The sequence below is a fragment of the Triturus cristatus genome, chromosome 6, assembly GCF_964204655.1.
Source record: "Triturus cristatus chromosome 6, aTriCri1.1, whole genome shotgun sequence".
Lineage (NCBI taxonomy): Eukaryota > Metazoa > Chordata > Amphibia > Caudata > Salamandridae > Triturus > Triturus cristatus.
In genome coordinates, this window is record NC_140589.1 from 1,291,696,358 (window position 1) to 1,291,768,446 (window position 72,089).

The following is a 72,089-nucleotide window of genomic DNA, read 5'->3' on the forward strand; positions in this document are numbered from 1 at the left end:
TCTAAGAAAGAGTTTTGCACATTATGATAAGTACTGGTGAGGTCACAAACCTTATGATTCTGTAGGATGAGGCCCTTAGTGCTAAAACTGTCTTAGATGCAGTCAATAACATATAGGTCTACAAGTCCCAAATGTTTTAATGTTTCTAAGTTATTGTGATAGATATGGCCCAGAATGCTGCTCCACAACATAGTGGGTCAAGACATAGCGACCTGGGAGGGTTTCTATGGGGCTATCAATTGCTCCAGAAATGCTCATACTCCTTTACATTTACCTGCAAATGTGACTAATGATAAAGATGATTAGAACCTTTGCAAGACTAGCTGAAGCTGTTTACTCTTGTAAAGCTATATACTTCCTCTTACGCACAAAGCTATGGGAATGTACAAGGGCCAGATATAGTTTGTAAATGGTTTGTAAAAGCAAAAACCAGAAAGCTAAAACACCTGAAAACAATGGTTTGTAAAAGCAAAAACCAGAAACTGAAAGGTTGCATCCTGTAACATAAAGCCATCTAATATTTAGAGTGATTTTGCTGCTGATGGGGAGAACATGGTGTCTGCTACCTGAGCAGCCGCTTGCATCCGGAGCTCCTATCCCTATGCCTAGCATGTAATTCTACCTGTCGTCTTCTGTAGTGAAGTTTTTTGGAGCATTTTCGGAGCATTTTTCTTTCGTGGCTTCTTCTTCGTGGATTTTCCTTTTGCTGCCCTTTTGTCCGGCTTGAGGTGTGTCTTGATGAGGGCGTACTGGTCTAAATGTGCATGGAGACCTCCGGCGCCCTCCGTCCGCCTAGCTTTCCTCGCTGTTACGGCCGCCCTGGAGCTGAGGCCGGGCCACAGAGCGGCGGCCTGCAGGCTCCTCCGGGTCAGCGGCTGCAGTGCCAGCATCAGCCGGTTTCTAGACCCAGCAACATCAAAGCGGGCTGGTGAAGAGCTTGGAGCTGCTTCCGAGGAGCTTACTGCATCGACCACTTTGGGCGTCTCACCCACCTCGGTTTGTCTGACGTCAGCTTTGTGCAGCACGGGGGAATTGCCCCCACTAATAATTTCAGAGAATCTGCAACTGCAACCGCAGGAGGACATGGGTGCCCAGGAGGCACAGGAGCGTTCCTCTACACAGGTTTCAGTGGAGACCGCAAGGGCCCCGGGGGCAGGTACAAGGCGAGGCAGCAAGAAAGGTAGGAAACACGGGGGCTGCCTTAGGTCCTGGCTCTGTTAGGGATAAAAAGAAAGTAAAAGTAGGAGGTCAGCTAGCGGAGGAAGAGGCCTCGGAAGATTCTTTTAGTAAGGCAATCTCCAGCGATTTCTCAGCATTTCAAAATTATCAGGTTAAAGGCAGGAGCATAAAAGTGGGAACGAATAAAAAACATCTCCTCACACAGTAAAGTTAGGGTTACCCCCTCATTGCAGTCCTTTTTTCGGGTACAACCTGAGGTCTTGATTATCACAAAGCAGGGGGAAAACCTCAGAGGTGATTCTAATATCTGACCCACAATTAGTGTACCTATAGATAACATGGAGCCTGTAAGGTCCGCTCTCAGTCAGGGTGATTTATCATCTATAATTGCTGAATATCTGCCTGAGCCCTCGCCGGAAGAGGAAGTGGAGTTGGCCGTCCAGAGTCAAGCTGAGGCTGCCAGCCAAATAAACGCAGGGGCAGAGTTAGGCCTTGAGCCTCAGGGGCAGACTGGGATCCCAGCGGCCTCAATGGAAACTCTATTTGCTTCATTAACAGAGAATATTAAGAGAGGTTTCTCCGTATCAGCTGCCAACCAAGGCGAGATAAGGAATTCATGTGAGAACCTAGAGAGGAAGGTGGCTCTCTTAAATTCCAGGACTGAGTTCCTAGAGAAAACTGTAGGAGAACTAAAAGCGAATCTTGAGACAGCAGAGACTGAGATTCAGGTCCTTAAAAGAGGGTAAGCTGCTCTTCGGGATAGAATGGAGATGCTAGAAGACAACTCACGCAGAAATAATCTCCGTATTATGAACATTCCAGAAGGGAAAGAAGGGCCAGATCTCAAGGTGTATATTGTCTTGTTGCTTAAGGAAGCTCAGTTGTTCGAAGAGTCAGCAGAGTTCCTAGGAAAAGACATACAAAGAATTCATAGGGACCCTTTTCGAATTAACCCAAATAGAACAACGCCAAGGAAAATTCTGATTAATTTTCCTACCTACTCCTTAAAGGAAAAAATCTTGAACTTGGCTTTAAGGGCCAAAACTTTAAGGATCAGAGATTTTTCCTTTGAAGTTCGATCAGACCTTTCTAGGGTTATCCTTGAAAGGCAGCGGGAACTAGGCAGAAAGATGGATAATTTCAAGAATATCGGTGCAGTAGTACAACTGAAATTTCCTGCCATCCTAAAAGTTATGCATAATAGTAAAATGCACAACATTAGATCAGTCCAGGAGGCAGATGAGCTGCTCAACACCATCAGTAAGGAGGCCCCCATATCCCCTAGAGGTAGTCTTTCTCTTTTCTTCCTTTGAGGGCAGTGCAGTTCAGTTCAGCAGGTGGTTAAACACTTGTTCATATTGTATTATAGAATTAAACAGTTTGGCTACATATTCTCAGACTCTGCATAATACATTTGGGAAGTAGGAATGAAGAATTGTAGTAGGAATTCAGGAATGCAGGAGGACCCATGGTCTGCGCAGTGTTTTATAGCACTTATTTAGTTTTCTTCTTTTCTGGCATGGGCTGAACTTTTTGTCAGGTTTAAGTTTTTCACATGGACACAATTGAGATAGGGCTGGAAGTTCCGGGATGCAACACCTGGACAACACCGGTCCAGATATATGGGGGAAGGGTTCTCCAAGGGGGGTGAGAGGGATGATGGGGGATAGGGGAGCACAGGGGGATAACATTTTTAAAAAAACCTCATTCGCCTCAGATTTGTTAGATTTAGTCCAGATAGCACTACTTAGATCACGAGGAGATAGATGCCGGTTCTGCCTTGGTCCAGTGCAGACCGGAAGTCTTAGATTTAAATCACCCTGAAAACACTCCAGATATTGTCCCAGAATGTCAATGGCCTGCGCGTGAGGTGAAACAGATCCAGAATCCTGCAGTACTTGAGAGATTCCCCAGTGCAGGTCATAGTCATCCAGGAGACTCATCTTCTTAAGGAAGAGACAAAAGCAATTTTCAAAAGCCAGAAATGGGTGGATTCTTTCATTTGTACTAACCAGACAGCCAATATTAGAGGAGTCCTGATTCTCTTTAAAAAGCAAGCTAAGGCCCAGATTTTACAGCATAGGGAAGACCCAAGTGGCAGGTGGGTGATACTGAAGATTACTTTAATGGGGATACTCCCTACTTTGGTCAGTTATTATGGCCCGAACCAGGATGACTCCTCTTTCCTTAAATCAATCTTTTCACATTTTCTGGATTTTCCAGAACCAGGGATTTGGGCAGGGGACTATAATATCGTTCTCAACCCTAAACTTGATAAATCTCCAAACAGCAGAGCGGCCGCCCCCTCAAGATCTGGGGCGTATCTCCAGACTATGATGTCCCAAACGGGCCTGTGTGACATATGGAGGGAAAGGTCAGGTCAGCAATTGGGAGTATCTTATAGAAATTTTAAGTATGGACATAAGTCAAGAACAGATTATATCTTGCTTAGCCATAGCCTTATGGGTAGGGTTAATGATATAATATGTTTGGCATCACATCTGTCGGACCACTCAGGCATTTTCTTGGACTGTGACTGGGCACAGCCTCAGCAGACCAGAGCATGGTCCTTTGATCGAACATTACTCCTGGAAGAGGAAGAGATGGCCTTTCTCTCTTGTGAGACTGATCTATTTTTGGGGACCAATCTAGGAACAGCGAATATCACCACGGTCTGAGACACCCTCAAAGCTTTTTTGAGGGGTATTATTACCAACAGATCAAGCTACAGGAGCAAAAAGTATAGGGAAGAGACTGCAGCCTTGGAGGCAGAATTGAGGGAAGTGGAGGCAAAACTGAAAAGTCAGGCTGGACTGGGTATGAACAAAGATTTAGATAAATATAAAAAATTAAAGGAACAGCTGGAGGACATTCTACAAACGAGGCTCATGTGCAGATGGTAGGCAAGCAAGATCGCCCATTTTGAGTATGGGGAAGGGGCAGGAAATTTACTTGCTTGGAAAATTAAAGCAGACTAGCTCCGAAACCATATAAAGGAAATTTGCGCAGTTTCCTTATCCTCCGATGAAGGAATCGGTGAAGCCTTTTTTGAATATTTCCAAGATATATATTCTTTATTCTCCGTGTAGAAGATAGGCCTGAAGAAAAGAAATGGTTGGATAGGACTACAGTAACATCTATTAGTCCTAAACAACAACTAGACTTACAGTAAGCTATCACACAAGAGGAAGTGAAAAAGGCTATGACGGTCTGTAAGAAGGGTAAAGCTGCAGGCCCGACGGGTTACCAGCCGAACTATATAGATCCTTGGGGGAGGTAATAATCCCGTTATTAACCCAATTATTTAATAAGATACTACTAGAGGGAACAAGCCCGTCCGGATCTTGGAATGACGCCACAGTAGTCCTGATTCTAAAACCAGGTAAAAATCCAGCCAGCTGTGGGTCATATCGCCCCATATCGCTTTTGAATGTTGACTATAAAATCTTCGCTTCGATTTTAGCAGCTTGGCTGGTGCTGGTGGCAAATGACATCCTCCACTCGGATCAAAAGGGGTTTGTGAAAGGAAGACAATTATCAGACCTCACATTTGATCTGGTTGGTGCAATAGATATTGCTTCCACCTATTCACTCCCTCTTGCAGCCCTAACTCTGGACGCCACCAAGGCTTTCGACAGGGTGAACTGGGTTTACCTGTCGGAAGTCATGGAAAGATTCAACTTGGGCGATAGGTTTTGTCATACCATCCAGCTGCTATATCAAGCACCATCGGCCAAGTTGTTGATTAAGGGAAACCTGACCAAAGTACTTAGGATAACCAGGGGCACCCAACAGGGCTGTCCTCTCTCCTCTCCACTTTTTAACATGTAAATAAAGCCTTTCGCACAAAGGCTCAGAGAAGATCCTAGCATTGTGCCTGTTAAACCTGGTGAATGAGAGAGGCGGGTGGCACTGTGCGGATGATATCCTGATACTTTCGGCAGATCTGGATACAACCTTCCCAGCAGTCATCAGATTGAAGGAGGAATTTGGGCAGGTCTCGGGCTACGAGGTAAATGCTGGAAAGACCGAGATTATGACCTGGAATATTGCGGGTAATCAACACCAGGCTAACCCTCGTATACGATACTTGGGGGTTAGAATTGTCTAAGACATAGCTAAAATAGCAGAAGCCAACTTAGTGTGAGTCTTAAGGAAATGCCAAAAACAGATGAAATCATGGGCCCACCTCCCTTTAACTATTTTGGGGAGGGTGAATCTGGTCAAAATGGCGATATTACCCAAGATCACCTTTCTCTTTAATACAATACCCCTACATTTTGACAAATTTATCATCGATAAACTCAAGCAGGAAATAAAATCCTTTATCTGGGTACATAGAACTACCAGAATAGCTTGGAAAAAACTAAGGCACAGGAGAGAGAAAGGGAGCTTGCGCTACCTGACCTACAGTATTATGCCTGGGCGTTTCAACTCTCACATTCCCGGATGCTATTAAAAATGCCTGTAAGCACTGAGGGAGGAGGCATGTTTTTTGCCATGTTAAGAGGGGCTGGTTTACCGGAAGAGGGATTTATGTTTAAATTTGGAGATCACAAATTATTTAAGAAGGTCAAACTCAAGGTCCTCCAGGCATTAGCCAGAGTATGGGCTAGACTAAAACATTTGGTGGGCCTTAACTACTTTTCAAATCTAGCGCCACTCTGGGATTCACCGGGCTCGCCAGAATGCCTTCAGGACAGATTGGCTCTACCACTCAAAGACGCAGGGTTGAAAGTATGGGGAGATCTTGTTATTGAGGTAACACTTTTTTCATGGGAAGAATTGAGAGAGAGACTGGGTGTGGGTCTTTCAAAATGTAAGTACATCCAGTTGCAGAGTTGGGTACAATCCCAGCGAAGACAGAAAAAATCCGTAGGTGGGGGCAATAGTCTTGAGCAACAGTCAATCGTGAGGCCAGCGGGTAAGAAAGAGGTTTCCCAATGGTACTGGGCAATAGTAGAGGCTGTGAATGGTGAATTCAAACTCGCAAATGAAATATGGAGTGAACATATCCCAAATGCACAGTGTGAACAATTGTGGCAGAACTCATTTAAAACTCTCTTTAGCATAGTAAAACCTGCTTGGCTGAAGAGAAACCTTGTTCACCGTGCACAGGGCCTATTTATCTCCTCTTCGGTGATCTACATTTTAAAATGGGTCCCAAGTAACCTGTAAGAAATGTGGTTTGGTTGAAGACTCAGACATACATATGTTCAAAGACTGCCTTCATTTAAAACTCTCTTTAGCATAGTAAAACCTGCTAGGCTGAAGAGAAACCACTTGTTCACCGTGCACAGGGCCTATTTATCTCCTCTTCGGTGATCTACATTTTAAAATGGGTCCCAAGTAACCTGTAAGAAGTGTGGTTTGGTTGAAGCCTCAGACATACATATGTTCAAAGACTGCCCTGCTATTGCCTTATTTGGGAAAGAAGTACAGAACACGCTGGAAAACATATTGAGAGCCCCAATTCTAATTGACTTAACCCTGATTATTTTTGGTCTTAACAGTCAAATAGCTGGTTCAGCCAGATCTCTCTTATTTTATGCTATGTTGCTGGCCAGGAGGCAAATATGTAAGCATTGGATGGATCCTGCCTTTCCCACACATTCAGAATGGTTGACATCACTATACGAGTCATTCAAGATGGACCTGTCTAGAGCTTGCAGTAGGAAAAAGATCGAATATTGGGACTTGCTGCTAGAATGAAAGTGAGTTATCCATATAGCTATCCTTGCTTTACCTATACTTGTATGAAGGGCGGGTCCTATGATTATGCCTCCTGGTTACTCCGCGGACCATCTTGGGCTCCCCCATGTCATCGAAGATGTCCATCAGGTTCTTGCGGACATCACAAAGCCTATGTTTCCTCAGATCATTGAGTAAAGGTATGGCCAGGCGGTACGTTCAATGTGGTTCGAGGCGAAAGAGGAAAAAAAATTAAAAAATATTTAGGTTGATTTTACAAAAATGAAAACAGTTGCATATGGTCCCTTATGAAGTGATCAACACAGTATAACTGAGACTATACTCCAATCTCATGACAGAAGAAAGAAAAACTATTGACCTGATTTTTGAGGATGGCGTTAACTCTGTCAAGATGGTAGAGGACAATTATTACAACATCCTGAGGGACCACCACCCACCAAATACAGAGTTGTCTGCTGGCCCTGTGGACAACTCTCTTCATTGACACAATCTGCTGCCATAGTGGTTCCCGTTGAAGTACGAAATGCTGGAAGGACAGTATAGTCAGACATGTTGGCTGGCTCGCAAACTTAAAAAAAATGTTTTTCAAAGTCAATCTACCAAAGCAGGAGTATGTTTTTGACAAACAAAAAACTAATGGCCTCACATGCTGGGAGTTTTCTTCCAGGTTGAAGGGGTCATTATTTTTTCTGTCCCATACAGCCAGGTTTTACTCTAAATAGGGTAGATGGTATAAAATCTTTCCTTCGACGGCCCATGCTTTATCGGCCATCAGAGAAACTATTTTGTCAAGAAGCCACAAGCAAAGGAATTAGACTATAATTAATTGACCTGAATGTCATTGTAATATGAATTAATTTTTCCATTGAATCAGGGAAAGACATATTGGATTCCTACCGAGATAGACTTACAATGTAGCAAGCTCTTACTATGCAACCTAGGGCTGATAGATGCCAAAAAGGACATAGCCCGTTACTGGGGAGCCCTGGACCTGCCCAAACTTACAGAATGGAAGGCACACATGGACCTTTACATGGTGGCAGAAAAGATGAAGCATCAGTTTAGAGGATGCCTCCAAAAATTCTGTAAAATCTGGACCCCCTGGTTAAAACACTACAGGTTAGAGGTGGGAGATGAGCAAGATGTGCATAACATAACAAGACAGGACCCGGGGAATGAGAGAAATTGGAGGAGCTTCTGTCCCCCTCTTTTTTTTCTCTCACTCTTAATCTTTATTTACCATCCTTACCTCAGATTGTAACTGTGATCAACACTGAATGCAGCTTTGAGAAGGCCAACTCGTTGTAACCCAACCTTTGTCATTGCTACTCCATTCCACTGTATATTTACTATGGCAATGTCATGTGTTTGCCCATGCATCTCCGATATTCAATGTACTTGTTATGCTTGCGTTAATAAAAAACAGTTAAAAAAACTAAAATCTATGAGGACCACGGTTACCAGTAACAGAGGGGACCAGGATCAAAAAGATGATGAAGAACAGAACAATGAGAACAGCACTAGGAGTACTGGGACCCGGTGAGAAGGATCAAGAGGACTAGGAGGATGTGGAACAAGGGGATTTGGAACCAGTGGTCTAGAACCCAAAGGAACGGAAGGACCAGTGGTAGAAGGAACATAAGACTCGGGACCATAATGACAGGGAGGGATATAAGAGTCTATGCTCAGAAGACCATGACACATTAGTGCCGGACAAAGGGGTTCCAGACCTAAGACAAGAACTACATAGACCAAGGTGACCAGGAGCCGATTAGGAAAAGGCAAATGAGGAGACTAGATAATTGGGAGGAGTCGAATTAGGGTGAGGAGAATAAAAAGAGCCTATGAAACAGGACACCCAGGGTCTAAACAATCGGGGCACGAGTAATGGGAATTACAACCAGTCAAACCAGGACCGGGAAGTAAGGGGCCCAGAATTCTTAAAGTCGCATTAACCAATGGTCAAGGAACATCAGAACTAGGAAAGGCTAAGATGATCTGTGACAGGACAAGTTATTGCAGAGGCATGCGGGAAAGGAGCAGGAAGACCAGGGTCAGGAGGATCAAGACCAGGATCAGATTGAAGAGGACTTAGAAGATCAGGACCTGAAGGGCAATAGCTACTATGTCCAGTATACTAGGATAAGCAGCACAGGGATTAAGAAGTTCAAGAGGGGCAGTACTAAGGGCACCCAGAAGACCAGAGAAACAGGACTTGGTAAACTAACAGATCATGACCAGGGGGACTACAAAAGGGCTAAGAGGGTCATGAAGATAAGGACCTAGGAGACCAGGGCTCAGATTACCAAGTGGGGCAGAGCAATCATTACAAGTAGAAGGACCAGGGTGAGGATGATCTGAGGTAAAAATTCCAACCAGCATATGGAAGATTAAGTGTAATGGACAAGGTGGGTAGGAGGCCCAGGCCCAAAATGACCAGGCTCAAGAGGACCCGAACAAAGAGAACGTGGAACAGAGGACCTGGATCAATGACTGCAGTACCAGTAGGATTGAAATGAACAAGAAACAGATCCAGAACAACAAGGAGAACCCAAACCAGGAAAATAAAGACTAGGAGTGCCAGGACAAGAGAAGCAAGATGGACCAGGACCTGCAATACCAGTGCTAGGTGGCTGACAGTGAGGAGAACCACAAGGACAAGGTGACAAGGACTAAGAGGACAAAACAGGAACAGGGTCTGATGGGCCATGACTGGGGGAACCATCAAGAGCAATGAAGGCCAAAAGGCAAAATCTATGATAAGAAGCACAATAGGACAAGAAAGACCAGGACAACAAGGAGACCAAGACTAAGATAGCGGATGGGTCAGATCCAGGAGAACCCAAACTATAAGGAACAGGACCAAGAGGATCAGGTACCATGGGCACAGAACTTTGAGAAGGACAATGACTTTGAAAAAAAATAGCACCACTTTGGACAAGAGAGCCAGTTAGCTGGGGCCTTGGACATAGGCAGCCAGAGCCAGAAGGAAGAGTTGTAAGGGGGCAAGAAAGATCAGGGCAAAGAGGATCATTAGTAGGCCTGGGCGGTAAATTCCGTTCCGCTCGCGGAATTTGCGGAATTCGTGTAATTTCGCGTTCCGCGGAGAACGCGAAATTGCTCAAAAGTCTGCTTTTCGCGATTTCGCGAAATTTTTGCTTGTTCGCGTTCTCAAAATGCGTGTTCGCGAGCTATTTCTCCCCGAGCACGCAAACAGCAATTGTGAACAGGAAAAAAGCATCGCGAACAAGCAATTCCACGTGTTCGCGGAATTTCTGCGTGTTCACGGAGATTTTTTACCGTTTCGCGGAGATTTGCGTAACGCAATTACGCAAATTCCGCCCACCCCTAATCATGACCATGAGTACCAGGACCATGGTGAGGAGGAAAAGGAGGATCAGGATCGGGGTTATCAGGATGATCCCAGCCTGGAATTCCAGACAGCAGGGCTAGGAACAGAAGGCCCAGGAAGATGGGCAACAGGATGGTCAGGCCCGGGAGGGGAAACTTCGATTGACAAAATGTTACAGAGGACCATAGGGGTGGTTAACACAGAAATTGAGCTTATGGAGAGGTGCCTGCCACTTACCCCGACCCATGTATTTCAATGTCCGACTTACCCACCCCGCAAACCGCCACTCAAGTCCCTCTAGATGAACCACCTCCACCACCACCCCTAGAAGCTCCACCTACGAAAGTCGCACATAGTGGTAGGAATACCACTAGCATCCCAATGAATGGGAAGTGCAAACAAACGACTGAAGCAGGACCCAAAAGAAAGAAACTGTGTGAGGATCCTACATCCAGTACAGAGGAGGGCAAGAAGCAGGATCAAAACCCAAGTAGCCCACTGCTCACTAGAGTAGATATGAACCATCCTACCTGGGCACTGAATCTCTTGACTTATCTGAAGAATCAATTGAGAGTTCTTGTAAGAGAAGAACTGGCCCCCTTACTTAATCGTCTAGATAAATTGGTAACAGCGGGGGTAAGTAGACAAACAAATCCTAATACAAACTCCACCCACACAATAGCGAGAGGGACTGACTCTGGCTGTCAGGTGGACCCTCTCAACCTAATATCTCCGGATGGGTTGGGTGTGCAGACCAATGCTGGTCCCACCACAACTCAGGAGATAAGGCATCTGAATGTCAAGAATCACCAGGCATGCACAAGTACTAATCATGAGACTGGTGGCAAAAATTAAGCTCCCTCTACAAGGGACATGGACAAAAACAGTCCCCCTCTAACATGGGCCTAGTGGGAATTCCAATGGGCGGACGATGGTAGAACGCACTTTTGTTAGGGCTGACACAGTACATTTGCCGACCATAAATCTACCCCCTGCTTGTACTTCGTATGTAATTATACTGGTAGGACTCCCCGAAATCATAACCAACCAGAGGGAAACACAACTTGACCTCAGGAACAAATGTCTGTTCTGGCTAGCAAGGCACAGGCAGTTTGATTATGGCAAGGCAGGGGAACTTTTATTGGTTCGTAGAGTAGGCTGGGTGGGAAATCGACAAAAATTAGACCAAGGGAAATGCGTAATTATAAATTTAAAAAATCCCAAAACTGTGAGCAACTTATTCAATCAGACTACAGGCCACCAGGACCCATTAACAGGAATTAGGCTCTACCCATTGGACCTTTTCTATGTCCAACACCAAATGTCATATAGGGGCCACACTAGTCCACTACTCCAAGATGGCACCCAAGACCTCTAACTGAGGGTAGATGCGACCCCCCCAGGCCCTTATTATTTAATATACCAGTAAATAATAGATATGGAATTCTGGATGAGGTAGATTGACACGAGGTGATCTCGACTCCTGATGGGAACCCTAAAAGGTGGTGGTTAGACATTGAACTGGGTAAGTGTAGTGGGCTGGAGGCAACAAGCAAGGATCACAAAGTAGACATATCGCAAACCACCGGATCACAAGGTGCGGGGCACAAACAAGAGGGCCACCTGATGTCCCAGTATTTGCCCCCTGAGAAGGTGTGTGTACAAGGTTATCAGACAGTCACCACATGACTCAATTGAGGGATACCCAAATTCCTAGTACCAGTACACTCAAGGCCCTTGATGGGAAAAGAGTGCAAGGTAACACACTGAGGGTTCTATCCTAGAATCGTGCTGGGCTTAAAAGTAAACTCTCTTGCCCAGATTTGAGGCTTTTCGTGGACAAACAGGATATTTGTATGTTTCAGGAAACCTGGGCCAGGGAAGATCACCAGAGGGTGGACTTTGCTTCATTCAATATCCCAGCCACCTCAGGCAGAAGGGGTAGACCTTCAGGGGGTTTATCCATTTGGGTAGGCTCACATGTGGGCTGTAGATTCGAGCAGCTGTCCACCTCTAGGAGTGACATACAGTGTGTTCTACTCACCTTCCCTACAAAGATAAAAATTGCTTTTATCAACATCTATTCCCGACCTGTTGCCATTAGCCAAGAATCCGCCACCATAAACCAACTGGGGCTTGTTATTCCTACCATTGACCCAGCCATATGGGTGATCATAGGGGGTGATTTTAACTGCCAATTTGAACCTGTTATTGACCTATGTAACACCACCCCCAGTGAAGAAGATTTACAATGGCTAATCCTAGACCCACAAATCCAACCTATCAAAGCCTGGTCCCCGCTGGCACAACAGATTAATTCAATCACATTAGCACATTCACTAAGAGCGTGCAATGGCCGAACAAAATCAGACATTCCGGGGCAGTTTACATTTAATAGAGAGGGTCAAGCGTCCCTGCTGGATTACATCCTAGAGGAGACCAGATTATGGCAAAAGGTTTATGATTTTTCTGTCATAATGAGGCAGGACAGTGATCACAATGCCTTGATACTGGATCTGAAGTTGTTGAATTTGGGCCACACTAATTCCAAACCTTTTCCTACATCGCTGAACAGTGGATTAACACTTACAAATAACAGAAGGAAAGTTAGGTGAGGGCAAATCCAACAGTCACCACACATGCTGACCACAGTCTACCAGTCAGTAATCCCAATACTTAAAAAATGTGGGAGGTTGCACTTGTAGAGGATTTTCCATCAGCCGTTGAGAAGGCTGCAAAAACATACTCAGAGCTAACATCAAAATTGGCAGATATATTTTTCCCAGTGGCAATCTGTAGGACGAAAACCCAGTCTAAATGTACCTGGTTTAACACAAAATGTCGTAAAGCTAAGCAGGCCTTACTGGATGCTGTCAAGGCAAAGGACAAGCATCGAACCAAATTAAATCGGGTACTGTATAAAGAGACCATTCAACAGGAAAAAAAAATGGGAATTGTATAGATGAGAAACCCTTAAAACTGCCCTAGCCAATGAAGATCTGAAGACCTTCTGGGCAATAGTGAGTTCAGGTGACATTGAATGGAAGCCAGCCATTGAGCCAAATATAGCATTTTAAGCTTGGGAGAATCCCTTCCAGTCCCTATACACTAGCAAGGAAGTCGCGACTGCAAATGTCGAACCCCTAAAAATATCCACTGAGTCTTCCCAGGAGGTGGCTATAGGTATTACTATGTCTGAAGTGGTAAATGCCATCAATAAGCTTCCTAGTAATAACCGGGCATAGACAAATTACCTGGGGACATTTTCCAGGAGGAACTGAAAATTTGGGGACCATATCTGTGGGCCCTATTTAATGCCATTATGAACGGCATGGATCCCCCTGATACTTGGCCCGGGGCAGAAGTAGTCCCAGTCTTCAGAAAAGGTTGTCCCCTTTTACCTACCAACTATAGTCCAATCAGCTTAATTGAGGTTACCCAGAAACTCTTTGCACGGGTACTTCTTGATCGCCTACAAGCATGGATGGAAGAAGAAGAGATCCTGAGTCCCTACCAAGCTGGCTTCAGAAAAAACACCTCAACCGTCGACCAGATATTTAGGCTTCAACTTCTTTTCTGGAAAACAGTGAAAATAGAGGGTGGCAGTCTCTATTTTGTATTTGTAGATCTGAAGTCGGCTTTTGATCTTTTACCCAGGGGCAAACTCTGGGTTGTGCTCAGAGATCTGGGGATTCCATCTTATCTCCTTAGCATTCTAGTGAGGCTTCATGCAGAAAACTTTGCCCAAGTGAGGTACGGGAAATACGGTGAACTAACTCCCTGCTTTCCTGTCAACAAAGGGGTACAACAGGGTTGCGTTCTTGCACCCACTTTATTCTGTCTATTCATCAACTGACTTATTGACCAACTTAGAAAGGTCAAGGATAATGATGCCCCTAGGCTAGCCTCTGGTAAGATCCCAGCGATGATGTTTTCTGATGACACCCTTTTACTTTCAAAGTCACCCATGGGAATCCAGCATATCCTTGACAGCTTTGATGCCTTTTGTAAGACCCGGGAGCTGGAGATTAATACATTAAAGACCAAATATATGGCCTTTAAGCCTGCCAATAAGTCTCCCTCTAACTCATCACTGAACGGCACCTTGCTTGAAAGAGTGTCGGTTTTCGACTACTTGGGTGTCACTTTGACAGAGCTTCTGGAATGGGGGCCGCAGATAGCCACATCAAGCCTTAAACTAGTTCAGACAGTGGAAGGGCTCATGAAAATATATAGAACTTCCACATTTAAACCAGCAGGGCCAATAGTTGAAATCTACAAAACTCAAGCAAGGGGTGCTACATTGTATGGGCCAGAATTGTGGGGGCATTTCTCTACTACCAGCTTGAACAAGGTAGAGAACAATTTTATGAGGCAGTTGCTAGGCCTTCCCCCCAGCACTTGTCAGGAACCTAGTGAACGTCATTTCTGTTATGAAGAATCAAAATTGCAATCGTAGGGTTATTGTGAAGCCCTCTAGTTGCAATTGTTGGGTAAACGTTTAGGCAGAATTGACCCCTTTAAGATGGCCGCCCTATTTGCTAATTCTTCTGATGTACTTGTGCTGAGGCATGGATATCGCGTGATTCGAGATTTCATCCTCGGCGCGCGCGCATTCCATTGCGCACTTCAATTTGAGTCTTGACAGGAGTAGAAGCTTATTTCCGGTGTCGCGCTACAGTTTTTGTCAAAACTGGTAGCGTCCCTCATAGCTTATGCACATTCTCTTCAGAAGAGTAGAGAAGTATTTAGACTAGTAAGTCCTCATCACAGTTTCTCGTTTTGGGCAGTTGGACAAGAACTGTGTTGCAACTGAGCTGCCCCTTCAGCCGAGAAGTTCAAAGCTTTCCTTTGCTCGTCGAATTCCTGAGAAGCTCCCTACTGTTTCACGGCTCCGGTAGGCTTACCGTCGAGTACGAGGTGAGCGAGTGGAATATCGTCGTGACCAGAGACAAGTAAGAGCTAGACAGTGTAAAGACTGCGTCGTGAACAAAGCAAGTTACAAATCTGCTATATTACATGCTCAGTCTCCTTTTTTCCCCGCCTTTCATGCGTGCTACCCTATTCTTACCTCCACCCTTTTCTCCTTACCTGGTTTCCTTTTTGCGCGTACTGTCCTAAGGAGCTGAGCATAAGGATATCTGCTTTCATTCCAAGGCTTCACCCCAGAGATTTGGAATTCTACGAGAAGTCAGAGTACTGACTATAGTTTCGTCAAGAAGACTATTCAAATTGCTGACTGTTGTAATTCATACTCGTCGATTGGGTAGTCGCAGAATAGCGAGAAGGTAGGAAGAGAGGCCCATAGAAGAATTAGAGAAGAAGGTTAGGAAGGGAGTTTAACTGTTACTTTTCTCTCCCATGTGCACTAGGAAGTAGCTGTCCCTCAATCCCAGCTGCAATCTTCTGAATAACAGAATAATAGAAGAGAAGCAATACTCACGCCGAACCTGGTAGGATTCAAGAGAGAGAGAGCTCGATAAGGAGGAAGAAGTCAGAAGTAGGTACAAGAGTAGTATTGAAGTGTTGTCTCCCTCTGTGCATTAGGTGCTCCCGTATCATCTAAGAAAGGTGACGAAGGAGTTCAGGTCCAGCACGAGTGTCTCTTCTCTGTCCACTCCCCTTTCCCCCGGCCTGGAGAAGCTGCTTAATGCAGTGAGCTCCGGGAGGAGGGCATTAGGAAAAAGCAACATTCTGCCTCTGTGGAGATTCAAGCGCACCTTGACAGCACTCCCCTCACCACTCAATTCTTGGATTTGGGTATTAGGCTTATTAGCGAAGAGATTGCCCTTAGACCTGTAACCTTCTTGCGGCAGTTTATGGGTGACCCCGTAATTGGCCACCTATCCATCTGAGCTTAAAGAGCTCCTGAATATTCCGGGCACCATAAAAATACCCTGGCTTAAACATATAAGGGACCTTTGTAACAGACTTGATAAAGTAGATCTATGGAGATCACCCGAGGAATCATGCCCCTTTAAGTTCACGGTTGGAACTGATAAGATCTTACAGAACATATAAACTTTCAGTCATTCAGGAAAGCTCGTCTTGCGGCCGATTGACAGCCCAGTTTATACAAATCAAAGACGCGTACAGTATGGAACCTTTACTGGATGACATCCAACCGATTTTGGCCAGGAAACTGCATGTGCAGTTTAGACTAGGAACTCTACCGCTCCATGCCTTTACAAACAAATTGTCCAATACCCACTCGTGTAGGATGCCCTGCTTGTAACTACAAGGAAGAGACAGAGCTACATGTTCTCTTTTTTTGCCCTGCTTACACATAACTTCGGCAGCACTGGCTTATCCAACTATGCAGGAACTTAGGCTTTGTACATTGCGCTGTTGCATATAGAGTCCTAAAGTATGACACTCACGCCCCCACTGTTTTCGCCATATCTAGTTTTTTAAACTCTATGTGGCAAGTACGGCAGACCTTTTTAAATTAGTAATCACGATTCTACCATTTCACACTTATTTCCATTCATTTGACTCTGGTTTTTTTGTCTCAACTTTAACAGTTTTTTATTGGAAATGCAGTTTTTAACCTGCCTTTGTAATAGATGTCTGCACTGTATTTTAATACTGAACCAGGATTAGGTCCTCGAAGAACCTAAAATGCACTTTGTTATGGTTAGTAGGCTTTTAAATGTACAGCTCTTTATATCGGCATAAGTTAATTGTATGGCTACATATTATTCATGACTTAATTGTATATATCTTTTGTGTTTTTATGATATCTACTTTTATGGTCCTTGAGACCGAAATAAAGTTATAGAATGGAATGGAATGGAATGGATAACTAGAACTAGGAGGATCTGGATAAAGTGGCAAGTTAGTCCAATATGACAGTTAGGAGGATGAACAGGGCCAAGAGCATCATGACATGTTGGAGGAGGACCCGGAGAACTAGTCAGGTCGGGAGAAGATGAGGTGCCAGATGGGGAGGGATTAGGTAGACTAGGGCTAGGAGCACCAGAAAGGTCAGAACCAAGAGACCAGGAACCAAAGTTCCAAATGGTGCAGGAAGACTATGCACTACGGTATTATAAACAGGCTGGACAGGATATGAGGAACTAGGATAACCAGAGCCATAAGGACCACTGGGACCAGACCAGAAACAAAATGATGAGCCCTAGCCCAAGTGGACCTAATATGGAGGACCAGAACTAGTGGTGAATCAGTATGATATACCCAGGATGACTATGAGTTCCAGCTTAGGAGAACCAGGACAACATGGCTAGGCAGATAAGAACCCAACGGACCAGCAGGATCAGGAGAAGGCTGAGTAGTACTAAGACCAGGAGGCCAAGAAGAGCTAATATTAGGAGGAGCCAGCAGTGGGGCCAGGAAGACCACGATCAGGACGGACTACACCCATAACCCAGAGATACAGGAATCCAATACCAGGGTCACTAGAACTAGTTAGACCAAGGCCAGAATGAGAAACAGGAGAGACAAAGCAACTTAACTGAGGTGGCATGGTGTGCAAATTAGCAATGGGTTGGAATGTGCCCCCTAGTAATTACCAGTGGTTGAGATGAATTCAAGCACTCCATCCATTACTTTTTCAATACTTTAGTGTGTCACCCTAAGAGGAATGATAATACCCAGACATAGGTCCCATGCACACTGTGTCATTGGAATCAAGATTTTCCCGGCTGATTAGCCTATAAAAAGAGCAAAACCAATCCTGTTTCGCATGTGTTGCAGTTCAGGGAGGAACTAGCTTGGCAGTTTGGGCTGGAATGCTCCCAGTGGAGCAGGTTTAGGACTGATTTGTATTTAGCTGGGTCAAAACTGAGGGTGCATGGTGTGCAAAATAACGATGGATTGGGATGCAGCCCCAAGTATCATCATAAAATCTTTATTCGGTTGACAAAAACAATCATAAAATAATACAATACATATCATAATACATAATACATCTCAGTAACACATTTGCACATAAAAATGCCAACCAGTAAAAAAGAAGAGAGCCAAGGACAACAGGGTCTGAGCAACTAAATGGGTCTAGATCTTCTAGACATCAATGCAGCTTGTAGGAAGCATAAGACAGGAAACATGTCAAATGTGTTGGAGAGCATCTGTAAGTAAACCAAGGCCAGCCGTACTTGAGGAAAATTCTGAGACTTCAACAGGGGGACTAAAATGTTGTTATCTAGGCCTACTAAAATAACAGCAAAACATAATGAAGTGTAGGGTGTCCTGCGGAGACCTATTGTCATAGCCGCAGGACACTTACATTCAGGCAAACCTATCTTGCTGGTGGTGAACCTAGACTAGATAAGGCTTCATGACCTGAACAGTCTTCATGAGCATGTGTCTCCGGCCTGAGGGTTTCTGCAGCTTCCGCTGCTCTGTTTCCAGCAGGCCCCGATCCAAGAACACATTTCATTTCACGAGAGGACTGGGAATTGGGATCTGTAAAAATATTCAATGTCCCAAGGGAGGCTGAAGCTGCCTTTATGTATGCCATCCAAGGGACTTATGCACCAGGTACAGGGCCCCAAGTAATTCAAGCTTTCCATCAATCACACTTTGTATACTTTAGCGCCAACACAGGAATCCTTGTGCCATGGTCCAACAATGCTTGCATTATGAGTAGCATTGTTTTTGTGCAGGAAGGGGCACCTTCCTGCACAAAAACAATCATTTGAGGCATTTTCTTTCTTCTGTGAGTACTGAAGAAAGTGAAGGTAACGAGGAGCAATACAGATATTTTTCCTTCTTACACCTCACTTAGAAAGGAGTACTATTTTTATGCAATCCCAGGTTTACTTTCCTTAGTCAAAATCTATAGTGAAAGGATGAGATCTCCTTCTCAATGCAGAGTAACGCATGGCAGCAATTTGCAATGTCTTTCTCTACAATATGATACAATACACACAAGGTGGCTTTGCATGACTCAGTAAATTCCATTTAAGGGCTCGTATTGCATTGCGTAACCTAGGTCAATTCGTCCCTAAGTGAGTAGTAGTAAAACTCCTTGTGTGATAAAAGTCCTAGTTTATGGACCAGTGCGATGCATTTTGCATGACGCTCTGGAGAGTAGATACAGCTTCCCTACACATTGGGAGTATATTGACTGCATCCCTGTGAATAGAGAGTGGAGACTCAGTACTGAAGTGACGGAGAATGGAGAAAAGGCCTGCCCCAAAAAAACGCTGTGAGGTCCTTTTTAGCAAAGTGCTGCTGATTAGTTCTTACTGAGTGATGACATAGGGTAGATGGTTAAAGTAATGGTTAGGCCAAAGGTATCTTTTGCTAAAGGTGCCAAAGTTGTGCTCCATGTACTCTGTTAAGTTCTCGCAGTATCTGGTTTCAGTATGTTTTGATATGTCTACAGTCCCAGAGTGCATGGATGTATGTGCCCTGTACTGTTTTACAGCATAGGCAGTAAGGTGTTTTTGCTCTACCCATAGTATACAGGCGAGCTCTGTCGAGATACACTCTATGGAGAATCATAAACTGTATGATACATAGCTGTTGTTTAAGGGCCACTTACCACAGATACCTTAGGGCCGCCTCCCAGTCATTGTCCTCCAGCGTTCCGGTAGTGATTTCCAGTCCGTGCCCGATTGAGCCAAATGTCATGCTCTATTCTGGCGAGTATTTGAAATCCCTGCGACCCAAGCCGTGTCTGTCTCATGATAAGGGGGGAAGTGATTTGTGGAACCATATATGTGGTGCCTGTGGCTTCCGGTTTACTCCTGAGCTCCGTTTGTTGGTTGGGTCCGCTAGGGCAGCTAACTCTGAGATTATCAGTGCTTGTCTTATCAATGCTAGATCTGTAAAAAAACACTATGTGGATGTGACTGACCTGATTATCGATAATGGCTTAGTCCTCCTGTTTGTTACCGAGACTTGGCTTGATACCTCTTGTAACCCAATCGTGGCCTTGGCAACTCCAGCGGGTTTTAAAATCTCTTGGCTGGATCGCCCTGTAGGTCGAGGTGGGGGCTTGGCCATTTTTTATAGGGACTGCTGGTCATTGGTCAGTGAATCTTGCGCTCCTTTGGGGAGATTGCGAGGTCCTGAACTTTCAACTACAACTATCAGCTCACTTTACTTTGGGGGGCTCCCTGATCTATAGACCACCGGGCTCAGCTAGGGTTTTTCTGGAGTCGTGTGGGGATGCACTAGCTGAGCGTGCTCTGCGCTTCTCTAAATTTGTGCTTCTTGGCGACTTTAATCTCCATCTGGAGCACTCTGAGCTGACCGACTCTGCGGTGTTTTTGGATTTTCTTAATCTGACGAACCTTTCCCAATGGGTCACTGATCCCACCCACGTCGGTGGACATACTCTGGATATTATCTGCTCCAATTTCCTTATCTTAGTTGTGAAACCTAGGCCAGTTGCCTGGTCAGATCACTTCCCTTTATTATTTTCATGGGACATCAATCACTCGTGCCGCTCTGTAATCGTTATCGGCCCCCTGTCACTAGGAAAGTTGATCCTGGGAGGTTTAGTAGCTCTTTGGCAGCCTCTCGCCCTTCTTTTCAGGGGGATTTGGTAGCAAATGTGTCCCAGTTCACTGACTGGCTCTCAAGTTCAATCGATACATTGTCTGTCCCATGCCAACAAAAGCTGAGAAGAGAGTCCCCCTCTAAGCCTTGATTTACACCGGAATTGAGGACTTTAAAACATGAATGCAAATTACTGGAGAGAGCCTGGCATGCGAGTGGATACTGCGCTATTGCCAAACGTGCCCTCAGAACTAAACAAAAACAGTACTACACGTCCATTGGGGTGGCCAAAGGGAAGTACTATTCTGAGCGCATTGAGAGGGCCAATAACAATTCAAAGGAAATTTTTGTTATTGTACAAAATTTTCTGTCCCCTACCGCCCAGGTGATAGTGACACCGTCCTCGGAGTCCTGGTGCAACTCTCTGGCTTATTTCTTCAGGGATAAAATAGTCAGCATCCAAGAGACGTTCTCAAACTGGTGAACATTGTAGGCACCACAGTGGCTTCGCTAAGGGGCAATACTGCTCCTTCTTTCTCAGCATTTAACCCGATTGATCTCTCTGGCTCTCTTAAGATCCTTAGGGCTCTAAAGTCTGGCTCGCCTAAAGATCCATGCGCCGCCAGACTGTTGTCGGATGTGGCAGCTACCATCAATTTAGAAGTCAACTATTTGATTAACAGATCGTTGTCTGAGGCGCTAGTTCCACCGGGGTGGAAGCAGGCACTGATTCTCCCTCTTCTGAAGAAGTCATCTCTTGACCCGTGCCTTCCTGAGAATTATCGCCCTATCTCACTCTTGCCTAGTCTGGCGAAAGTTTGTGAGACGGTGGTCACAACTCAACTGACTAAGTTCATAGAGAGTGCGGGCTTGCTGCACTCGGCCCAGTCTGGATTCCGTGCCGCTCATAGCACTGAGCTTGCCCTGCTTGAGGTGACAGAGGCAATCCGTAATTGTTTGGATGCCGGTGGGAAAGCGGCTTTGGTGATGTTAGATCTCTCAGCGGCTTTCGACACCGTGCCCCACTCTCTGCTCTTGGATCGTCTATCGGCTATAGGCATTGGCCGCTTTGCCCTGCAGTGGCTCCGGTCTTTTTTGGAGGGTAGGTCTCAACAGGTTTGGATTCCTCCTTTTGCCTCCGTTCAACTGCAAATGACTACGGGTGTTCCACAGGGTTCATCCCTTAGCCCCCTGTTATTTAACATCTATATGACCCCGCTGGTCTATCTGGCGGAGTCTTTGGGGGCAAGAGTGATGGCCTATGCGGATGACACTCAGCTGATGTTTTGTTGGAATAAGGATGATGACTCGGTCACGGAGGCGCAACAGTGTCTGTCGTCAGTCTTCCTTTGGCTGGCGGATGCCCAGCTAAAATGCAACAAAGGTAAATCTGAAGTGCTCTTCTATGGCTCTCCTTCGTTTGAGTTTAGAGACAGGTTTTGGCCTCTTGATTTCCCTCGTCCCTCCATTGGTAAAGAGGCAGTAAAAAATCTTGGCGTCTGGTTCGAGGAGAATTTGAACTTTGCAACTCAAGTGAAGAGGCTGGCTGGTGTTTGCTTTGGTATTCTTAAAAGCTTGCGGCGGTTTCTTCCTCTTCTTCCTGACAAGGCTAAAGAAACTGTGGTTCGGGCCCTAATTCTATCTCGTCTGGACTACGCAAATGCTCTTTTGGTAGGTAGCCCAGGATATTTGGTTAAGAAACTGCAGGTGGTCCAAAATACAGCGGCCAGACTCCTCCTGGGCATGGGTCCTAGGCTTAGCGTTCGTTCCCATCTGCGCTCTCTGCACTGGCTTCCAGTGGAATCTCGTGTGAAATTTAAGATGCTTTCCATTGTGCATAGGGCCCTTTATGGTCTGGGTCCTTGCTATCTGCGTAAGAGGTTTGTCTTCTACACACCACTGAGGACGCTGCGTTTGTCTGCTCAGCTTTTGCTGCAGACCCCTAGGTTTAATCGCCAAAGAATGGGCGGGAACTCCTTCGGCCGTAAAGCAGGCCTAGCCTGGAATTCCCTGCCTGTAGCGCTTGCTTTTCTAGCTTGTTGGGTGTTTTCCTTTCTTCTGCCTCTTGTCTTGAGTTCAGCGCTGGGACACTTTCGAGTAGTTGCGCGCTTTATAAATCAAAGATAACATAACATAACATAACATAACATAACAATTTGGCCCTAAGGGGGTCCCAGTTTAGAAATCCCAATTAAATCCCACTGTATAAACCCCTGGTGTTTACCAATTTCTGGCAATCTCTATCCCTCCCAGAGAGGAGTCTCCCTCGTACTTCTTCTATCCCACTTCATTTGCCTTTCTGCCCCTCTCCAGGCCACTATCATCCTCTGGGTGGCCGGTAGTCGTCATCGGGTTCCTTTGCCCCCGTATAGATAGTGAAGATGCATGTGGTGTCTAAACCTAAGCCATTCTAGGGCGGATGCAGGATGATCTCATGCTGCGTGGCCCCATTTGTTAACCACCACTTGGTGGGCCCCCATAATAGGATCTTATGTCTGGTAGTGCGAGTCCCCCGTTGTATTGGTTTTGCTGGAGTGTCTGTAGTGCTTCTCTCGGGTGAGCCCCGCCCCACAGGAGTGTGCGTAGGGTAGTATTTATTGTTGTGAAAATAGCCTCTGGTTTTCTGTAATATGTATTTTGTAGCATGTAAAGTACTTTCAGGAGCATAACCCTTATTGTTAGTGGAAGTTGTCTCCATATCTCAACGCCCCCATGGAATTCTGCGAGGACCCTTTTAATATTTTGAATATTTTGGTTAAGGTTTACTATGTCATTGGTGGTGATATACTGACCTAAATAGCGGAACCCCGACTGGGCCACCTGAAAGTACCCCGGGAGCTTTCATGTGTCTATGGGCCCCCCTACCAAGTAAAGGCTGGATTTAACCCAGTTGATGCTATATCCTGCATGTCAGCCATATTCTTTGAAAATGTGCTAAACCATTGAGGTTAGTGACGTACCATAGGATGTCATCAGCATACAGCGATATGCCTTCGTCTCTAAGGGCCACCCCACTATCTTTATAGCACTTATTCCTGGGTGTGCTCCAATTACACAGGACAGCGGTTCCAATACTAGAACAACCAGCAGAGGGGACTGGGGGCAGCCCCGCCTAGTACCCCTCTGTACCAGGAAAGTCATTGAGGTTGCCCCATTGACTCAGACCCTGGCCACTGGATTAATGTATAGTAGTTCAACCCAAGCTGTAAAGACTGGGCCAAATCCAAACCTCAACAAGGTTTGTTGGAGGAATGGCTAGTGGACTGTAACAAAGGCCTTCTCGGCATCTAGAGAGAGGAATACATGTGCAGTAAATATGTCCTTCACCGTGTCCAGCCAGTTGGCTAGTTGGCGGAGGTTAAGTCGTGTGGCGTGCTTTGGCATAAAGCCAGACTGGTCCAAGTGTATGAGGGATGTTATCACTGACAGAAGGCGTGTAGCCAGAATGGTGGCCAAGATCTTTGTTTCTGGTTAAGCAACAATATGGGTCGATAAGATCCGCATTTCGTTGGGGGTTTCCCTGGTTTATGTATGATCATCACTGTGGCATTTTGATGATCCGGTGGGAGTGTCCCCTCTTTCTGGGAAGCTTGAAACATATTCAAGATGTGTGGCGCCAGCAGGTTGGTATTACGTTTGAAAAATTCTGCAGGAAGACTGTTCGGTGTCACCCCCAATTTCTGTCTGTCAGTTGCGTACATCCCTTCCTCCAGGCTCAGTTCCTTCTCCAACATTTCTCTATCCTCTTGGGAGAGGGTAGGGACATCTACGGTGTGTGGATAGGAGTCAATTTGGGCACTGTCTGCCAGTAGCCTGGCCCTGGATAACTCTGAGTAGTAGAGGGCAAAGGCGCCCGCTATGTGTGGGGATTGTGTGAGCCTCATCTTGTTCATGTATGGAGGCTACCCATCTCGTCTCCCTTTCCTTCCTGCTCAACCAGGCCAACAGTTTTCCTGCTCTGTCTCCTGCCTCATAGAGGCAGTGTTGTGTGGCCAGAAGCTGGGATTTCACTTCATGATTCAGCGACGTTCTATATTCCGACTGTGTTATCTCCGTCTGATGTAACGTGTGTTAGTCAACATTCGAGTCTATTTGCTCTTGTAGCTCCAAAAGGCTGCATTCCAGGGTCTCTATTTCCAGAGTCTCTTCCCACTTCTTGTGAGCTATTATATTTTGCGCCCTGTCTTGTAGTACCATTTTGTACACTTCCCATAAGATAACCGTGGAGGACACCAAGGCCTCGTTTTCTTGAACGTAGACCTACGAATTAATTTGGATCTCATTGGCAATCTTCTTGTCTTACAGTGCCCAAGCCTGCAGCCTTCACTCCCGTCTGTTCCCTATTGCTCTCACACCCACTGTTAACCAGAGAGGCCAGTGGTCAGAGATTCCCCTTAGCTAGATAGTCCACCTTTTCAACTGCCTTCACTTCTCCCGCCGGAGCAAAGAGATAGTCTAACCTAAAGAAGACCTTATGAGCTCCCAAGGAGTATGAAGATGTGCGGTCTACTGGATGATGTCGGCGCCAGAGACCAGTATGACCAAGTGTGTTTTGGAATTGCTCCAGGGGGTGGGGGTATGTGTTCCAGGACCTACGTGTGTGCAGTCCATATGTGGATTTGAGATGTCATTGAAGTCACTGCCTCTGATATGTGTGGAGGGATCTGAATCTGGTCCTCATAGATTAGGTTGTTTAGGTATAGGAGAAGATGAAGGTCACAAGCCCGCTTTGAAAGAATATGTATCTGAGAAAGAAAGTAGATACGGCAGTCAGAGCAGGATAATTGGGACGGTAGGCTTGGCCAGGCAGCAGGTGAGTAGGAAGTAGAGTGTTACTATTCATCAAGTGTGACACAATAAAGTCACCAGTACTCTAGAAAGAAAAACTAATGATAACATGTGCACCTGAGACGCATTTTCATAACCATGTGACTAGCTGTTTTATGTAGAAAGTATAACTTTTGATAACAATGTTGTGCTTAGCAGATGTTTATTGGTTATATGAATGGGTTACATATTCATGATAAGATGTGTATAAAAGAAGCTGTTTGTCACACTGTAAGTCGAAGCTCAGATTCAAGTTCTTCTGAGCTGACTGACCTGCTGCTTGCACGCTTGCTTTTCATTATATTAAAGTCTGTACTATTTTGCCAGCAGAAGTTGTGTCATCTTTTCTTCATTTCGGCAACAAGGTCTCCCTGGGCCGAGTTCTTCATGTCCTGGTCCTCGTGGTTCTGGTCATCCTAGTCCTCCTAGTGGTCACCCTCATGGCCCTTATTGTACTAATTGTCATCCTCCATCTCATACTGCTTCATTTCCATGCGCACCCCAAATTGATTCCAGTCAGGTACAGTCTCCAAGCCTGTCACACATATTTTTTTGTTTGGCTTCCAGATGAGACTGCACTGTCAAGTACGGAAATGAGTGCCCATACCTTAGCCTATAGATGGTAGATCTACATCATAGGTGCTGTCTCGCTTTTCTCCCTGGAAAGGTCCCTCTCTGAAGAACCAGGGCCTTATGGGCCTGGCGGCGCAGGGCACGCCTTAATCTCCTGAGTTCACCTGCTTTGTTGAACAGAGAAACAGGACATTCTGTTGAGCGTAGAAGATCAGGTTTATTAGCTGCAGCTAAGTACAATTGTCCCAGAAGTACACTCAGTATGTTCTTAGGAGACTACCTCTTTACTCCGTGGCACACAATCTTTTATAGCACATAGATTCACCAAGAACACTCCCAATGCATACATGGTTATCGAATGAGAAGAGTTTGAAAACAAGATATAACCAATGAGAAAGGTTTGAAAACAAGATATAACCAATGAGAAAAGTTTGAAAACAAGATACCAAGTAACCCAAATAAACCTCTCTTCCAACTGTTTTTGTCACCCCTCCCCACAAGTTAATCAGTGGTAGTGTCTACAACTCAACTTGCAGGTGGCAGGACATATTTGTTTGCTTTGGAGGACAGTTGTGAAATGAGAAAATACAAGTAGAGAATAGCGAAGGCCAGAAGATAAGATAAAGTCAGGAAAGAATGGTGCGAACAACAGACAGTCGAGACAGGGTTTAGTCAAACCAGACGAGGATTAGTGGACTCAGCCAGTCCCTGACATCAGTCTCGTAAACAGAGACAGGAGGTTCTTTGACACGTCGCAGTAAGATCAGCAGAAAAACTGCGTTCATTGTGCTGCCTGAGTGAGGGCAACACAAAATGGCGGTGGAACACAAAAAATGGTGGCTGAATACAAGCGAGATCGAAAATTGAATTTCCTCAGACCCTCCTTTTGCCATAACTCAGGCAAAACACTCAGATTCACGTTAATCTGAATCAATGTCAATAGCAATGAGGTAGTCAAACTGTTGCTGCAACATCATTTTAATGTTCTCTGTTTTCTGTGACTCAGGTTTTGGGACACGCAGAGTGGCACAAAGACCGCCGATGCATACAGAGATAACAGGAAAAAATGATGGTCAAAACCACTCCAAGGAAGGTTAGTACCTTCCATCCCCATTTAGATAGTAATCCCCAAAACCATCCTAAGAAAGACCAATCTCCTTCGTCTTGATGAATCAATTCGGAGATTATGTGTAATTTGGAGATGGCTTGGTATACCGTAGGGGCGACGTCAGGTATATAAATACAACAGCTAGATCCGATTAATTTACAGACTCCACCACGATCTGCAAGAATAACATCTAGTGCTATCCGGTTCTGCAAAGTCATGAGACGATCCGCCTGAAGTTCAGCTGTGAGATTACTCAAGGCTCCCACAGTGACATCTATGGTAGTCTCAACAACACAAACCAGCTGTCTTATGTTTCTGCTGTTGGCCATTGGGCCCCAAAAAGGAAGAAATCCTTTGAGGAAATCACTTCCCTCTTGTCCTGCCGTGTCTTTAGAATCAATAATCCCTCTGCCATATCTGTTTGTATGATGGCCTGAAGGAGCAGTGTAGGTAGGAGGGAGGAGAAAAGCTATATAGCATGTTCCTGAAAAATCCGTTGGTAGCCACGTGTAAGCTCTATCGTGGCAGACAAAATATGTGCCCTGGGATGGCACTAACGGCGGTGAATTCTGAGACGTGTAGATGTATGTATGGGAACAAAAGCTTTTTCTTTGTCCAGTGTCAGTAGTCTGGCCATTCATTTGTAAACAGAAATTACCTTGATGAGGGACAGTCCAAATTGGTGGAGATTTTCCCTGTTTAGTTTTATCTGTAAGGCTAGTAATGTAACGAGTCACGTTCCAATTAGTATATGTTTGTCTCTCGTCAACAGGAACCTTATTATTCTCCACAATTTTAGTCATAGCCACCATTCCCTTTATCAGAGAATTATGACTAAAATCTGGCTTACTACCATATGGAACCAACTGAACGTCTAAATCGGCTCTGATATGCATTTGAAAATATTACAAAATAGGCCCAAGTGGAACCTTCATAAAAACATGGAAGGACTAAATATGGCATCCCTTTATCTGTGGTATGAGGCATAAGTCCACACACCCAACAGTCAGTTGTGTTGACTACCAATTGGTGTTGGTGCAACAATTGGATAAATGAATTATTAAAATATTCTGTTCTCCTGATTAGTTCATGTTGGGGAAGTGTATATAATTGATGTGGGGAGATAGTAGAATGAAGAGGCAAGGAGATAGAATTAGGGACAACTTTTTGCTGCATAGCATGAATAACCCAACCTACACAAGCCAATAAGATACACATATAAAAACACACAATGTTACGCCACATCGACTGTACAATATTTTACAATATTTCTTTCTCATCTCTTCCTTATTATCCTTCTTTCCTAATTTAACATCCATCCTCTAAAATTGTTGCTCACGGCAATCTTCCTTACTCACTTGGCTGTGATTATTAGCTGTTCTATGACACTGCAAGTCCTAGGGGCCTAGCCATTATACAGGTCACAAACCAAGACTCCTACCGTGACCCTGCAACCTGGACAGATGATAAATGTAGCAGAAGTGATGGAAACCTTGAAGTACTGGGTTTTTAGAACCCAGCGGTGCAGGGGAACACACCCGAAGACTTCGAGTTCTTCCTGTTTCAGACCCACAGAAACACAGAGTCTTCTAGGTGAAGTCAAAGATCGTATTTATTGGCTGCAGACCAATTACAGGTATCCGAGAAGTACAACACAATGTATGTTCTCAGGAGACTGCTCCCGAACCAAAAACCAGTCTTTACTTATATACAAAATATTACGCTTCTGGGCAACACCGCCCCTATTTTACAAGCGGTCATTCACATATTTTCGTTTCAAAGGAACAGCAGAGCCATAATGACAATTCGACATTTCAATTCGTTAAGCACACAATCATTTCACCCCGCAAGGCTCAGAAACCTTATCAGATAACAGCGGACCCCAATAAAACGGGCCCTCCTGCTCGTAAAACAAGCCACAAAGTAGGAACAGAAACAGGTGTGAAAATAGCTAAGTCAGAGATCGTGTGTGAACAAGGATTTTATGATGGGTCGAGCCCTAATGCTAATCACATTAGGCTGCGAGGAAAGGAACTGGCCGGACAGGATTGACCTCGGGCAGCGGAGTCGGTTTGCACAGGTCACAGAGAAGTCACAGAAGGTGTACGTGTCCTTTAGGCCTAAGCATGTTAGAGCGCAGCCTATGTGAGGGCAACCATAAAATGGCTACTGTTCTAAAATGGAAGCCGAGGGTCCAATATGTAGTATCGCATACACTGTGAATCCGCCGATGAAACATGACGAAAACACTTATACATACCGCTTAGTCATTTGCGGTTTGCTGGTACCAAAATCGGCATGGTGGGGCCATGCCTAGAATGTGGTTCCGAATTTTACAGTACCACAGACCCTCCTTTTGCCCTTACATAGGCAAGAACTATACTAATCTGAATCCAGATCTATATTCATGAAGTCATGGAGATGCTGCTGTAGCATCATCCTGTTGCATAGCTCGTCCCTTGATACAGGCCTCCTTACGCATGATGTAACACAGAGGCTACACATTACAGGAGCGCACTGTATACATAGACAAAACGTGAAAAGAATGGCCAAGATCATCCCAACGACTATCAGAATCTTCCATCCCCAGGCTGATATCAGTCCCCAGAACCACCCCATCATTGACCAATCTCCTTTATCCACGTGAATGGATTCGGAAATCTTATGTAGTTTGGAAATGGCCTGGTAGACTGTCGGAGCGTTATCTGGTATGAAAATACAACAGCTCGATTGGATGACCTTGCATACTCCACCACGGTCTGCAAGTATAACATCTAGAACCATGCGGTTCTGCAACGTCATGAGGCGATCCGCTTGGAGCTCAGCTGTCAGGTTACCAAGGGCACCAGCCGTTACATTAACAGTGGTTTCCACTACATGGGTCAGTTGTCTCAGGTTCCTACTATTGACCATTGGTCCCCAAAACGGCAGGAAACCTAAGAAAAAGTCTCCTGCTTCCTGACCGGCAGTATCCTCCTCACTAACGACACCTCTCACAACTCTGGTCTTGTGATAATCAGAGGCGGCAGTATATGTCGGCGGCAGCAAATTTGCAATATAACACGTGCCCGAGAAATCAGGGGGCAACCATGTATATGCTCGATCACTACAAACAAAGTATGTACCCTTGGCAGCCAAAAACGCAGGGAAAAACTGTGATGGAAAAGTGTATGTTTCCGTACAGTCACTCTTCCCTAGTTGAGCTCTTGGATTCTGACCATTGCCTTGTAGACAGAACCGACCTATGTGGGGTACGACCCAAATCGGGGATGAACTTTTACGCTGTTTCTCACCCAAACTAATGCTATACCCCATCGCGTTCCATCCTACATAGGCTCGCAACTCATCCTTGGGAATAGATGTATATGCATCGATATCTCTACTCATATCTGCAACTCCTCTCATCAAGGCTTTATTGTTCGAGTTAGGTCTAGTGGAACGCGGGGGTCGCGGGGAGTAGGTTTCAAGCGCAAAAAGAAACATAGTCTGGAATGCCCATGATGACCCATTATAACTAAACGGCAGTACTAGATATGGGATACCCTTATTAATGGTATGCGGCATCAAACCACACACCCAGCAATTTGTTGTATTCATAACTAGTTGGTGCTGGTGCAGGAGTTGGATGAACGAATTGTTCACGAACTCAGAACGTCTAGCTTGTTCGTGTTCTGGCAGAGGGTGAAAAGAGTGTGGGAAAACAGAAGGAGGAGGTGTGGGCTGTACAGTGGGTGCAAATGACACTTGGAAAGATAATAATACACAACCTACAGAAAACATCATTATGCTAACTAGTACAAACAGACACAATATTACAAAACGTTTTCTATTCATTATTTCACATATTCTGCTTTTGAGATTTATTTCCTTGGTGGGCCTCTCCATCTTGAAAAACTCCATCCTCTAATCGTGCTGCTCGCGGCGGATGAGTATCTTCTGCTAAGGAGTACACCTGTCAGTTCAGGGAACGCCCTAGACCAACCAGAACCGTTGACCTAACGCCTTCGGCTTGTACCCCAAAGTCTTGGCACCGCGACCCTGCAGCTGAACCCGGATGGTGGTTCGAAAAACAAAAATCGAAAAGTCCTTCAGATGGGAGAGCTGTAATATCAAAAAGAAAATAGCAAGGGAAGGGAATTTTTATTTGTCCATAGGCCTTGGCCTCAAGTTATAGCGGTTTCTGCCAGGTACTGTCTGGTCTTGAAACAAGAGTTTAGGCTCTGTGGTGTCCAATCGAATTGACGGTGGCACAGCTTCCTGCAAAATATCGTCGTTTTCTAGTTCTGAAGTTGTGCCTTTTACGTGTGCATCACTAAATGGCACAAAACGAGGGACAGTGTCAGTTTCATAATCAGCGATACCCTCCTGGACCCACCGGTCATATGGTAAAGGCAAAGGGATTCGTTTGCAGTGGGCGCCGTGTATCCAATTCTTTTTCCCTTTCACTCGAACCGCTGATCTTGTCGATAGAAGTACAAGGTGAGGGCCGATCCAACGGGGCTCATCATTCTTTGTACGTTGAAAATTTTTAATGAGCACCCACGAGCCAGGGTCGATAGGGTGTCCTGGAGCTTCAGAGGCCTGGGGCAGAGTATCGTGAACCTGTTGGTGTAAGACACGCAATTTAGCCGTCAATTCATACAGATAATCAAGCAGTACTGGATGTTCGATTTCACTGAATTTTGTCGGTCTTGGCACACCCCATACATTGGCCGGGCGGCCAAATACTATTTCATAGGGACTAAGTCCCACTCGTGAATGCACAGTCATTCTTGTTGATAGGAGCGTCAGGCCATTTAAGACCAGAACTCGCCTGAATCTTGGCCAACTTAAGTTTCAGAGTGCCATTGTAGCACTCTACTAATCCAGCTGATTGGGGGTGATTTGTAGCGTGGAACTTCTGCTTAATGCCTAGTCCCTCACACACATTCTTCATCACTCGACCTACAAATTCACTCCCATTATCACTCCACACCATTCTTGGCATTCCAAACCTAGGGAAAAATTCTTTCACAAGGGCTTTGGCTGTTGATAAAGCAGTGTTGTCTTTTAGGGGATATGCTTCTATCCATCTTGAAAAAGCGCAAACAACAACCAGTACATATTTCAAATTGTTGCACCTTTCCATGTGGATAAAATCTCGCTGCAAAACCTCAAATGGATATGATGGAGGCGCAAAATGACCAGCTGGAGTTGGGGTTCCCCTACCAGGATTGTATTTCAAACATACCATACAATTTTTGACCACATTCTCTGCACACTTGGGAATTCCAGCATTCTGCCATACTGGAGCCAACAACTTACAAATTCCTTTCACACTGATATGTGCCATTCCATGTGCCATCGTAACCACTGGAAGCACATATGCATCAGGTAACAACCATCGCCGATGTTCTGACAAATCAACCCAACAACCATTCTCATCCTATTTACCCTTACTTTCTCTCCACATACTCAATTATTTCTCTGTGGCTTCAGCTTGAAGGGGCTTCACACTCTCTATCGTGTCTTCACACATTCCAACATCGCCAACCCATCTTGCAGGGCCTGCAACATACATTCGAGTCTTCACATCTTTTGCTGTTTCTTTCGCGATTTCGTCAGCAAATGAATTTTCACGACCAACATCATCGGTGACCTTCTTGTGTGGACTGCATTTCATAATCGCAACTTGTAACGGTAAGGTCAGTGACTCAAGGAGATCATTCACCAACTGACCATTCTGAATTTTAGCTCCATGCGAAGTCAGGAACCCACGTTCTTTCCACAAGCGCCCAAAACTATGGGCCACGCCAAAGGCGTACTGACTGTCAGTATATATGTTCACTTTCATTCCTTCAGACAACACGCATGCTCTTGTAAGGGCAATTAATTCTGCTGCTTGAGCCGAATTATGTGGTATGCGTGCAGTTTCGACAATCGTGTGCAAAGTCGTGATAGCATATGCAGCAGTCGTATCACCATTCGGAAGCTTGAAGCAGGAACCGTTCCACCCATAAGGTACCATCACACTCAGTTAGGGGAGTATCTTTAAGATTCACTCTCCCTTTCGTCTCTTCATCTGTTCTGAACAGACAATCACGCTGCTCAATCTCATCTATGTCTGCTGGAATCGGCAATAATGTAGCTGGATTCAACGTGTTGCATCTCTTTATGTGTATATGGTTTGCCAACAGTGTCAATTCATACCCTGACAATCGAGCACTAAATAAGTGCTGTGTCTTGGTCCGGTTTAACAATGTGTCCACAGCATGTGGAACCATTACAATCAATGTGTTATTCATCATTAGTCCAGCAGACTGTCGAATAGACACAGCTGCTGCGGCTGTGGCTCTCAAACAACTTGGCAATGCCCTCGCTACCGGGTCCAAAGTTGACGAAAAATACGCGCATGGACGCGTTCTGTCTCCAAAAGGCTGTGTTAACACTGATAATGCGCAACCTTCCTTTTCATGAACATACAATGTAAAAGGCTTGCTGTAGTCAGGGGTACCCAACACAGGAACTGAACATAATGCATTACGCAATTCCCAAAAACTTTTCTGACACTCTTCAGACCATGGGACAGGATTCGGTGTATTTTTACAGGTTAATGCTAACAAAGGTTTTGCCTGCAAAGAAAAACTCGGGATCCAGTGCCTACAGTATGAAGTAATGCCCAAGAAAGCACGCACTTCTCTCTGTGTTCTTGGCACGCTCAATTGTGCAATGGCTTGAATTCTTTCTGGGGTCAGTTTCCTTCCCTCCTTCGATAAGAGATGACCTAAGTAGGTCACTTCTTGTCGACAATATTGCAGTTTTGAGAGAGACACTTTGTGATGAAAGGCAGACAAATGACGCAACAATGACAATGTAGCTTCTTTACAAATTTTTTCAGTATCCGCGGCGATTAGCAAATCGTCAACGTACTGAATAAGAGTAGCACCACTAGGTAAAACAAGTGCATCAAGCTGCGCCTTTAAAGCCTGACTGTATATTGATCGACTTTCACAGTAGCTCTGTGGAGCGCGTTTAAAGCGGAAGCTTCGACCTCCTAAACTGAAGCCAAAAATGTCCCTGCTCTCCTCTGCAATTGGGATGCTAAAGAAAGCATTCTTTAAATCGATCACTGAGAACCATGCAGCGGAAGCTGGAATCATAGTTAACAAGGCAGTTATATCAGGGACAACTGGAAACTGTGGCACAACTATTTTATTGACCTCTCTAAGATCAATCACAAACCTGTAAACAGGTGGCTGAGAAGGGTCCGTACGTTTTAAAACAGGTAAAACAGGACTATTGCAAACGTTGCCTCTTGTCTCTTCAATTACACCCTTTTTAATCAAATCACTGATAATTGCTAACAACGCTTTCTGACCTTCATTGGAGATCTTGTACTGGGGAATGCGTGGCAATCTGACATTGGCTTTTAAAGTGACCACATATGGCGGTATTTCCAAGAGACCCACATCATTGGGACCAGTAGCCCAAAGGACATTCGGAAGGGATGACAATTCAGCTGGCAATTTATTCTTCGACAAATACATTGGGGAAATCACTTCATTACCCAATGTAAGTTGTACTCCTGAGGGAGAACAATATAGTGTTGCATGCAATCTTTTTAACAAATCTAACCCTAACAAGTTTTCACCACAACCTGTCGTTAGGATGAGGGGTGCTTTTAGCTCACAAGGTCCAACAGAAAGGGGCATAGGACTAGAAATCGGGTTCCTAACCGGGACGCCAGAAAAACCTACTGAAACATTCATTTCACCAGATAAAGGCGCGCCAGGGAGTTTTGAATGCATAATTGAACTCTTTGCAGCACCAGTATCCAGCAGAAAGGGCTCTGACACACTCGCTGTAGTCACCTTAACATACGGTCCACTCTGATCCACTGGCACTGAAACAACTCCCTCTCTCTGTCTATGGCTGTCCTAGTAATCATTACCTTCCACATTGTCATCTTCTGCATAATAGTCATTATTATAGTACTGAGCTGTATTACCAGTTGCATTGGCTTGCTGATCAAAGCTATTTATCGTATTTTGAGGCGGAAGAGGACACGCGTTTTGGGGAACATTTCCACGCCCTCTACCTCTAGGAGCTTGCTGACCACCTCTACCTCTTGCGCCATACGCATTATTAGTACGCTGCAACAATTTAGGACAACTATACTTAAAATGACCTTCTTCTTTACAATACGAACATTGATTGGGACCTACAGGAACACGCGGTTGGGAATACTCGAACCTTTGCATGTTTCTCTGAAACGGTTGAGGTTGCTGATAGTTACTCTGACTACCACGCGGTGGGTAGGCCTGCTGTAACAGAACCTTCGTCTTTAATTCCTTTGTTTTCTTGTCTGCTCTATCCTTCTCATCTTTATCCCTATTTTCGTAATACTGTGCAGTAGCCAGTATTTGCGCTGAAGAGGAAACAGCCCAAGAACTCTCTGAATCTTTTAATTTCTTACACAACTCGGGAAGCAAGTTATGCACAAATTTATCAACAAATAACCGTTGGCCACCTTCAGTACTCATGTCTTGTCCACTGTGGTCGATAAATGTTTCTTCAAACCTGGTGAAGAAATCAGACACCTTTTCATCTTTCTTCTGTTTGCATGCCGATAGTTTATCCCAATTCACACGCATCGCGGGCATTAAAGTTTTCATGTAGGTAATAATTCTACCAGGGAGTTCTGCTACTAGGGGCTCAGGTTTCGCACCACCAACTTGTCTAGTGTCTGTGGCAATGATATTAGCCCATGTGTTACCTAATTCTGCAACGTGATCTACATTACGAATGGATCCCCATAAAGGCTGTGGAACAACATTCCCGAACAATATATCTATATCAGCTAGATTCATGACACACGATTCTGCAGTCTGTGATAACTCCTTATAATATACTGCAGGGTTTTTACGGGGGTCAGGCAATGTCTGCTTAAGCGCTAACACTTCAGAACGCTTCCATGGGACGATTGTATGACATAATTTCGAAAGACAAAAATTCGACCTACAAAAATATCGCAACAAAAATATCGTGGTCAAGAATAACGACATCCTATCTACAACATGGTAAGTACAAAAATATCGATAATTTAATATCGATGTCAAAAATATCGTAATTCAAAAATATCGTTTTTTTTTTAGTTTAAAAAAATATGTAAAATAAACCAAATAATACTTATAAATCAAAAAACATAATTAAATATATTGTATAATATGTAAAATGTATAATAAATATAAATAATTAAATGAAACTTTAATGAAACATATATATATAATATATAATATATACACTTACTTAATAATTACTTTTAATAATAATTTCTGTAACATATAAATTATTAAATATTTATTTAAATTGCCAATACATCTATACACATAAAACAATAACATTAATAAATATTAAATAATTACATATAGCAAATAATAATCAATAATTTTAATTTGAATAATTTTTATTATTAATTATATATTACAATAGCTAAAATATTACAAAACATATTTAATATCAGACACAATAAAACTACTAGTCCAACTTCAACAAAAACAACAGTAAAAAAAATGTTGGATAGCGTAGGGGTAAAAATAACTATTCCAACTCCCGAGAGTGCAACAGTAGGGAAAACATTGGATAGCGTAGGGGTAAAAATTACTATTCCAACTCCAAAGAGTGCAACAGTAGGGAAAGCGTTGGATAGCGTAGGGGTAAAAATTACTATTCCAACTCCAGAGAGTGCAATAGTAGGGAAAGTGTTGGATAGCGTAATGGTAAAAATTACTATTCCCACTCCAGAGAGTGCAATAGTAGGGAAAGTGTTGGATAGCGTAAGGGTAAAAATTACTATTCCCACTCCAGACAGAGCAACAGTAGGGAAAACGTTGGATAGCGTAGGGGTACAAATAACTATTCCAACTCCAAAGAGTGCAACAGTAGAGAAAACGTTGGATAGCGTAGGGGTAAAAATTACTATTCCAACTCCAGAGAGTGCAATAGTAGGGAAAGTGTTGGATAGCGTAAGGGTAAAATCTACTATTCCCACTCCAGAGAGTGCAATAGTAGGGAAAGTGTTGGATAGCGTAAGGGTAAAATTTACTATTCCCACTCCAGAGAGTGCAACAGTATAGAAAACGTTGGATAGCGTAGTGGTAAAAATAACTATTCCAACTCCAAAGAGTGCAACAGTAGGGAAAACGTTGGATAGCGTAGGGGTAAAAATTACTATTCCAACTCCAGAGAGTGCAATAGTAGGGAAAGTGTTGGATAGCGTAAGGGTAAAATTTACTATTCCCACTCCAGAGAATGCAATAGTAGGGAAAGTGTTGGATAGCGTAAGGGTAAAAATTACTATTCCAACTCCAGAGAGTGCAATAGTAGGGAAAGTGTTGGATAGCGTAGGGGTAAAAATTACTATTCCAACTCCAGAGAGTGCAACAGTAGGGAAAGCGCTGGATAGCGTAGGGGTAAAAATTACTATTCCAACTCCAAAGAGTGCAACAGGAGGGAAAGCGCTGGATAGCGTAGGGGTAAAAATTACTATTCCAACTCCAGAAAGTGCAACAGTAGGGAAAGCGCTGGATAGCGTAAGGGTAAAAATTACTATTCCCACTCCAGATAGTAAATCAGTTGGGAAAGCACTAGATAGCATAGTGATTCTATGAACATTATAACCAATTCAATAATTTGTTATAAAAAAATTGCATGTTAACAATGTTTAAAAAAAATAATTATTATTAAATACCAATTATGTAAAATAAATATTTAAATAAATAAATTTAAATTACATCCCACACTATTCCCCCTTTAACACACAACACACTACACATACAAAATACACAATATCAATTTATCTCTTATTTACAATTAATAATACATTCTTTATAATTAATATAGTTATTAATTCACTAATTAATACATATTAACTACGAAATTACAAATATTCACCTATTAATTATTAATTAACAATACATTAATTAGCAATAACAACAAATAAAATACAATAATCAATTATTTATATTTACTATATTTAACTAACTAATAACAATTAATTAATAATAATTACAAATAAATAAAATATATCATTATTTATTTTATTTTAATTACATCCAACCCTATTCCCCTATAAACCCACAACCCACTACACATAAAAATTCACATAATTAATTTTAATTATCAATTAATCACTTAATAAAATTAAATCACCAATTAATTACTAATTAACAATTAATTAATTAACTATAACAATAAATAAATATTATTAATAAACTAATTATAATTTATATAATTAACCAAATAATAAATTATTTTTACAATTAATAATTAATTAAAAATTATTTAATCTATTAATCAAATTAATTACCAATTATTAATTTATTACCAATTAATTAATCATAAATACCAATTAAACAATACATATTAATTCATTAATTATAATTACATTACTTCCCACCCTATTCCCTATATAAACCCACAACCCACTACACATAAAAATTCACATAATTAATTTAATTATCAATTAATCACTTAATAAACTTAAATCACCAATTAATTACTAATTAACAATTAATTAATTAACAATAACAATAAATAAATATTAATAATAAAGTAATTATAATGTATATAATTTTACAATTAATACAATAATTTTACAATTAATAATTAATTAACAATTAATTAATCAATTAATTACCAATTATTAATTAATTACCAATTAATTAATCATAAATACCAATTAAACAATACATATTAATTCATTAATTATAATTAAATTACTTCCCACCCTATTCCCCTATAAACCCACAACCCGCTCTGATACTAAAACGCTAAATTAAATGTAAAATAATTATAAATCTCTAAACATTTATTTTTAAATGTATTAAAATACATTACAATAATTTTTAACATACAAATAAAATACATATTACATGACATTACACTAAATAAATATCAATATTATTGACATCGAAAATTTTACTTACGATATTACTTACATCGATATTAAGTACTTCGATATTATTAACTTCGATATTACTTACCTTGGGATCGATATTCTGTCCATCGATATTCTTGACTTCGATATTCTGTACCTACGATATTAAAAACACGATATTATTGTAGGTCGAAATTTAAAACTCGATATTTTGGCTAAACACCCATGGGACATGTACCCAAACACGCTGAAAATGTGGCAGAACAGGTGGAACAGCAGTAGCATCACCAGGCCTCCAAACTGGAGGAATCTCTCGCATCGGATATTGGCGTGCTTTTACCTTTTTCCCCACAGGGAATCCCAGTTCGAACAATGGTTGTTGACAATCATCATTCCTGAAGGACAGTAAAGTCGCAACTGCTTTACCTACATCGGGACCCACAATCGTACCTTTTCCAAAATCAAATCACACTCGACACAACTCCTGCGGGTTTGAGTTTAAACCATGATCTTCCAATTCCTCACAGAGGAATTCACACATTTTCTCAAACACATACCTCTGTTTTGGGGCTTCCCATTGGTGAAAAACATTAACAACTGATTCTACATCATAGTTTGAAGGGAAAACAATCCATCTACGTGCCATATGGTCTAATACCTCTTTCTCTCCAGAATCAGGCAGCTGACTACGCAACTGCTTACGTTGTAAACCAGGGGTCATACTGGATGACCCAAAGAGAGGCGATATTAAGCTAGTAACCGCACTAGCTATTCGTTGTCGTGTAGAAGGAGAAGTTGAGGCGAAAACGGGGGGAAAGACAGAGGGAAGAAAAACGGGTGCAGATACAGGTACAGGGGCAGTGTCAGGAAGAGCCCCAAGGGAGGCAGCTGATGTACTAGGCAAAGTCGCAGGAAACGCAGAGGAGACAGGTAGCGAAATTGGCGGCCCTTGAGAGGGCCGCGCTGTAGGGATAGGAGCCAGCTGAGGGGGAGCTGGCGGCTGCGGGAAAGCTTGCGGCAAATTAACTGCAGGCTGTGCATTTAGAGGTTGTGGAGGTGCTGTAGCATTTTGCGCATACGGGGGTGGCGAACTTAATAAATGTGCCATCAGGGATCTTTCTCCTTTTCGTTTGATGCACCTTGCTGAAGGGGCGGCAAAACTGGGTAACAATTATCAATAACTAGTTTGCGTTGCCTGTGCAACTGCTCATTCATTTGGTCCTCTTCATTATCTATAAACTGCACAGCTGCTTGCATTATCGACATACCTCTCTCTCTTTTATTTTTCTTTGACAATTTAATTTCTTTCTGTTTGGCTTCCTTTCGCCATAGGCGGAAAGAATCAAACATCGCCGGCCGGGCTTTCTTCTTAAATAATTTAACTTCTAAGTTATCTAGGATTTCTGTGTCGAAACTACCATTTTGGGGCCATTTTAAAACACCATCCTTCCTGGTGTATCGGACCCATACTTCATTATACGTAATGGGGCCCACGCCATGTTTCACATAAACTTCATAAGTTGGAGTTCCAATTGGAGGAACCGGACACGAATCCTCCAATCGGGAGTCCTTTCTACAACCCAAACAAAACAAATTTCCAAATATACTAGAACCAGGCATCTTCGCTCACTAGTCTAGTTTCAAACTTCAAAGGATTATCGAATACGATAGTCTCGTGAATACACGAGTCCTCTGGCTTTGGAACTTGCAAGTTCCAAATCAAAGCGATCCCGAAGGATACCAAAATCCCGAAGGATACCAAACAAACTGGGAGACGCTCCACTTATACTTAACTGAGGTATCGATGATCGATGGCGTCACCAGAAGACTCTCTCAATTGTTTCGCTCTACCAAATCGTCAAGGGTCCAAAACAGGGCGATTAATCAGGGCAGCAGTCCTTCGTAGCCGTCGGGACGCGGAGAACCTCGCAGAAAAGACTTTTGGACCACGTTGACATGCAGGGGTCGATGAAGTGGTGGCCTTCCTCCGGAATTTCCACATGAAGCTCCTCACGAGCCTCTGGCTTGGACCGGTACCGCTGAAATCGCCCCGAGTTGGGCGCCAACTGAAGTACTGGGTTTTTGGGATTAAGATCAGACAAGTGACGTAACAGTGCAACAGTCACATTCTTACAGACATCCTCTGAAACAGCAGCAATCAACAAATCATCCATATATTGAATAAGAGTAGCACCTGGGGGCAAAGGAAAAACATCGAGCTGACATTTCAGAGCTTGACTATAAATGGAGGGGCTTTCACAATAGCCTTGGGGTGCGCGCTTGAACCGAAAACTTCGGCCTCCTAGAGACAAACCAAAAATATCCCTACCTTCTTTGGCAATGGGAATGCTGAAGAAAGCATTTTTCAGATCAATAACAGATATCCAAGCCGCTGAGGCAGATATCATAGTTAACAGGGCAGTGATATCTGGAACAACAGGAAACTGTGGTACAACAATTTTATTGACCTCTCGAAGATCAATCACAAAACGATAAACAGGAGGCTTAGAAGGATCAGTGCGTTTAAGAACAGGAAGAATAGGACTATTACATACATTTCCTTTCGTTTCCTCAATCACACCCTTCTGAACCAAATCATAAATGATATCCAAAAGCGCTCTTTCACCTTCATTGGAAATTCTGTATTGAGGAATGCGTGGCAATTTAGCATTGGGCTTGAGAGTAACAACATAAGGCGAGATCTCAAGACAACCAACATCATTTGGACCCGTAGCCCAGAGCGTTGCAGGAAGAGAGAGCAATTCAGGTGGGAATTGATCTTTAGACAAATACATTGGAGAAGTCCGTTTTTGCCCCAAAACGAGTTGTACACCAGAAGTAGAACAATATATCGTTGCATGCATTCTTTTCAATAGATCCAAACCCAACAGATTCTCGCCGCAACCAGTCGTTAAAAGAAGAGGAGCTTCCAAATCATAAGGGCCAATTGAAATAGGTAAAGGACAAGAGACCGGGCTATGAACTGGGGCGCCAGAAAATCCAACGGACACATTTGTTACGCCAGACAAAGGTGCCCCAGGGAGTTTAGAGTGAATGATAGAACTTCTCATCGCACCAGTATCTAAAAGAAATGGCTCTGAAACACCCATTGTAGTGACATTGACATAAGGCCCATCCTGATTTACTGGAATCGATACAACTCCCTCACTTTGTCTATGGCTGTCCTAGTTAGCGTGAAGGCTTTCATTCTCACCTTCAACATGATAATCATCATTGTAATGATGTGTAGACTGAGTATTCTGCTGATCGAAGTAGTTCGTAGAATTTGGAGGGGGTAAGGAACGCTGTTCTTGAGGCATCACACCTCGACCTCTACCCCTGTATATTATCTGAAAACCACCACGGCCTCGTGGAGCAGATAGTTATCCCTTACGCTGCAATAAAACCGGGCAGCTATTCTTAAAATGACCTTCCTCTCTACAATAGGCACATTGGTTAGGACCTAATAAAGGTCGCGGAATAAAGGGCTCAGGCTTTTGATACACCCTCTGAAACTGTGGAGGCTGTTGAAACTGGCGCTGACTATAACGAGGAGGATAAGCTTGTTGCAGAAGAACCTTCGTTTTTAATTCTTTCGTCTTCTTCTCTTGCTTATCTTTCTCCTCTTTATCTCTGTTCTCATAATATTGAGCAGTAGCCAATATCTGGGCAGAAGAAGAAACAGCCCATGAACTCTCGGAGTCTTTCAACTTATGTGACAGTTCGGGAAGCAAATTAAATACGAATGTATCTACAAATAATCGCTGTCCACCCTCTGTAGTCATATCCTGACCACTGTGATCAATAAACGTCTCCTCAAAACGAGTGAAGAAATCAGAGACACTCTCATCTTTCTTCTGCTTACACGCAGCTAATTTATCCCAATTAACTCGCAAGGCGGGCATCATCGTTTTCATTAAAGTAATAATCCTACCAGGGAGTTCTGAAATCAAAACATCAGGCTTAGCACCACCCACTTGGGCTGCATCCGCGGCAGTTATAGCAGCCCAATCGCCACCCAATGCTTGGGCGTGATCCTCTCTACGAATCCGAGCCCATAATGCTTGTGGGACTACATTTCCCATCAACATATCAATATCGGCTAAATTCATAATACAGGCATCAACAGTCTGGGACAACTCCTTGTAATAGCCAGCAGGGTTTTTACGGGGATCCGGTAGAGACTGTTTAAGAGCCAAAACTTCAGATCTCTTCCAGGGGACATGTACCCATATAAGCTGGAAGTGAGCGGGAACAGCTGGATTAGCACCTGCTTGTGCTACCGCTTCTCTACACAATGGAGGAACCTCTCTCATGGGATAATGTTTGGATGTCAGCCTAACAGCAGGATTGGAATCAAAAAAAGTCTGTGAGGAAAATAAGGACCTAAAAGTGACAAGTGTCCTTACGGCATCCTCAACCTTAGAACCCACAATGAGTCCCTTATCGAAATTAGCCTGAACATCTAACAAACCCTGAGGAACTGAGCCCAAATCCATATCCTCCCATCCTTTAACAAGAATATCACACATAACATAAAAAACATATCTTTGCGTGGGCGCATCCCATTGAAAAAAGGTAGTCATGATATCATACGCACTATACTGGGGACCTTTCTCGATCCATTTATGAGCAAGAGAATCCAACATTACCCGTTCGTCGGAAGCTGGAAGCAGACTACGAGACTGTCTTCGAGAAAAAGCCGGAGACATATTCAAAGTCTCAAAGAAAGGAGACAGAAACCCAGAGACAGTATCTGTGATTCGTTTGCGCACAGTAGGAGAATTAGACATAAGAACAGGGGACAAGGTATTAGGTGAACTAACAGAAGAATTAACAGTTATAAGGGGAGCCGAAGGCAAAGGAGATTGATGTTCAGGAAACGGAGGCAAAGAAGTCAGTGGCAGAAGAGGTGGGGGTGGCACTACCGGAAGGGGCAAATGCGGAAGAGCCGGAGCAGGCGGAGGCGCAACTAATGGCTGAACTGGTTGTAACAATGGGGGTGCATTAGCACCTTGTACATAGGGAGGAGGCAATCTCAATAAGTGAGACATCAAAGGGTCTTCCTCCGGATCCTTACTTTTATCAGAAGGGGAAATGGGCAACACCGGATAGCATTTATCTATCGCCATACGATGCTGTCTCTCTGAAATTTCCATTTCATGATTATTCTCATTATCTTTAAACTGCTGGGCAGCCTGTATAATCGTCATACTTTGTGTTTTCTTATCTCGTTTTGCCTGTTTAATTTCTCTCTGTTTGGCTTCCTTACGCCAGAGGCGGAAAGAGTCAAACATTGCCGGCCGGGCTTTCCTTTTAAACAAAATAGCTTCCAAATGATCTAATATGTCAGGCTCAAAGCTACCATTCCGTGGCCACTGTAGAACACCATCGTTCTTCGTTTATCGGATCCATGCCTCATTAAAGGCAATGGGGCCAACACCATGTTTAGAATAAAGCTCATAAGTGGGAGTTCCAACCGGAGGAATTGGACAAGAGTCCTTCAGCCGGCAATCCCTATCACAACCAAAACAACAAAACTTTCTAAACTTACTCAGACCAGGCATCGTTATTTCACTGGACTGTTCACAAACATCAAGGGGTTAAATCAAATAATACAGCACAAACATACTCACCCCTCAGCTTCAGCTTTTGCAATAGCCGAATCAAAGACCCAAACCAAAACAAAACAGTGGGAGCTACCCACCAATACTTAACTAAGTGTCTTCTTATGCCAACAGAGGCCCGTCTAACGTCTCGCGATACAATACATCACCAAAAGGGGCCAAAGCAAGGCGGCAGTCAGGGCAGCAGTCGTCAGCAGCCATCAGGAAGGAGAAGGAAAAAGACCTTCGGACCACTTCGACATACAGGGGTCGCTTGACGTGGTTCGCGATTCCTCCAGAATTTTCTTGCGGGGCTCCTCACGATCCTCGGGCAGAACTGCTACCTCTGAAGCCGCCTCACAGAGGGCACCAATTGAAGAACCAGGACCTTATGGGCCTGGCGGCGCAGGGCACGCCTTAATCTCCTGAGTTCACCTGTTTTGTTGAACAGAGACACAGGACATTCTGTTGAGCGTAGAAGATCAGGTTTATTAGCTGCAGCTAAGCACAGTTGTACCAGAAGTACACTCAGTATGTTCTTAGGAGACTGCCACTTTACTCCGTGGCGCACAATCTTTTATAGCACATAGATTCACCAAGAACACTCCCAATGCATACATGGTTATCCAATGAGAAGAGTTTGAAAACAAGATGTAACCAATGAGAAAGGTTTGAAAACAATATATAACCAATGAGAAAAGTTTGAAAACAAGATATCAAGTAACCCAAATAAACCTCTCTTCCAACTGTTTTTGTCACCCCTCCCCACAAGTTAATCAGTGGTAGTGTCTACAACTCAACTTGCAGGTGGCAGGACATATTTGTATGCTTTGGAGGACAGTTGTGAAATGAGAGAATACAAGTAGAGAATAGCGAAGGCCAGAAGATAAGATAAAGTCAGGAAAGAATGGTGCGAACCAACAGACAGTCGAGACAGGGTTTAGTCAAACCAGACGGGGATTAGTGGACTCAGCCAGTCCCTGACATCAGTCTCGTAAACAGAGACAGGAGGTTATTTGACACGTTGCAGTAAGATCAGCAGAAAAACTGCGTTCATTGTGCTGCCTGAGTGAGGGCAACACAAAATGGCGGTGGAACACAAAAAATGGTGGCTGAATACAAGCGAGATCGAAAATCGAATTTCCTCATCTCCAAGTGTGTGCTACCTATTTGTTTATTCCAGTAAAACCCAAGTACATTTGTCAAAACAACAGCTGCATCTGTATGTTTTGTCTAGGTGCTAAGTTCTGGCCAAAATAAAATAACAAGGGGCATTGTTGTTCAACCTTGCACATAATGTTCTGTCAATATCCCAAGAACATACAGAGAGTGAACACAGCGATGAGTTCTCATGTGAAAGCAGTTATTGAAATATTGCACATGTAGTAACATGTGCAAAAGCAGCCTGCAAGCTGTGACATGCTCCTGCTAACTTAGTGAAAAAGGACAATGACCCCATGGGCCTTGAGGTTCTGGACTTTTAAGAGTCCAGAGGTGTCAGGGAAACAACACCCGAAGACCCCTGAGTTCCTCCTGTCTCGGTGCACAAATAAACAGAGACACGGGCTTCTCGATGGCGGCGTCAAAGACCAAGGTTTATTTACTGCAGGGACACAGAAATCATAGGAACCACACAGAGGCAGAATCTACAAGGCTGTTCAAATTGCATTAAGTGGGTTGCTTCTTAAATACAAGAAAAATGTCTTGGGGCAACATTACAAGAATATTTCTCATGCCTAACCCGGTATCCCAAACAGACAATAAATAAATATCAAACAATGATTAGTTGTGGGTTTTCGGTATTCAATCAGGTCCTCTCGACAGTTTTTCATTCTCTACTTGATCCTCCCCATCATAAAAATCGTAACCTCCCCATTGTAAAAGCCCAGAAAGAAAGGAGCAGAGCCAGGTGCAAAGGATTGAAATGTAGGATAAGAGGTGTTTATGGATCATAAACGGGCAGGGCAATCGTCTTCGGCCTTTCAGTCAGGACAACGGACACGAGAACCAGTATAGCAGGACTGGCCTCAGGCAAGGGAGGCAGCTTGATTCTGCCTAGTCATGTAGCGTCAGCCTTTCTCGGGGCTCGAGCTTACGTGTCCTTAACAAGGTGACTCTGCCGGGGTCATCGTCCGTTCATTGACTATGTGAGGGCAAGAAACAAGATGGATGCCGTAACTAAAATGGATGCCGTGACTTTTAGAGAGAATGCCCTAGTTTCCAGTGAATTCGTGCTAGTTGCGCAGCGAAAACACTGTCACGTATACAATGGATCGTTTGCGGTTCATTGGTACCAAAATCGTGTCAGTACTATGATACCGAATTCACAGGTTCGAATCGCTACAGAACCTCAGACCGTCCTTTTGCCCTTACATAGGCAACAACTCACTCTATGTCAATGTCAGAGTCCAGTTCTATGTTCATCAGGTCACTGATATGTTGTTGTAGCATTACTCTATCCCGTGGCGTATCTCTGAAAACAGGTGGTCTCCTTACGCATGATGAAACACAAACGCTACATAAGGCAGGGCCACACTGAATAATGAGACAGCACGAGAATAAAAATACTAACGTAACACCAATGACCATTAGAACCTTCCACCCCCATGCAGATAACAGGTTCCAGAACCATCCCATTAGTGACCAGTCACCTTCCTCTACGTGAATGGAGTCGGAGATTTTGTGTAACTTAGAGATGGCCTTGTATACTGTTGGCGCATTATCTGGGATAAAAACGCAGCAACTTGATTGGATCATTTTGCATACCCCACCTCGATCTGCAAGTAACACGTCAAGAACCATACGGTTCTGTAACGTCATGAGGCGATCCGCTTGAAGCTCAGCTGTCAGGTTACTAAGGGCACCTGTAGTTTCAATAATGGTGGATTCAACTACTCGTGTTAGTTGACGCAGGTTTCTACTGTTGACCATAGGCCCCCAGAACGGGAGGAAACCTTTGAAAAAGTCTCCTGCTTCTTGGCCAGCAGTATCCTCTTTACTGAATACACCTCTCACAACTCTCGTTTTGTGATAATCCGGTGCAGCAGTGTATGTCGGAGGTAACAGTTGAGCGATATAACATGAGCCTGAGAAGTCAGCGGGCAGCCATGTATATGCTCTGTCTTGACAAACAAAATAGGTACCCTTAGCCGCTAAGAATGCAGGGGAAGATTGTGACGGGAACACGTATGTTTCAATGCAGTCACTCTTCCCCAGTCGAGCCTTCGGATTTCTCCCATTCCCTTGCAAACAGACCTGACCTTGGTGGGGTACGACCCAGATCGGAGTTGAGCTCTTACGTTTGTTCTCACCCAGAGTGATGCCATATTCTGTAATGTTCCACCCCATGTAAACTCGCAACTCATCCTTGGGAATGTACGGAGTATTAGTGACATCTCTCACCATATCAGTGATTCCTTTTACCAAGGCTCTATTAGCAGAGTTATACCGGGTGGAACGCGGAGGTCGTGGAGGGTGGGTCTCTAGAGCATAGGCGAACATGGTCTGAAATGCCCAGAATGATCCATTATAACTGAAAGGCAGAACCAAATGAGGGATGCCCTTGTCCATGGTATGTGGTATCAGGCCACATACCCAGCAGTTTGTTGTGTTAACCACTAGTTGATGTTGATGCAAGAGCTGAATGAAAGTGTTATTTATAAACTCAGAGCGTCGAGCTTGCTCGTGAGCAGGAAAAGGGTGGAAAGAGTGAATAGTACCAATAGTTGGGGAAACAGAAATATGGGGAGATACTGTGGACGTAACAGGTGCAAAGATCAATTGAATACCAAAAATAATTCCGCCTACTAGAGTTATAAAAACAATCAGAAGTGTTAGGGCACATTGCATTAGGAAACATTTACTATACAATATGTCATATAATTTTGTCTTGTGCACATTTATGACTTTAACCCGTCGTGATTCAGGAAGCTCCATCTTCTACAACCGTTCGCAACGGATGGTTTGTACCTGTTAGAAACTTACCTCTGTTTATCCTGGGAGTTCCCAAGACAAACAGAAGAAACCGACCTAATGTCTGATTCCCTGTAAATTAAAACAAGGCACACGTTACGACCCTACGGTAACCCAGATGGCAAGGTGAAAGAAACAAAAATAAAAAATAAAAATTCTAGCAAACTTCCTGATTGACTGGAATGTAGTATGATCAAAACAGTTTTACAGTCTTTAAACAGAAGGGCAATAATGCAATGTCATTAGTTCATAACATGAGAACGTAGGTTATATCTGTACTTTCCGGGTCTTGTTTGGTCTTGAAATAGCTGGTCCACAGGTGCAGAAATGTTCGATTCCACAGGAGACAAGTGTTCACTTTGTGCAATACTTGGTTCAGGATTCAAAGGAGCGGTTTCTGCTGAGGTGCCAAAGTTCTGCGTTTCGGTTCGTGGATGGTCCGTTAGGTACTCTGCATCACTGAAAGGGATGTGCCTAGGAACAGGTTCTGTTTCGGACACACCAATTCCTCGTCTAACCCAGTTGTCATAGGGGAGTGGAAGAGGGACACGCTTTGTGTGGCTGGCGTGCACCCAATTCTTCCTTCCAGCTAGCCGTACTGCAGTTCTGGTTACGAGGAGGACCTGAAACGGGCCCACGAATCTTGGCTGAAGGTTTCGGGTGCGTTCAAAGTTCCGCACCACAACCTGGTCGCCGGGTTTCAACGTATGACCTGGACTCTCCAGCAGTTTAGGCAAGGATTCGAATACCTGTTGATGAATAAGGCTTAGTTTAGCAGTCAAGTCATAAAGGTAATCAATCAACATTGGGTATTCGATCTGTTTAAATTCCTTTGGCCTAGGGACTCCCCAAACATTAGCAGGACGACCGAACACAATCTCATATGGGCTAAGCTCTACTCGAGAGTGTACAGTCGCTCTGGTGGACAGTAAAGCTAGAGGCAGTGCGTCTGGCCAAGAGAGGCCAGTGGAAGCTTGAATTTTCGCAAGCTTCAGTTTCAGGGTACCATTGTATCCTTCCACCAAACCTGCTGACTGTGGATGGTTCGCACTGTGGAATTTTTGTACAATTCCTAGACCTGCACACACACTCTTCATAACTTTCCCTACAAACTCACTTCCGTTGTCTGACCAAACAATCCGTGGCATACCATACCTAGGGAAGTACTCTTTGAGGAGGATTTTGGCAGTGGACATGGCAGTGTTATCCTTTAGTGGGTATGCCTCAATCCATCTTGAAAAGGCACATACTACCACTAGGACATACTTAAGATTGTTACACCTGCCCATGTGGATATAGTCTAATTGAATCACTTCAAAGGGACAAGAAGGGGGAGCAAAATGACCAGTTGGGGTTGGGGTTCCCTTGCCAGGATTATGCATCAGGCATACCATGCAGTTTTTCACCACTCTTTCCGCACACTTAGTAATTCCATCGTTCTTCCATACTGGAGCTAACATTTTACAGATCCCTTTCGAACTGATGTGCGCCGCTCCATGTGCCATCGTGACTACTGCAAGTACATACGCGTCAGGTAACATCCAACGTTGCTGCTCAGACAGATCAATCCAACATCCACTTGGATCCATTTTACCCGTTTTCTCCTTCCATTCATTCTTCTCATTTTCAGTTGCCTCATTTTGGATTGCTTTCACACTGTCAATCGTATTCTCACACATTCCTGATTCAGCAATCCATCTTGTAGACGTTGCAACATACATTCGGCTCGTCATGTTCTTGGCCGTCTCTTTGGCAACCTCATCGGCAAATGCATTCCCTCGGCCAACATCATCCGTAATCTTTCGATATGCACTGCACTTCACAATCGCAACTTCATTCGGTAGGGTCAGGGATTCCAATAGATCGCTGACTAGCTGTCCATGTTGGATCTTAGTTCCATGGGACGTGAGAAAACCTCTTTCTTTCCAGAGACGCCCAAAATTGTGTGCGACGCCAAAGGCGTACTGGCTATCAGTAAACACATTCACTCTCTTTCCCTCAGCTAAAACACACGCTCTTGTCAATGCAATTAATTCTGCTGCTTGGGCAGAATTCTGACTCACTCTTGCAGCCTCAACAATCGTACTCAAAGTCGTAACTGCATACGCGGCCGTCACGTCACCATTCTGGAGTTTAAAGCAGGACCCATCGACATATAACGTGCCGTCTGGGTCTGATAACGGAGTATCCTTTAAATCAATTCTACCTTTTGTCTCTTCTTCAGTTCTGAAACAACAATCATGGGGCTCTGAATCACTCGACTCCTGAGTAGTCGGCAACAGTGTTGCTGGATTCAATATGTTGCATCGCTTGATCTGAATGTGACTTGCCAACAGTGTCAGCTCGTAGCCTGATAATCTAGCACTGGTGAGGTGCTGAGTTTTCGTTCGATTCATGAGTGTATCCACAGCATGTGGAACCATGACTACTAGCATGTTGTTCATGACTAATCCGGCAGACTGTCGAATAGACACTGCGGCTGCTGCCGTGGCTCTCAAACAACTTGGCAATGCTCTGGCTACCGGATCTAACGTCAATGAAAAATATGCACAAGGCCGCTGTTTGTCGCCAAATTGTTGCGTTAATACGCTCAATGCACAACCTTCTCTTTCGTGGACATATAGAGTAAACGGCTTACTGTAGTCAGGAGTACCCAACACAGGAGCTGAACACAGCGCATTACGCAAGTCGGAGAAGCTCTGTTGACATTCATCAGACCATGGCAAAGGGCTTGGGACACCTTTTCCAGTCAGGGCTACCAGTGGTTTCGCCATGAGAGAAAAATTTGGGATCCATTGCCTACAGTAGGACGTAATACCCAAAAACGCACGCACTTCTCTTTGTGTGCTTGGTACAGTCATCTGTGAAATTGCTTTGATTCTCTCCGGGGTCAACCTTCTTCCCTCCTTTGACAAAAGATGACCTAAGTAGGTCACTTTTTGGCAACAATATTGTAGTTTAGAAGGTGACACCTTGTGATGTAGGTCTGACAAGTGACGCAATAAAGAAATTGTAGCCGCTTTGCAAGTTTCCTTGTCGTCAGCGGCTAATAAAAGATCGTCTACGTATTGGATCAGAGCAACACCATGAGGAAGTACAAGAGCATCTAATTGACTTTTTAATGCTTGGCTATAAATTGAAGGGCTTTCACAATAACCTTGTGGAGCGCGTTTGAATCTGAAACTGCGTCCTCCTAAGGAGAAACCAAAAATGTCTCTACTTTCTTCCGCTATCGGAATGCTGAAAAATGCATTTTTCAAGTCGATCACTGTAAACCATGATGCCGATGCAGGAATCAACGTTAACAATGCGGTGATATCTGGTACCACTGGGAACTGTGGAATCACAATTTTATTTACCTCTCTGAGGTCAATCACAAATCTGTAGATTGGAGGTTTGGAAGGGTCAGTGCGTTTCAAAATCGGCAGGACAGGACTATTGCAGACGTTTCCTCTAGTTTCCTCAATCACGTCTTTCTGTATCAAGTCTTTCACAATCAGCAAGAGTGCTTGTTCACCTTCATTTGAAATCCGATACTGTGGGATTCGTGGAAATTTAACATTAGCTTTCAGACTTACCACGTAAGGGGGAATTTCCAAGAGGCCTACATCGTTGGGACCAGTTGCCCAAAGAGTATCAGGGAGAGAACTTAGCTCCGGTGGGAGCTTGTCCATTGACATGTACATCGGAGAGATTACTCTTTTTCCTAATGTGAGCTGTACTCCCGAGGGAGAACAGTACAGTGTCGCATGCAGGCGTTTCAACAGGTCCAAACCAAGGAGATTCTCATTACAACCAGTAGTTAGGATAAGGGGTGCTTCTAACTTGCATGGCCCAACAGAGATAGATAAAGGATTGGACACAGGATTGTGAACAGGGGCGCCTGAGAAACCTACTGAAGTGTTCGTTAAGCCGGACAAAGGTGCGCCAGGGAGTTTCGCATGCATGATTGAGCTTTTTGCCGCACCAGTATCCAACAGAAACGGTTCGACCACGCCTGAGGTAGCTACTGCGACATAAGGTCCACTCTGATCAACTGGAACCGATACTACTCCCTCTCTCTGCCTGTGGCTGTCCTATTGGTCGCTTCTATGAATCTCTTCATTATGATCGTAGTAATCTTCAACATGGTACTGCGGAGATCTACCTGGCTGCGTAGGTTGTACATTTCGCTGGTCGAAATAATTCGATTGGCGATCAGCCTGTGGTGTCATTGTACCACGTCCTCTACCTCTAGGAGCTTGCATAAACCCAACATGACCTCTCTGTGCTGGGACACCACTAGTTTGTGGGTGTAGTACTGGACACTCATTCTTATAATGACCCTCCTTTTTACAATAGGCACACTGATTCCATGCTAACTGTTGTCGGGGTAAACTATAATTAAATCTCTGGGCCGTCCCTTGCTGGAATTGTGGCTGCTGTTGAAACTGGGGTCGCTGCTGTGAATCTGACTGATTTGAACGAGGCGGATATGCCTGTTGCAAAAGGACTTTGGTTTTTAAATCTTTCGTTTTCTTTTCTGACTTTTCCTTTTCTTCTTTCTCTCTATTCTCGTAATACTGTGCAGTTGCAAGTATCTGTGCTGTCGTCGACACTGCCCATGCACTTTCAGAATCCTTTAACTTGTTACTAAGCTCAGGTAGTAAATTAAACACGAACTTGTCAACAAACAACCTCTGACCTCCCTCGGTACTCATATCTTGCCCACTGTGGTCTACGAAAGTCTCTTCAAATCTAGTGAAGAAGTCAGAGACGCTTTCGTCCTTCTTTTGCTTGCATGCTGATAGTTTATCCCAATTTACTCGTAACGCTGGCATCAGCGTTTTCATCAGGTTAATTATTCTGTCAGGTAAGTCAGCAATCAGAGGTTCGGGTTTAGCTCCGCCAACCTGCTGTGCATCTGCCACTACGATAGCTGTCCAATCACCTCCTAAGGCGACTGGGTGGTTCTCTTGTCGAATCTTAGCCCATATAGGCTGTGGTACTACATTACCAAATAGCATTTCAATGTCTGCCAAATTCATGATACACGCTTGGACTGTCTGCGTTAATTCTTTGTAATAACCAGCAGGATTCTTACGAGGGTCTGGTAATGCGTGTTTTACTGCTAATACTTCAGCCCGTTTCCAAGGAATGTGTATCCACACTCTCTGGAATTGTGCCGGAGCAGCCAAAATACCCAGAGCCGCATCAGCTTGAACTGCATCACGCCATATCGGTGGAACTTCCCTTATCGGATATTGACCTCGTCTTTTCCTAGTTATCGGTGTACCATCAGGGTCTCTTGTCGCCCTAAAAGGGGACTCATCCCGATAGGCTAAAATCAATTCTATCGCTCTCCCTACTTCTGAACCTATCACCATTCCTGCGGCGAATTTCTGCTGAATATTTATTAAATCCGAGGGGGCGGAATCTAATTCATCATCTTCCCATTCTTCACGCACAAGAGAACACATCACGTCAAAAATATAACGTTGAGTCGGTTCATTCCATTGCATAAATGTGTCTAACACTCCTCGTGCATCATACTTCGCAGCTTTCGACATCCACCTAAGAGCTGTCGAATCTAACGTGTCTCGTTCCTCTGGACCAGGAAGCTGGCTACGTCTCTGTATAGAGTCAGAAACGGGGGTCCCAATTAAAGACCTGTAGAGAGGAGTTAAGATATTAGTTACAGAGTCGGTTATCTTCCGACGAACGGAAAGCGGAGTCAGAATGACAGGGCTCGGGGACAGGGCAGCTGAAGCAGATGAAGTAGTAAGGGTAGGAGTAGTAGGTAAAGCAGTTTGCGAAACGATAGGCAAAGGCGGAATAGGCGACCCAGGAAGAGGAGGTGCCGTAGGATCATTGATCACGGGAAAGACAGGAGCTGGATTCAAAGGAAGTGGAGCACCTATTCCATGCTGACCAGCAGCTGGCTGTACAACAGGTAGTAACTGTGGTGCTGTAATACCCTGTGCATACGGTGGAGGTGAACTCAACAGATAAGATAACAGAGGGTCCTTTTCAGGGTCCTCTATCGGCTTAGCAGGACAAGATGGCAATACAGGGTAACATTTATCAATTGCCAAATTGTGTTTTCTATTCTCTATCTCTATTGCTTTCTCGGTCTCGTTGACATGCAGCTGCCTAGCAGACTCCATCAAGGTCAACCCTTTCTCTTTCTGTTCTTTCTTCGTTTTCCTAATTTCTCTCTGTTTGGCTTCTTTGCGTCATACGCGAAAAGAATCAAACATTGCCGGCCGGGCTTTTCTCTTAAACAACTTCGTTTCTAAATTATCTAGAATTTCTGTTTCGAAACTACCATGCGGTGGCCAACTAAGGACACCATCTTTCTTGGTATAACGGACCCATACTTCATTATACGTAATAGGACCCACACCATGTTTACAATAGAGCTCATATGTAGGAGTCCCAATCGGAGGAACCAAACACGAGTCCTCCAACCGTGAATCCCCGTTGCAACGTAACCAGGACAATAAACAATTGTTACCCTTAGTCATGACTACAAGGACAAATTCCAACCAAAATGCGCAGAGAACTTAGGCCTACCAAAATGAACCAATACCAAATACAAAGATTATCTTACCAAGAGCAACCAATGATAATCTACAAATCCAAAACAAACGTATCCAAATAACCAAACTGAGCACAACCCACTTAATACTTAACTGAAATGTGGAAGACGTCACCAAGGAGAACCCGTCTACGTCTCGCCGTACTAAGGTCTGCACCTCGGGTCCAAGACAGGGCGACAGTCAAGGCAGCGGTCCGTGAAGAGATCGTCGGGCCACTTTTACGACATGCAGGGATCGATGAAGCGGGGTACCTCCCTCCGGAATCTTCACACGAAACTTCTCGAACTTTTCAGGCTTTGGACCGGTACCGGATGACGTCGCCCCACATGGGCGCCAAATTGAGGTTCTGGACTTTTAAGAGTCCAGAGGTGTCAGGGAAACAACACCCGAAGACCCCTGAGTTCCTCCTGTCTCGGTGCACAAATAAACAGAGACACGGGCTTCTCGATGGCGGCGTCAAAGACCAAGGTTTATTTACTGCAGCTGACACAGAAATCATAGGAACCACACAGAGGCAGAATCTACGAGGCTGTTCAAATTGCATTAAGTGGGTTGCTTCTTAAATACAAGAAAAATGTCTTGGGGCAACATTACAAGAATATTTCTCATGCCTAACCCGGTATCCCAAACAGACAATAAATAAATATCAAACAATGATTAGTTGTGGGTTTTCGGTATTCAATCAGGTCCTCTCGACAGTTTTTCATTCTCTACTTGATCCTCCCCATCATAAAAATCATAACCTCCCCATTGTAAAAGCCCAGAAAGAAAGGAGCAGAGCCAGGTGCAAAGGATTGAAATGTAGGATAAGAGGTGTTTATGGATCATAAACGGGCAGGGCAATCGTCTTCGGCCTTTCAGTCAGGACAACGGACACGAGAACCAGTATAGCAGGACTGGCCTCAGGCAAGGGAGGCAGCTTGATTCTGCCTAGTCATGTAGCGTCAGCCTTTCTCGGGGCTCGAGCTTACGTGTCCTTAACAAGGTGACTCTGCCGGGGTCATCGTCCGTTCATTGACTATGTGAGGGCAAGAAACAAGATGGATGCCGTAACTAAAATGGATGCCGTGACTTTTAGAGAGAATGCCCTAGTTTCCAGTGAATTCGTGCTAGTTGCGCAGCGAAAACACTGTCACGTATACAATGGATCGTTTGCGGTTCATTGGTACCAAAATCGTGTCAGTACTATGATACCGAATTCACAGGTTCGAATCGCTACAGAACCTCAGCCTCAGAAGACCTTTCCCTTTGCCCGGGGCGTTAGCCCTATACAAAAAACAAAATCAGAGGTAAGCAGATGTAAAACATCTTAGTAGAAGGCCAATTTGTGAAATTATGAAGCCCAAACAAAAACATATTTTCATACTGCCAGGTTATAATGTTCAAAAACACATTTTTCCAATTAGGCGCTAAAGAAATGCTAACCATTCATGGTTAGTCGTCAGAGACAAAAATGTTGTGGGAAAATCTGAATGCCATGAACTCCAGAACTTTGTCTGTTCCTTCCATTGTAAAAAGGTATGCCATCCAGTTGAGTAGATCGAAGGAGCACACATGTTCCTCATATCCAGAGGCTGTTAGGAGCAGCTCAGGGCAACATACATCAACTTCGATGAAGCTCTGAGCAATGGGGCGCTAAGCACGGGCATAGGTACTCAAGTCTGCTGTTGGTCCAACCAAAGGATCGCACAACAGGTGCCTACCAATGGCACATTCGTGGTCATGGACCTTCAACTGACCCATTAACAGATCGTATTTCAGGGTAGCGCCTGTGGTATTAGAGAGGCAGATATCCAGGGCCCATTGAAACGGGCACTGGAGGCAGTGGAACACAGGTTTCATGCAGGTGAAGTATGCAAAATGGAAGGTCAGCCAATAGTCAATGGCAAAGGACATCACTGGCATAGAAAACAAATATCTGCCACGTACGATCAGGGTACAGTTGAAACTGGACCGGGTTTGGCAGCTCCACAGATCGAGCAGCCACTGCGAAGCAACAATCCGAGAACCAGCATGCCGCAAATCAACAGGAGCACCAGGGGAAACCCTTTGAAGGTGCTGGGAAATAATAGAATGAAAAAAGGTCGATATTACTCTTAATATACTCTGAAATGAAGAAACTAGGCTGGTTCCCACAAGCTTAAAAAAATGGGCAAGGCCCTCTGTTTCAGAAACATTAAATATTTGATAAATTAACTCTCTATAATGGAGTGGGAGATTTCTGTTTAGCAGCGAGTGTATCTAACTTGCGATTCTCGCCACCTGCAATTCGAAGGTCTCACTAGCTAATGTGAGAGTGACTACTGGTTGAAACAATAGGCTTTGAGTCTGCTTAGCTTGTTGAAATCTGTTTTCAAAGTTGGAATGGAAGGCCAAAGAGAACTATCTACAATCCCATGCGGGGGTGGAAACAGGACATTGCTGCAACATGTAACTCATTGAGAAACTGTTACTATATACGGGACACCTGCCCTTAAGCTGCACAAGTTGTGGTTATTCAAAATAAGATAACTGCCATTGGAAAGCAAAGTTAGCACAGGAATAAAAGCTGGGACAGGGGTACCTTTTAAAAAACAAGCCAAATTAGATGCCGAAACGTTGCAGGTTCCGTGCAGTTTAACTTGTTTACGTTCTATGGAATGTCCTATTGTGGAATCGCAGCCCTCCCCTGTGAGGAAAACTTCCCTATCCGCCCGCTGACATCTATAGGTGTAAGGTAGCGACCACGATTTGTGAATATAATTATTGCCAATGGGTTCATATCTACCAATCTGGTAGTGTTTCATGCAGGCTGTTAACTGAAAAGTGAAATGGGCAGTGAAATAACCCCATGTACTAACCACACAGCTGAATCAGTCTCTGATACAGAAAATGGTAACTGATCAACCAAGATATATATGTTTAAATGCAGTGTCAGATGTCAAAGGACTTCAGTGATTAAGATAAATGCAGCCAGAAGTGGGCCCACCTGTGGCAACAGGACACAGCACTTCAAGGATCAGAACTTTGTCAGCCTTGCATTATCGAGTTGATTGCCAGGCCTCTGGAGGATGTGGATCCAGTGAGTCGGAGGTAAAGGAAGTGTAGCAACTTTGAAAACAGGCATTGACAATGTCAATTAATCTTGATGTTCCTCTTGTCATTTTCACATTGGCTCCTTCTTCCAAGTGCTGTCGGTATGGAGTTTTATTCCAGATGGCTACCTTACTAGAGAAAAATGATTTAAGAGTGAAGCTTGAACCATGACTGTGCAGGCTAAGCTATTTTTTGAGTTTGAGGTCTGATTGGAATTGGATTAAACTGTTCCATAACAAGCTAACAAGCAGAGAACCACATTGTTAAGGAGTTCGGAGCAGATCAATGGGATTATATGGGACTGTAGCTAGGACTACGTAAGCAATAGTTTCATGTGATGTGTCTCAGATCATCCCAATAGCATCGGAGAGAGATGTCTTCTTCCTATTTTGATCTACACCAGTTTTCAATGTTTCAAATGATCATAATATATGCAGTAAATTATATGAATTTGATATTAAAGGAGATTGTTTTTTTACATTGAATGCACAGAATTTAGAAATTCTTTTTGATATATGACACTACACTATGTTTTCTGGTGCAACCTTGGGGAGGCCTTCCTTGTTCCCTTGTTGCAGAGGGTCCACTCTCTTAATTGATGTACTTGTCTTGATTTGCAAATTCTTTGTTGTCGCTGCTATTGGCTTTGTCGATGCCAGCACATCTGACATTAGCAAAGCCAACAGTGGCAGCCAGACTGGAGTTAATAGAGGCAGTTGGAGAGGGACACTGAGAGACAAGGGGGGTAGGGAGGAAAGACTATTAATAGTAGACACGAAGAGGCACAGAAACGTGCCACAAGACAACATCCAGGGCATCACCAAGTTGGCCATCTGTTGCATGGCGAGCTATGGAGGACACAAGCACATCTCGAGACTAGTCAATTACAAGACTCGCGGGCATTCAAGGGGAAGAGAGAGGCAGAGGATGGGCAAGACCAGTGCTTAATTTGTAAAATATGAAGTCCAGGTGCTCAAATGTTTGTCAGAGGCCACACCTACTTTCCCCAGCTCCATCCACTTCCTCTATTGGCTCCACCTACATCCAACTGGCACTGCTAAAAGCCAGATGTAAAACCCCCATCCAATTCTTGGGGGTGTCCAGGCTGGAGTGTGAAACAATATCTTTAATGCCCCCCACCCTGCTCACTTCCCCATTTGTGTATTATGTGTGTAATCCATGGTTCTCGCAGATGTGCAAACAAAACAGTTTTTTTCTGTGTTTGCACTGGTGACCCTTGAACCAGCAGCACATTGACTCAGCAGCTCAACCTTCAAGGCACCCACACTGAGAGACAGAACATAGTTCGAACAGAGCTTCAAATGCACCTTCACCTGGGTTTCACTCAGAAAAAGGGTCACAACAGCACAACATTGGAGAAGATAGCTACCTCGACAATCAGATTCTAACATACCATTTGTAGCACACATGTTCGCCCTAGAGAAAGCCTCTTGGCGCTACTGGCAGGCATTGGATGTTTATTGATACCCAACTCAATGATACTGATTTCTTTTGATTTTTTTCAGTTGTCATATAGTGAGAAGTGAAATTGTTCAAGAGTATTAGAGCGATTTACGCAAGTACCAGATCACATTCCACGAGGTCTGTGTTTTTAGGCAGGGACGATTAGGTGATTTGTCCAGAATCACAAGATGAACCAACCCCAAACTCAAACCTGGTTCCCCAGTTCCAATCAAGGCAGCTCAGGCCCTTTGGCCCCAGCTCCTCAGAAAGATGAAAGTCTGAGAGGACACAGAGAGAACACGAGTTTCAACACAGGCCCCTGCAGGGAATGCGCAAGTCCAGGGGGGCACTAGGTCCAGCTATACTTAAACTGACTCTGAGAGAGCTGACTTTATCTTCAATAGTCTTAGAGCCCTGAAGTTCCCAGAAAGGAGACACGCAGCGCTCTGTAAAACTCCCAAACAGATCAATAATAAATACCTTGCCCCGCAGACCACCCTGTCCTAACTATTCAGCTGCTGATTGCAGGGGTCCGGGCCCCCTCACAGCATGGATCACCTTTGACTTCAAATAACCCAGTTTAACCAGTTGTGCGTCTTCCTCAAACAACAATTTCTACAGCAGCCTCTCAGCTGGACTGTGCCATTCCAGGGCGGGTGTGCTCTTATCCTGAAACACATTTAGCCCATATTTTTAAGAAGGCTTTAAACATTTTGGCATCTTGTTTTTTTCCTCTGTACTTTCCCCTTCTATCAGTTTGTTGCTGGACAACCCCAATTCAGCGCCGAAAAACCCTGACCGGACTTGCTGCTCCAGATACAAGTAGAACTACCGGCCCAGCACCTGCAGTGCAGGTTCATCACGCCTAACAAAACCCCAAAATACATAAATGATTAAACATAACATCACAAGGGATGATCTGACATGACATGATGCACCTCGGAGATTGTCAGTAAGTTTAAAAGTGAAGATAACTTGTGTCGATTTCGCTTAACTCAGGACGCGTTTTAATAATATAATTAAAAAAATAACAAGGCATGGAGTTAATATTTGAAGATAACACATAATTGTTTTCAAACTATTACTAGAAAGTAGAAGCAGAAGACAGGATTTGAAACCACCGAGTAGCAACCAGCAAATGACGTCCTCAAAGTGAGGTAAAGCCACAGTTCCAGTAATCCTATGTAGGCACCGTGGCATGCACCCATTTCATGCCTACTTTTGTCAGCCTCATTCCTTTTTGGTAGGTCCATCACCATAATCCTGCACCTCGGAGTCGGACTCGAAGGAGTCGTCACGTAACATTACTACCAAGTTTACACTGCAACCACGCTGAAGAAAAAGCAGAGTTGATTACTTACTGTGTGACGGTTACAGTCTTTTGACTAGAGTCCTGCTGCTGCACACTGGTTGCATGAGACGCTGCTTCAAGTAATGGTGCCGTCGTGCTGAACTGACGGTGCATGCGTCATGACTCAAGATTACGCACGCTGTCGCAGCGCAGACGCACAGTCAGGACAAATCCAGCCCAATCAGTGGCCCGCCCTGCAGCAACACTGACTGAAGGGCAGGCATTGATTTATCAGGAAAGCAAGCACTCTTCACCGGGAAGAGTGACAGAATGTAAGTAAATAAATTATGTTTTTGGGACACGTGCAGTTGTTGTTGATATAATTTGGCAAGCAGTGACACTCCGGTCTAGATCCGGCCCTCAGAAATAAGGGCCGGTGCTAAGCACCGGAAAGCACCGGCACAAATTAAGCACTGGGCAAGACAAGTGTAGGAGGGCAGAGAGTGGGAGGAAACAGACAGGGAGGCAGAGGTTGGGGGAGCAAGGGAAAAAGCACGAGCACATTCAATTTGAAAAAAAGCCACTGGAAGCATGCACTACCATGGATTGCTAAATTAGATTGAAATAAACAGATACTTGAGATCATCACTGAGAAAGGTACAACTCAGTAATTCTAAAGAAAAGGTAATAAAGAAACTTTCCAGAGGCAGGACAAAAACAAGAATAGGGAGGAACCCACCCAATAAAGATTGGGACAAAATACCTGATAGTGAAACAAGCATAAAGTTATAGATATGCTCTGAATGAGGAAAAGGGTACGCTACAAGAAGCCAACAGCAGACAGACCCTTCATCTCTCTTTTTCATTCTGGCCTTTCAGACAACATAGGGGCATATTATCAACGGCCAGCGATAATTATCGCTGGCCGTACATAGCGATAGAAATATTATCGCCGGCTATCGCTAAATATTGTCGCCATGATAACGCTATATTTACAACGCATAGCGCTATGGCGATAATATTTCAGCGGTGTTTTCAATGGAACATCGCTGGTTTTCCAGGGATGTTCCATTGAAAACAGCAATAACATTGCTGATAGGACCCTGTGGTCTTATCAGCATAATCCATCTCCCATTAAAAGTATGCCTTAGTCAGGAATTTAACAGACGTTAAATTCCTGAGTTAAGGCTGAGGTAGCGCGATTTTTTTTATCGCTGCACCTCCTTGTTAATATCGCGAAGTTGCCTTCACGATATTAACATGTGTTGTTTTCACAGCCACGCCTTCTTTGCATCTCATTAGCGATGCGAGGCTGTGAAAAAGCAGGCTCTACATCAAGGAAACATGCGCCAACTTGTCCTTGATGATATTGCGATATAATTATCACCGCTTTTCGCCCAAAAACGGACACTAAAGCGTCGATAATTATATCTCCAGCCCTAGCTAAAATGCCTCTTCATTCGCTTTGTCATAATAAAACAGTTTCTCCCCCAAATCGTACATACATAGAGGGACTTTAGTCATCAGGCTTCATGCATTGAACTGTCAATCACATTTTGCTTCCATCCACCATAAAACGCAGTATGGGGCAATGGCCAGCCCACTTTAACTTTTGGCTCCATCCAATTTGAGTGACTGCAGAACATGTGTGTTAAATGTTCACGTCTGCTTAAAAATAGTTCATTTCACTTTGTTGACAACGTTTTTTGAACTGTGCTTTTTAAATTGTATTTTTGTGTATTCGCTTGAAAAAATTACTATTTCTTTTACCTGCACTTCAGGTGTCTGGTAGATGGTGCTTTATTTCCTGGCCGTTTGAAAGTTGCTGCTATAAAGTATTTAAGCGACATAGGAGTTGCTTGTAATTTTAGTGCTTAGCTGAATGATGATTTCTTCTTGTGGTTTTGAGAAAGAATAACAGTAAAATGCACATCACAAATGTAAGGCTCAAGTAAAACAGCCACAGCAGTGATTTTTTTTAAATGTAGCATTTTTATAGCAAGAGTAAGATACCCACATTAAAGGTGGCACTCTGTATTCTCTCACTACCTTTTTCGTTTTCTTTTTAGAGCATATGATTGCATTAAAAGGCAAAAAAAATGTAACCATTGCAGCAGCATGACAAAGCCAGTCCTAGTAGAATTGCCAGTGCTAGATTTGTTCTTTTAACAGATCTGAGGGATTCGGGTTAGCTGTGACTTTGTTTCTTTGTCTCTAGACACTGTTGTGAGGTAATTCCTTCGATCTATTGAAGCAGCATAACTTCACTGTCCTGTAAATCGTTTTATAGTTTGTACATTTTCTGCTTATGATTTTATTTTCTAAATGAATATAAATAGCTATGTCTTATGGAACCCCACAACGTTTCCTCCCAAAATTGGTGACTCCAAATCCTCAGAGGAAGTAGTACTGTTTTTTGGAAGTTGATTTCAACACGTAAAGGGAGGAAGGGGGTGAATAGAATAAACTATACAAAAACACTTACCTCTTCTTGGCTGCCATTTCTCTTCTGTCGTTGCTTCTCTTCCTTTTCAAGTTCTAGAAGCGGAAGCACACAGGTTCCCCTAATCCAATCACAATGCTGAAATATAGCATTGCGTATTAATCTGAGAGTTGTGGTTCGGCGCTCAGATGGGGACTGGTAGCCTGTGCATATTACCCACCTGGCTGTGCATTACATCCTGGTGGGGAACATACAAAGTGCTCAGGATGGTTTGGCTGGCCCCAGACGGCTGACCAAACAGTCATGCGCGCTATTCCTGCCCCTGTGAACCCAGCCCCATCCCGGCCTAACCTAGCCACGTAGCTACAAAAAATTAAGTTATTATCATTTTATTTTTCCTTTTTTCAGTACTCGAAGAGCAGTGGGGTGTTGCTCATTCACCTTAGTGGAAGAGCAGTCCCTGGTAAATGGTGTAGGTGGAGCAGACAGAGGACTGCTGAAAGTCACAGTGCTGTTTGGCCTTCATGTGAACAGTGTTCATCTCTTTTTACCTTCAATAAATACTAGCTTAACATACGATTTTCTGTGTGGTGGCTTGCGTCTTCATTGGGGATTGTGTTAAGCTTTAACACATATGTCTATTAGTTCATTGTGCATACAGTTCTGCTCTCACCATAGTACGCTCACAACATGTAAGTCGCTGGCATGCACCAATCAGACCACAAGCCCGCTCCTCATGGCCATTAGCAACATTCATGAGAGTCAATATCCAGTTGGGTGGTCAGATTAAGACAGGTATTTATTCACAATAAAATATCAAAGCATGGTAAGACAGATATATACATGTTATATCAAAGCATTACATTAAATTTTGCAGCTTGTGACAATTTTTGAAATATTATTACACAGAACCATACTGATACATTCAACCTGAATCAGTTGTGACAAAACAGCACACAATTCAAGACCCCAATTCCACACTTTAAATGCACCTGGCAATGGTAACATTGCAAATATAAAAATACTATTGTATCCCCCCCAGGGGCAGGCACATGATGCCAAATCTCACCTTCATCACCCAAGGGTTCAGTGACAATGACATCAACATTTCTAAAGCTTCACAGCTTAGATGTGTGAGTGGTGGTATAACTGAAATCGGATTAATACAGAAAAACACTCATCATCAGGAAAACACATGATGCACCGTTCCCGGAAGAGCCTGAGTGACTTGTCCAGCCTCCTTGGAAAGTCCACCAATAACTAAACATGGGAATCCCAAGGGTTAGGCTAGAAGGTCGAAATCCACCAGCAAGTCAACCCCTCTTCATCCAGCCCTGATTTCAGACAATCATTAACGCATGACTGGGACATACCAGTAAAGTAGTAAAATGTCTCAGCTCCCCCATTATCTTCTTTCAATATTACCACCACAGGGCGAAAAGCTTACTGGTGAACATACCCTCCCTCCCTGCGAGGCCTGTGCTTCTACTGCAATAGCTACAATGATTGTTTTAAATATTCTCCCCTGGCTTTGTAAGAGAGGTGCACCCTGTATCTGACAAACAAACTCATGCTCCTAATCTGGATGAAGTAATGCCTCTTGGTACTAATGGACGAGCCTGCAAATAGCTTTTGAAGTGAATCATTTAGATTTTTGAGTGATTCATTCATAATACTGTGACAAAAACCAATAGGACAAACAAACTGAAGTATGAACTCAGGAATAGAAATGTTCTTCTTCCTCAGATGTCTTTATCACCTTTGAAATGGCCACAAAGAGCAATCCTCTAAGAAGAATACGTCATTACCCCCCCACCCCCCATGTATTATTAAAATATTTCAGGGGTGGGATCGCCCCTGAATCCAAAACTTCTTCAACCTGACAAAACAGGTGCTTCAGCATCAGCCCCCCGAAAATGAACTCAGTGGTGTCTAATCCCCACTGACAAGTTGATTGGTCTATGTAAGAAAGTGAATTATTAATTGGGATGAACTGGAATTCCACCACAAGTAATACGCTACTAACCTATTCGGCCCAGGCAAAGGTTTCAGAAATTTAAACCTCAGCTCAACCCTGGTACCTATGGAACAGAGTAGACGGTCTTAAGTTAAAGAAAATATGTAAAGCATTTTTGAGTACCAAAACAGTTGAAAAGTCAGGGATACAACCCAAATCCCACTCCAATTTTTAAAAACTGAACAAGTAAAACGGCACCAAAATGACAAAAATCCAAAAAGGGGAATCAGAAATATATATTTTTAAATATATAAGGAGAAAAAGCAACTAAAAACATAAAGCACTCAATGTAAATCAATGGTCACTGTAGACTGGGAGCAAGGTGCAACTACAGGCTGACGATAATGAACCTCGGGTCGGATACACCAAGTGGATTAGTCCTGTGACTGCCCAGAAGTTAAAATCTTGAAAAAGTTTGTAAGTCCCACTTCAGAAGGACATTCAAATTGCTTCTTAGTTCCAAACAAGAATGGGACTTTGTCACTTTCATAGGAGAAGAATTTTTCTGTCATCAGTCTCCACTGAAGCTGTAGCCACCGATATATGGAGCTAGCTGATGGATACTTTTTGTGACAGGTCCCTCTGAAGATCTGGAAGAAATGATTTCAAACATTTCCAAACATTTATCTGGTACTCAGACATACACAGGAGTACACTTATAAGACCCCCAGGACCTCAGGGAGGCACTTTGAGACTCTCGAGGTGTCAGGAAGAGTGCAACAGCAGTGTCCAGTCCAGGTCCAGTTGCTGCTGATCGGCTGGGCACTCCAGAAAAAATTACTTTTGCAGATTGTTGTGTCTCTGCAGCCGTACAGGAGGTCAGCCACTTGGCCCTTGGAGTCCACTTCTTTGTCTTGGGTAGCAGTGGAAGCAGATCCAGCCCTTTAGGTTTCCTAAAAAGCTTCATGCAGAGGTGCAGTTCTTCTTCTGTTCTTCCTTAAGTCCACAAAATATTCTGAGGGTGGTGAATTTACATCTTGCATCAGCTAGCTGGTGGGGAAGGCTCTTTCCTCTTCCCTAACCACTGATATTAAATTTCCCATTTCAAACCCTACCTCCCTTTTCAGCAGTTCCTGTTTTGCCTACTACAAACAATCCCATTGTGCATCTTATTTCGAATATCCAAGTTGGAGAAACCTTTCTCCCCTTGTACAGAGCCTATGTGCCCCCAGAGGTGCGTAAAGGGTAATGAGTAGCCCCTCCTCCTTGGCCACACAAAATTGGTTCGGGAGAAGCTTTCCTCCCACTGGGTTCCTGGAAGCCTGACTATGGGATCTAAGGCTGGGGTTTTCCTGGTCTCACCTAGTATTTACAGGACAGACCCATTGTGAGAAATTGGGTTGCTAGTTTGGGGCGGGGGGGGGTGAAACCCTACTCAGGCAACAGTCACAATCCTTGTTAGGGTGAACCACAAAAAGTCATTAAATTGACCTGTACTTAACCCTCTGGTAACTTGAACAAAAACAGTCAAGCTTAACTTAGAAGCAATGTATGAAGTATTTGTGCAGCTCTTCAAACAGTAATAAAGTGAAAATTAGACACAGAAAAAAATCCCACATCAATCTAGAAAGAAATATTAAACTTTAAATGAAAACTTAAGACCAGAACAACAAAAACCCAATTAGTCAAACTAGAGCAATGCAGTTATCTGGTCATGGTGGACCGGGTCCGAGTCACAAAGTCAGACTGACCAGGATAGAGCGAAGGTAAGATACAGGGCTTAGTTTAGTCTGCTGTTCAAAGTACCTTGTGTCCTGGGCACTGAGAAGCAAAGTCTTTGCGTAGGCCTGAGCAGTGCAGATGTTAAGTAGCAGTCGACGGGTATGGGGGTGCGAGGTCCTGCATCAAGATGCATTGTGCTGAGTCCAGGCTGATGAAGCCACTGGAGATGCACGTTCTTGCATCCATATGCTTTGCTCCGAGTTGAGATGTGTCAAGCTGGGCGAGTTATCGGCATCAAAATGTGTCAAGCTGGGTTGGTTTAGTAAGCCACTCAACAGAAGCTGCGATGTGCAGTCATAATTCAAGATGCATTGAGTTGCCTCTGTGCACAGAAGCCTGTTGTGTCCCTGTGACACATATCAGGAGACCAGCCAACTGGCCCTAGGAGCCACTTTGGTAGTGCAAGGTTCAATGTGCAGGTTCAGTTTTCCTTCCTCAGGCAGCAGAGCAGTCCTTTTTGCAGGCAGAGCAGAAGGACAGCAGAGCATCAGAGCAGCTGGGCAGTTCTTCTTGCAGCAGAGCGAGCAGTTCTTCCTCCAAGTCTTCCACAGGTTCTGAAGTTATATGAAGAATTGGGTCTGAGGGTCCACTCTTTCTGCCTTGTGCCCACTTTGAAATGGGAGAAGCTTCTGGAGTTTTCCCCTACGGAGGTGTCTGGAATTTCCTGCCTTCTTGCACTGGACCCAGTCTGTCTGGAGGCACACTAGTCTAGTGTGAAGTCCTTTGTATGTGAGAAGATTCAGTTCCTTTTAAGTGCAAGTGTGGTAGGTGACAGCTCCGTCCCTCCCCATCCTGCCAGAGAATGACAATCCTGGCAAGATCCAGACCCTCTATTGGGGAAACAACCTTTACAATGCAGTCATAACATCGCACTACATTTACAACACAGTCATTACATCGCAACATCCTTTACAACACATGTCACTACAATGCCGCCATTACATTGCATGTCACTACAACGCATGACACTACAACGCATGTCACTACATTACATCGCATGTCATTACAATGCATACCATTACAACACATAGTACCTCTACACTATCCAACAGTTACCCTACCGTTGCACCCCCTGGAGTTAGAATAGTAATATTTACTCCTACACCATGCAACACTTACCCTACTGTTGCACCCCCTGGAGTTAGAATAGTAATTTTTACCCCTGCACTATCCAACACTTACCCCACTGTTGCACCCCCTGGAGTTAGAATAGTAATTTTTACCCCTACACTATCCAACACTTACCTTAAATGCAATGTAATGGCATGCAATGTAAATGTATGCATTGTAAAGGATGTTGCAATGTAAAAACTGCGTTGTAAAGGCATGCGTTCTAAATGTATGCATTGTAAATGTATGCGTTATAACGTCGTACATTCCTCTATTGTGACGCTGTTTGGGAGGAATACACAAAGGCTAACTGCTAACTACAAATAGTCCTGTTACCCAGGAACCGGCTGCAAGCACCAAGTGGCTAGAAGAAGAGAATGCCAACTTTCTAAATGTGGCATTTTCAAAATCCAACTTTACCATTAAACAGGATTTGTAAGTTTAATTTCATAGATAGCAAATGTGAAATGCTCATCTGTTCCCAGTCAAAAGATAGCACTAAAATTAAAATTAATAAGGCAACCCTATGGTATACTATTAGTCAGGTAGGCGTCACAGTAGTGAAAAAGGAATTCCGCACTTTTTCAGTACCAGGACATGTAAAACGTAATAGTCCGTGCCCAAAATGTAAATTACAATGCACCCTACCCTATGCGCTATCTAGGGCCTACCTACCTCTAAGTTTTTCTCTGCAGCAGCAAATCTTGTTCAGTGGTTGTTCACCAAAGGGGTATCTGGCCTCCTAGAACTCTCCTTGTCTACAGACTCCTATCATCATCCCGCAGGAGATTTTCAACTTTCAAAACAAGTGAAAATGTACGAACATAGAAATCTTCCCCGTGACTTTGTCCAGCCGCTCCATGATGACAAAACTCCATCCCTGGACACTCCCTGCAGCCTTGCCAATAGGACTTTACCTTCTCAGACCTTTTTCTTCAATATTTTTTCGAAGTTCGAAGGTAAGCGCTGACCAGGCCCAATCTTCTTCTTTTATTCGACCTGCGATCCATCGTGGTCAAATATATTGTTTCACTTTGACCCAATCTCACACGACTCGATGTCTGCTGTTGGCACTTCAATTTTTTAGATGCGTTTTTTTACTAAAAACTTTAACAATCCATAACTTTGATTTGAAATTTATAAAGTACAGCAATTACTCTATGGCATCAAGGCGCTAGAGACCAGCCATCCAAAAACAGGAAGGAAGGGGAAAAGAAACTCCAGATAGATGCTAGACCGAGAAAAGCCAGGTCTTAAGAGCTTTTCTGAAAGGGAGCAGAAGGGTAATAGACTTGAGGGCAAGGGGTAGGGAGTTACAAAGCTTGCTTGCTGCCACCCAGAATGCTCTGTCCCCCCACTTCCTCTTCTTGGTTCTTGGTACAACCAGTTGCATTTGGAGCGAAGAACACAAGGGTCTGCTGGGGGAATTCCAATTGAACATTGCCTTTAACCTTGACGGCTAGGGAGCATGCAGTGATTTATGAACCATACAAAGTGATTTAAAACTAATGCGTTTTTCAATGAGTAGCCAGTGCAGAAACTCCAGTCCCTTCCTGGTTTTACTGTTTCCTAGGCATTTCCGGAACAAGTCTTGCCAGTGCATTCTGCAGCACCTGGAGTTTTTACTGCATACTCTTATTAGCGGCCCGGTATAATGCATTGCAGTTGTTGAGTCTGGACATTACCAAGGCCAGTGCTACTTGTATATGGGCTGGTCGTTGGATAAGAGGGAAGTTTTTTTCTATTATCCTTATGAGCCAGGAGCATGTCGAGATGGTTCAGTTCATTTGGATATTAAATCTGAATTCAATATCCATCAGAACTCCAAGTTTCTTAGACTTTTTGCTAGGGGAATGACAGCATCCTAAGGATTGAGGCCAGCAGTTACTATTCCACTTAGATGACCCTGATCCAAATATTATCACTTAGGTTTTCTCCCCATTGAGTTTCAAAAAGTTAGCAGACATCCATTCTGCCACTTTGGTCATGCATCCAAGAATATTTCCTGATGATGAGCATGGCCCTTTAGGGATAGTAACCTTAATCTGTGTAACATCTGCATATGACACCACCTCCAGTCCAAATGAGTGGATCACAGTTGCTAAGGGTGCCACATACAAATTAAAAAGAGTAGGGCTCAGAGATGATCCCTGCGGAACTCCAGAGGGTAGAACATAGGAGTCTGAGTGAAAAAATGTTAAATTCACTCTTTGGGATCTCTCTGTCAGGAATGAGGACAGGAGGGCTAGCGCTCAAAGCGAGATACCGAGACTCCGGAGACTGTCCTGCAGCAGAATAGGTTGAATGGTATCAAATGCTGCTGACAGATCCAAGAGAATCAGCACTACCCCCTGCCCTTCATCCACAGTAAGCCTGATATAGTCAGTGGCTGATATTAAAGCCGTTTCTGTTCCATGATGCCTCCTGAATCCAAACTGAGAGTCATTGAGCCATGATTGTTGTTCTGCAGGTTCCATGAGTTGCTTGTTAAGTTGCAGCTCCAGGATTTTAGCTGGGGCTGGAAGCAAGGATATGGGACGGTAGTTCTTGCAGTCCCTTGGATCTGAGTTAGATTTTTTTAGAAGTGTTCTAATGATGGCCTGTTTCCAACTCTGGTTCCACTGATAAGATTTCTGTTGTTTTGGTAGCAAATCATCTATTAAATTTTACTCTAGTTTTCAAAATTGGTGTGGGAATTTTTCCTGTGTAGTGTGTTCACTTTATTACCCACCCCTTTACCTTACCTTGAGACACATTCTGGCCTAGACTTCAAAGCTACTAGTGTATACTGGTTTTACAAATACATGGGCTTATATACAAGGAGCTTGCACCGCCAATGCATCAACATTTTTGGTGCACTGCGGTGCAATCACTGCTCCATATTAACAAGGTGACATATCTTTAAGGAAGCGTCACTGTTTGGACTCGTGCAACAAAAGGAGTTTGCGTTGGAATTGCCGGTGTCACATAGGTATTAATATATGTAAGGTGGGCATTCCATCAAAATTTCCAGCGTAAAAGTGGCACATGGATATTTATTACATTTTTAAAAAGTGACACAGTAGCTGCAGAAGTGGCGCAGCGTTATCGTAATGTCAAACCTCCTGCGCATGTGAAACCCATGTGCAGGAAATGATGCATCGACTTTGTTATATAAAGAGAACCTTGATAGTACAGTTTTGAAACCAGAACTACACCATGGAGGTAGTTATTTTGCAGCTGGGAGTTGCACGGAGATGACCACCACCATCCACCCCACCCCAACCACACTGCCCCCCTCACCACCACGAACGCAATGTAGGAGAAGGGAGCACATTTATCCCCAAATGACCACTCTGATAGGACTCAGGGAGGAGGAGGTAATCACTCTTTACTGGCTGAATTGCCAGTCCATTGCAGACCAGGTAGACCTGATTTCCCCTAGGTTATAGTCAACAGCTGACAGGGCTACCAGCATCCCTCCACAGATTAAGCTAATGGCGGTCCACCATATGCTGGTGACAGAGTGGCTGGAATCTCCCAGCCATCTTACTCTTCATTCCTTCTCTCCATCCTGGAGGCCATCATCTGCCCGACACCCTACTACCTTCTCTTCCCCAACACCCAGGAACAGCAGCTGGGGGCCAAGCAGGATTTTATGCCAAAACTGGGTTACCACACATGCTGG